Genomic DNA, 72,089 nt, shown 5'->3' on the forward strand with positions numbered 1-72,089 from the left:
GGCAAGTAAGCTGCCCTGGGAAGAGCTCTTCACAGGTTTTGTACAAAAGAATCGGACTCGGTTTAGGTCACACCACAACAAAATTTAATTATACAATCTGTATTATCATTTATTGTATTATTGTATTAAATTATGTATTGTAACAATAACAACAGTATATACATTGTGATAAAAATGTGAAATATATTTGGTTTCAAATATTTTTGGTCTCAAATGCATATTTCCCTACCATTTCCATCATGTTACATTTTCTGGAGTGAGTACTTGATAAACGATGCATGCATAGCTCACAAAATGTAGAACAAGGGGAACCACTCTTTATGATAATCACACATCACTGGGTTAACTACCCTTAGTTGAACAAGCAGTGTCCAGCGGTTAAAATATACATGCATTCATTTTTTTGTAAAACCATACACGGGTACTTCTTTAACAGACAGAAATTTGAAGGATGCGAGTGTGTAACATTCTATCTAATAACCACAGGTCTGTTAAAACAATTCATTTTCCAAACTTAAATTTATCAGTATTTATTTCCTTGTGTACTTTTACTATACAGTTTGTTTTGGATATATATATATATGGGAAATATCCCATATTCGGAAGAAGAATCTGTACTATAGTAAACGTAAAATCAAAAAAAAATGAGAGAAAAAACGTTACAGGGGTTATCCGGAAGGATTAATTGACAAAGGAATTAGGACCGCTCATTGAATGAACTGAGGGAACTCTCACAGAAAAAACCTGATGAGAAGATAATTCCATTTGTTTCAACACATAATCCCAATAATAACAACATCTTCCCAATCATTGTGAATACCTTACATTGACAGGATGAAAGATACTCTAGCCCAATCTAAGGTCATTAATAGCAAACGTCAGGCTCCAAGCCTCAAAAAAGTGTTAACTCGCGCTCACTTTTCAGAAAATGTATGACTCCATCGGTTTCTAAATGCAACATACATAGATGTGGAGCATGCTTACACATGTTAGAAGGATCAAGCTTTCAATTTGAGAAAGAAGATTCTTTGTTTAATGTAAAATTTGACATGTGCTACACTGTAAAAAATGTTGTATATGCACTTGTTTGCATGGGGTGTGGCAAACAATATATTGGCCAGACTTCAGATCTCCGCTCCACAATGACGCTGCATTGACAACATATCAAGAACAAAGAATATTGTCATCTTCCAGTCGGTAAGCACACACGCTCATGCGCATTGTCATTGACTCCCTTGTTTAAAGTCGTTCCATCCTATAAAGTATTAGATGGAAATCAAGCCACCTTACCTGTAAAAGAAACTTTCTTCATAAATAAATACAATCCACGTCTCAATGGTAGTGATCGGCCCTAATATCGTATCTCATAATATGATGATGTACCACATGCTTGTATAATTTATGTTGATTAATTTTGTCAAACAAGTTTATTTTTGTTACTTATTGTATATATCACTCATTGTATATGTACAAATATTATGTCACAGGTTATCCGCAGGGTCATCCATTTGATGCTCATAAAGACGCATCGTCACTAGTCGCCCTGCGGATAGACACGCTTAGGTACTGATTTTTCTAATGTTCGCCACTTAACAGCTTTATAGAGGTACGACCTTGTTCCCAGCAAAAGTTTATTTTGCCATGTAACTAAAGCACTGCCTGTTTTGACATGTACGTAGCGTGTTCCTTAGTTACTGGTAACACATATCCTATATAAAGACCTCTGTGGACACTCATTTTCATATTCCTTGAAAATAACAGGAAGTTTGAAACTGCAGTTGGAATACAACAGAATGTAGAAGGCATTAGTTGAGAAGGCATTTTTTTTTTTTCCTATGTAAATTCTCCTCACCAGGGGATTTTTCTCTGTTTCTTCATATATAAAATGGACCGTACTTTGACACTCAATATCTCCGAAACCCACTTTCGTCAGCTTCTAAAAATTTACACACTCAAAGATGATTACGTCCTTAGTATACAGACCAAATTTCAATTCCATCCTTTAAGATTTCTTTTCGTGGGAGACCAAAATCAAAGTAGTTAAAAACGCATGTTCCGGACATTTCAAAATGATGTTCTACTTTGTTTTACTTCAAAAGGTTATCAATTCTTTGTCCGCCGTAGATAAAACCATCTTGATTCAGCGAAAGTTGTGCCTATCTGGCAAAAGGGTTTCTGACACTCGAGTCCGACAATTTTTCCTGACGACACTTGATTGACGCGTCACACAGGTGCAGCGCGTGCTCCACTCGTGACACCTGACAGGTGATGCAATGTGGGTCACCAGAACGTGCGTTTTTGAGACAATGTTTTCAGTTGTGTACAGACTACTCAAGCTAAGACCTTGAAAATTGGTCAGTATATTAACAAAATCATGCCATTTGAATGTCAAAAGTTTGAAAGGGTTTGAACAAAGGATAATGGAACAATGCAGCATCGAAGTACGGCCCATTTTTTATGCCGACCCGATATATGTCCATAAATCATTGAACTACCCCATCAGATTATAGTGATGCCTAACCCCATTGTCATGAACCGAAAGGATTAAAGCAAAGCGTTACCGTGCTGAGCTGTTTCCGTTCATTGATATACAATATATATATATATATATATATATATATATATATATATATATATATTCACATTTGCAATCAAATAAATGAAAAAATATGTAACTAAACTGATCACCAATGCAGGCATACCTGCAATACATCTTGTATGTCAAGTTAAAAAACAACAAAAATATGAATAAATGTTACTTTTTAGAGCTGCAGATATATTTATTTCTTTAACTGATTGGTGTTTTACATCGTACTCAAGAATATTTCACTTATATGACGGCGGCCAGCATTATGGTGGGAGAAAACTGGGCAGAGCCCAGTGGAAACCCATGACCGTCGGCAGGTTGCTGACAGACCTTCCCACGTACGACCGGAGAGGAAACTAGCATAAGCTGGACTTCAACTCACACTGACCACATTGCTGAAAGGCTCCTAGATCATCACACTGCCCCAGCTGCAGATATAAGTTTTAATTTATATAACAAATAACAGATTATAAAATTGTTGTTTGCCTACAGGGGTTTGCAAGGAGTTAAATTAGAAGCAATTGGAAGAGGTTAATTTATACCATGGATAATACATGAAAGAAGATTGAAGAGTACAGCGAACGCAATAACGAAATAATCCAGATCAATCCAATCATTTCCTTCTATATTAATACTTTATTAAAATCCCCATTACATATGGACACCACAAGCAATAAATCTGCTATCCATTATGTAAGTTAACAATCTGACTACAAAATATACCCCAAACTTGAATATATACAAGAATTGTTTCCCCCAATATGCACGTGTATGGAATCATACCAGTAATCAGGTTATTTAGTCAAAGTGTGCATTCAACTTACAGAAGCAGGAAAACATTATTTATACAAGAACTGATTGGTGCCAGTAGTCTAAATGATCTTCCACTACACATTATTTGCTCGATGGTTTCTAAACTGCCAGGGAGACAGCAGTGGGTAACAACATATTCCCAAGGAAATACCAATATGCATAATCAATTGTCGAAAAAACGCACATCTCCTTCGTTAATTGCATGTATTATTTAGACAGTTTTCAACTTAAGACGTTGGATTGCTACAAAGATTTGAAAAGCACTACATTCCCTCAAAATCCGGCACTCCTCCTAGTCTTGCATCCACATGTATTTTCAACTGATGGAAATGGCATATATTTCATTATTCATGGCACACAAAATCATTAATAGGAATTTGGTGAAATGTAGTCACATGAATATGTGCTAAGCAAATTAACTTATCAAGCAATCAGGGTATATCTTAACATATAAACCCAATCATTACATGCAGTAGTCATTAATCACAATGACCATAATTGTGCATGTCAGAGCTGAACAATTACAACATTTGTAAGAAAAGAACCTTTTCAAATCTCCAAGGCACTAAACTGATGTCCCTGGTATCTCAAACATGTCAAATTGAATTTCTTCTTTGTTCACAAAAAAATTTACTACAAGATTTATCATTTTTCAGAGAGAGATTTTTATAACTAAATTCTTTGGCTTTGGTAAGAAAACAATTAAAGTGTTATCTTCATGATTACATACATGAATAGCATCAAGTAAATTCTAACTGTTTACTGCCACAACAGATGAATACAAGCTGACAGTTAATGTGGCCAGAAATAAAAGCAGTGCTACAAAATGTATATCTTCATCGAAGTGGTGAAATGTGATAACAGGAAAGTTAACAGTGTGAAAGAGGCCGAACACAATTACTAGAATTCATGCACAAACAACAAGGTCTGAAGTTGGTCATCATAATGTTTTCTGCTGACTGATTTTCATGATATCAACATATTAGGAATCTTTAGAACTTTCGGTAAAATATAGAAATGGAAGATCATCCTTAAGTAAAAGATATGTCTTTTAATCAGATAATGCAAAGGCAAACTGGCTAATGCTACTGCTAATAGTCGCTAAAAATACACTAAATACACATCTGCTGATTTTCAGACGAAGACAAACCATTTAGCACATGGGTAATTTCTAGAACAGTTGAAATTGTATTTGATCTACAGGGAATGAGATTCAAATTTCTTTATATTAAATACATTTCTCTGTACAAATAGGTGATCCCCAACACTGATGGAACAAAATGTAGAAATAGTTCACAGAATTGAATCTGTCCATGTAGTTAACGGCTTCTTCCAATATAATAAAAACACCGGTGGAACATTTCTGTGAGATCTCCATGGCAGATATTTTACACTATAACATCCATGTATAAACAAAGACAGTACTGGCTTTTGCAAAGTCTCAGCTGATTTAACTGTATCTGATTTCCAAAGATACCCCACTATAGAAAGCAGTCACATCCAGTACATCTACCTTCATATTAGCTATGATTTCAGTACGCGTACACTGTGTACAGTAATTTAATCATTGTACAAACATACTGAATGCAAAACACCATTAAAACATGTATCGCAATCGATACTGTTTGTTTTTCTTCAAGTATAGATATACTAAACTATGTACATCAACACATGTTATTGTATTTTGCTCTGTCAGTGCGATGATCATCCCAACAAGACACATGTATGAAAGTGCGATGATCATCCCAACAAGACACATGTATGAAAGTGCGATGATCATCCCAACAAGACACATCTATGAAAGTGCGATGATCATCCCAACAAGACACATCTATGAAAGTGCGATGATCATCCCAACAAGATACATGTATGAACATGCGATGATCATCCCAACAAGACACATGTATGAATATGCGATGATCATCCCAACAAGACACATGTATGAACGTGCGATGATCATCCCAACAAGACACATGTATGAACGTGCGATGATCATCCCAACAAGACACATGTATGAACATGCGATGATCATCCCAACAAGACACATGTATGAACATGCGATGATCATCCCAACAAGACACATGTATGAACATGCGATGATCATCCCAACAAGACACATGTATGAACGTGCGATGATCATCCCAACAAGACACATGTATGAACGTGCGATGATCATCCAACAAGACACATGTATGAACGTGCGATGATCATCCCAACAAGACACATGTATGAATATGCGATGATCATCCCAACAAGACACATGTATGAACGTGCGATGATCATCCCAACAAGACACATGTATGAATGTGCGATGATCATCCCAACAAGACACATGTATGAACATGCGATGATCATCCCAACAAGACACATGTATGAACATGCGATGATCATCCCAACAAGACACATGTATGAACATGCGATGATCATCCCAACAAGACACATGTATGAAAGTGCGATGATCATCCCAACAAGACACATGTATGAACATGCGATGATCATCCCAACAAGACACATGTATGAACATGCGATGATCATCCCAACAAGACACATGTATGAACGTGCGATGATCATCCCAACAAGACACATGTATGAACGGCTCTTACTGGGAAATGTATGTACAAGTACTGGTAAATTCAGGAAAAGGACCAAAAATTCTGAAGGAGCTAGAGGTTCAGTAAGCATTGGCCATAAAGTAACTTCATAATTAACAAAAACATGGAAGACAGAGTGTGACAATTTTAAAATACAGTAAGTGTCACACATTTGCTTGAGATTCATAAGCACTGGACTCAATGGTTATACATGTAGTTCAATAAACTTGTATATGTGTCTGAGTATGTAACATTTCTACAATAATTTAAAATACCAAATCCAAATATTAAAAAAGTCCATCCTATAACAACCAACGCAGAAATATAAATTAATATAGCTACGCACTCTTGATGCAACAAAATTAGAATGTAAAATAAATAAAAACATGCCAAACCCCACTCATGAGTGCTCAAGACACAAATCGGTCTACAAACTATTGTGAAAGCATGCAGTTAAGTTCCAGGTACATGTGAATTGTAACATGATAACATACAATGAAATCCACTTCCTGGATGGAATGTCTACAAACCTCAGCAAACCCACAACTTATTCAGTTAACAGAATAAATACACAATGAGATACTAGCAGACATTGCTGGCCCTCTGTTATTATCATGGATATGGGGTATTATGTTCTACAGCTACATTATACATGTCTAGAAACTGTATCATGCCTAGCGAGAGGAGATTTTACGAGTTCATACACCTATGTATACGCACATCAAGACTTCAGTGAAATTAATTATTATGTACTATTGTGAGAATATCCACAATGTCAAACCTGCCTGTTATGCCTGAATCTCATATGATCACATTTCTCCTAAATCATGGTAAAGAAAATTCATAAAATACACTTTTTTCTGACAAAATATTCTCAAATTGTTGGTGCATAATACCAATAACAGATCTTTTCAGCCAGGTTTCAAATCTTAGCAATACCTAATATCTGTAATGGTTTTCAAATCTGCTCTAAGGCCGGTAAATGTATGTATTCAACGACACATTTATGTGTTCCCTTTAACCTACCGGGGTAGTTAAGTTTTCACGGGACCTGGCACATCCAGAACTCTGGCTACATCATCAATGACTATAAACATGGTCGATCAATATCTTATCTGCAACTTACTTGGATTCAGGTTTTTTCAGAATGACCAATAGCTAAAAATTATTGAAAATATGTCTGACATTGTTCCACCTATCAGGAATCACTTCACAAAGCTATGATCCTAGCACCATCACTTGGGGGGCAGATGTAAAATGTCTCCTTTCCACTGTAACGATTCTGAAAACACAGGGAAAACAGACATCAAAGATTATGAATATCAATATAACTACAGGTAGCACAGTCTATCTATTCCACTGCTGAATTACTAAATACAAACTCTGATACAGTTCAAGCCATATTTGGCAAAAATTAACAACTCAAAGATAAGTGCATCGATGCTGAGAAAAAGCGTGATCATGTTACACGTATATATGTACACATAGTAGACTAAGTGTAGATTTAAAGTTCACACTGAAGCAATATAGTAAAACCACCCATCTCACAATCTTTTACTTTGCCAAAGAGTGCTTTCAGTTTAATTATCAATTAATATGGACGTTTTGTTTGTCACCAGGAGATAAGCTGTGTTTTGTGTATTTTGTACTGGCTTTCCACATGGACTTTGTTATTATAGGGATTAATATGTGTGGTTTTGTCTCTGTTATAAAACAGGACATTCAAATGTTATAGCCAGAGCTTTTTCTCACATCATCTCCCAACTTTATATGGTGATACGAATGACGCTCATAATAATGACACTTCAGCATTTCCAGTACAACTGGAGGGCAAACATTATCATCACCCTATTCTTGGACTGTCTGTACTAGGTCCAGCTCATGCTGAAATTTAGTATTTTTGGAAAATGGTACTTGTTAGCCCACTCACATCTGATACTAATTTCCCGCCTAAAAAGTTAGGTTTAAGTGTTAGGATACTCAGTTAACACTGATAAACACAATCATTATGAGCATTATTTGCATCACCACAAAAAGTTAGGACAATTGAATGGTGTGAGAAAACAATCCATTAAGTGTTCTGTTGTTTAATGTCAGTATTTTTATTTCAGTTGACCATTAAAGTTGGCCATGTTCACGTCCATACCTGTATATGTTTGATGGCCTTATCAACAGCTGATTTCTTCAGAAGGGTGACAGTACAGCCCCCAAACCCTCCCCCTGTCATACGGGAACCATAGACACCCTCCACCTCCATGGCAGCCACAACTAGCTCATCTAACTCAGAGCAGCTCACCTCATAGTCATCACTGAAAGATACAGGCAAAACAGTTTGTTCAGGTCACTGTGCCATGTTAAACACACACTCACCTGAATCTCCCTATTCAATCATTAGGTTTCTCTATTACTTTCTGACATATGGCCTTATGAAAGATATAGATGAGATACCAAACAACCCTTTCAAATTAGAGTGAGCAAGTGTTGGGGTTTAACAACAATACTTAACAATTTTTCAGTCATATCACAACAAAGGCTCCTTAGTGTGTATGTAATGTGCCTACTTGTTACAGGACAGATTTCCACTGTTCTTTTATCTACTGATGCTTCACTGAGACGACTTACTGACAGCAAGTAACCCACCAAGCTAGAGCCATTATACCAGTCAACCAGTCATTGCACTATCTCCTTAATGCCAAACGCCAAGCAAGGAAGCTACAATGGATCTACCGCCAGGGACACTTTACCAAACAAGCTATTAGGGCCAGTTTTCAAAACTATAATAATTACACCAGTGTCAAAATCTGCGTGTCTTAAAAGCCACAATGTTAAGAGAAAAGGATGAAAATTGCTTTCCTAAATCGTCTAAAAAAGAAATTACCCTTTGTTAAAACTGCCAAAATAAGTTTGAAAGGATAAAAAGTGAACAAAAGTTTTGCCTGGCATAACACCATGCAAGGCCCGTGACGCATTGCGCCAACAATCGCTAATGCATAGCCCACTAATAATGCATAATTTTCAAATGCTTCAGCAGACATTCCAACTTAACTGCCTTACTCTATGCCAGGATTCAACATCACATAATATATATAAAACAGCTGAAGATGTTCAGAAAATTAAAACCATGCCATTATAAATTATTAATATAATTAACTTCCTACTAACCGCAATGAGTTGTGACTTTCCACCATGAGTTTCCCGAACTTGTTGTAGTCTCCAGCCTCCAAGGCATTTGCTGCCTGCTCTGTTCTCTGAATTTCTGTTATCACATGACGAATACGCCGCAGCATTTCTTCATCAAACTCATCCTTAAACGCTGTCCAAAAACAAAATTTGCAACATGAAAAAAATGCTTTCTGAAACACTTCAACATTAATCTCCTAACCAAAATTTTTGTTCAAAAAAATTTAGTTTACCGAGGCTTAATTCTGTTTAATGGATATGAAATTCTGTGACTCTTGTACATTTCTATGAGAGCAACTAGGACCAAGAGAGTCACAACTATACAATTACTATGTTTTTAATTAATTAAGTTCATACTCACCTTCCACATCTGCCATGGTCGCCTCTCTAAGACTTTTCTTGCCCAGTATCTCTGCAGCTTTCTCACAGTGCTTCCTCCTAGATGGGTACTCACTTCCTGTCAACGTGTGACGCACATTGGAGTTGGTTACCATGACAACCACATTTGGATCCTTCAGCGGGACGAGACGGGATTCTAAAGACCTGTGAATAAATCAATCCAAAGAAGGCTAAGTTCATGTAATACTTCAAAATTAGGCAATACTTCAAAATTTGGTAATATTTCAAAATTATGTATTATTAACAAAATACTGCATGCACACTGACTTACATTGCAACTGATAAAAGCACCGGTATAAGTCAATATTGCAAATGTTATTTCCTTGTTTTCCAATGTTTCCGAAACTTAAAAGTACTTTAATACATGGAAACAACATCCATGAGCCTCCAATGAATTTTTCACCTACATGTACATGTATCAAAAACAAGAGTTTTGTTTCAGCTCCTAACCGATAAACATGTACCAAGATTTGCTTGGTGTTGTTGACTGTCAAGCTGAGCCCTCCAGCTTTCAACCATTACCTGCAGTCAATGAGTAGGGCGTGACCTTTCTTGCCCATCAATGAAATGAACTGGTCCATGATTCCACATGGCATGTTGGCGAAGTCATGTTCAGCTTTCTGACAGGCCAGTGCTTTCTTGGTGAGAGATACAGGGCCATTGGGATTCAGTTGATCTAAGAAAGTGTACGTGGCGACCTCAAGTGCTGCAGAGCTCGACACTCCCCCACCCACTGGCACTGATGAGATGATAACAGCATCGAATGACTTGAGACTGCCTGGAAACAGACACGAGGAAAGAAAATAGTACACACTCCATAAATACAAACTGCAGGTACATACATGTACAACTGCAATTTAATTATGTTCGAAAGAAACTTACCTATACCATCTTTTTCAATACCACCCATCACAAATCTTTTACTTCACAAAATGTTTCCAGTTCAGTCAAATCCACAGAATTACTCAGTTTCTGGCATTTGCATCAGGACTTGCAAATACCATGTTGTACTTTAAACATTCTACATGTTGTTCATGATAACCATTACTTACTATGGTTTGCATGAAATGCATTTACTTTGTGGATATACACGTAAATCTAAATGCAACAGTTCCTTTAGTATTTTTTTTAATTAGGTGTACTTAAAACAGAACTGTGAGACTATGGTAAAATCGTAGTTAGGTAATAAGAGAAGTAAGATGCAAAACACTTGATATATTTAGCTCACTGAAAAGACTACAAAACCAAGATACATATGTAGTCATGCAATCCTGGAGTTTTATACAGCATTTATTTTTGCCCACATGTGCTACCTGTGTGCATATCACTCCTGAGTACATCTCCTAATTTTGAGTGCCCTGTGGTTTTGTACCAAAAGATATGTTATTGATTACCAATAAAGTTGGCCACCACCCCTTTGACGTAGTTTGCCCATGCCGGTTTGCTGGCAGTCAGTGGGTTGTCTGGGGTAGGAATGCTGAACTCCACGTACTTAGGATCCTCCACATTCTTAGCACACGTCAATACACGGCAAATCCCTGATTCCGTTGGTTTACCAACCATAACTGTAGTTTGGGGTAAAGCCTGAATACAGTGAAAAATTCATAAAACCATGTGATGGAGATGCTGGAGAAAAGAATATCACTGATGATAAAATGTCAAAATTTATGTACTCACATATTTTTAGTTTCATGAAAATATGTTAACAATCAATAAAAATAGACTTCATAAAGATTATTATAAATGATGAATTTTGATGGGTGTTCTGTACATGGTAGTTAATAGTAGTCCCTTTTCAAAGAAACTGATGGCTTGAGGAAACTAAACAGATTCAGGACAAAGTCATTTCATCTGACCAGGTATAGCACCTAACACACTACCACACAAATATTAGGAGCCAAGCCTGATGAGAGAGCTGGATTTGAACTCACAACCTCATTGGTGAAAGGCAAAATATACTAGCAGTTCTGCTGAACTAAACCAGGGTAATTCAGTTTAAGCCAGCCAATGCCTTCTAATCCACTAATGCATTTAAATGTAATGGGAATAGGGAAGATGGCACTGGGTTACAATGTTTTGTTCTTCTTCCAAAAATAGACACTATCATTAGTGGTCAGAATGGTGTGTATTGAACACTTCCCAGAATGAAGGTGGCTGGGTCATATTGAACCACTTAATTATAATTTGCCCAAGCATGGACAGTATTATCAGCTTCACCTTTCAAATCTGTTCCTTCAGACACATCAAAACAATGCCTAGGACAGATAAAATGTTCAATCTCGGCTTCCAAATCCTAGTTTCAGATAAACCACCAATTAGGAGAGGTGTCACAATTATTGAAGGTTTATTAGAATGTGGCAAACAACTGATTCTTTATAGCATGGTTATTAGAGCCTGATACTCAATGCCCAGTCAAAGACACCAATAAAACATGGCAGAGAGATACTGTAACAAGATGTAGAATTACAGCTCATGCCCTTCAGCTTGACTGACGTCAGAGATGCTCTATTTTTTTTTATTTTGACATCAGCCTTTGGGATATTATCAGCTTTAAGCACAGCATGAGGATCAGGAAAATAATGTGTTTTTATTTCTTCAGCATTTAACCCATTTCCCTGTGGTTTCATACACAAATAGCTTGGCTTCATGTACGTATACTGTGCATTTCAGTTCAGGTCTTTAACATTTCACTTAAGGAAATTATTAAAATAAATATTACAGAAAGTGACATTTATACATCACACACAGACGAGAGAACTATCACTTGATACAAATAAGGCATGTCCACTACATGCAAGTTAAAGTTTTTCTTGAAGTTCATTTTTGTTATTTGTTCGGTGTTCAATGACATACTATAGTACTCTTCGACTAAATGAAAGGCTTTAATGTCTAATACAAATGCTTCAGACTTTTCCTACCAAAGAAGTTATAGCAATATACCTACATGTAAACTATTACACATACATCACATGCCATAAATCTACATGATTTAAGGACTATGCTGCTATAAAAACCATTCATACTTTTTCCAAACACACATTAATATAATTTATGAAATTTAAATTACAAAATAACCATGAAAATTATTCTTATTCCAGGCTACATGTATGAAAAAAACTATTCAATGACAGCTACAATTCAAGCGATATCAATCACAATAGATATGGCATACATGTCTATTCCCTCCACATTCCATCATACCTACATGCAGTAATATGATGCAGGTATTTTTTCAGAAAATGGTGTGATACTGATCAGGCATGAGCATGTATGTACATATAAATTCATTTACAATATAATAAAGTATATTAATTTTGCTCATTTGCCCTTTGAAAAAGCTTGTGGTAAAGATTAAAATAAAATTAAGCAGATCTAGGCAGAGCTGTGAACACTCTGCGTTCCAGCCTATTTAACAGGCACACCATAAAGCAGATATATGTAACTCCTATAATACCTTAAAAGTACATGTGCACTTGCTATTTTTATGTACCCTGTGGTGTAGCTTTCAGCCTGTTTATGACTGTAAAGTTATCCACTTATACAACTTAATGTACTAACTTTTTCTTCCTGTTTCAGTCACTGCTTCATAGACTGCATTTCATCTAAGGTTTGGAATACACGGAAATCTGCACCTTTCAGAAGGCCTTAAAATGATTCCTTTCATGCCAAAATCTAAGTTTTTCTGACAAGAAATCATCATAATTACTTCACACACAAACAAATATTGAGTTGCATGAATCAATCAGAATAAAAGAAAATGTGTCACTTGAAAAATACACAATGCACTGTTTACCACATACATTAACCAAGGTAAATTTTACAGTATAGTATCATGTTTAACACGTGAGGTTTTTGACTTTGCAAGGTCACCTTATGTATAACATAAATTGGTCACAAAACTATTCACACCATCTGCTATTTTTTTTTTTCTGGTGGGGGAAGGTTGTGGGTGGGAAGTTTGTATTTTTGACTACCTGATTACTCCAAAAAAAAAACCCATCTTGCAGATCGAGAGAATGTATGTTTGCCAACTGTGACTGGTTTACAGAGAGAGTTTGGTAAGGATGATCTAAAATTAGCAAAAGCACAGGGCAAGATGACGTGTGAAGACGCAGATCGCTTATATGCCAAACCACACACGCTCTGCTTTTGCTACAGTGAGATTGCCCTCAAACCTTTGTGTGCCTACAGACAAATACCTGACAGATGTAGAGCAGACATCACGAATGGATGAATCTCATCAAATGTTTTAGGCCAGGAGAAAAGCCCAAGTACATATACACTCCCTCTCCAGCCTCATTTTTCAAGATGAAGCACATGATGGTTGGACTCCAATGAGTCAAAAAAAAAAGCAGTCCCATGCTAGTCCCTATAAAACATACATCTTAAGATTGCATGAAGTTTCTTGAGGGAAATGAATCTGTGATAATAACAGCTACATGTAGGATGTAAATCTCTGACCCCAAACCTTCTATTTTTCTTCTCTGAATTATTTCATTTATCTTAATTTTCTTAAATGCAAAGAGAACACTGGGTAGAGAACCTCAAAACAAAGCCAATGAGAGCCCATAAATCAGGACATTCCAGCCAGGGCATGGTTCATAAATCCTGTTCCCAGTCACACTGGCTACTGTGCCATGGGCAGGGATTATCAGTCCCCATGAATGGGCTTTTAGTACATATGACCTATGCCTTACAACAGCCTTTACTACAATGAAGAGGCTACCAAGGAGTAGGCCTACACCTGCAAAGATGGGCAAAACTTGACATTTTAAGTTTAGAAACAAAACTCTTAATCTCTTTTCTGCACGGTGGCTTAAACAGATGAAAATTATGAATGATAATCATAGGGACCTTATTTAACATTTTTTCATAAATAAGAAAATGCTGTTCTTTAACTGTGTGACTTGTGCCAATGGTGTGTGTTTGTGTGTGATGTCAGAGCCTGTCTAGACAGGTGCATGACCCCATGGTTGTGTGTTCTGTGGGTGACAACCAGGTATATTTACCTTCACAGACAGAGGTGAATTAACTGATACATTTAAAATTATAGATACATGATAAACTCAAGAACACTTCACTTATACAACCATGACCAACATTGTAGCTGGATGAAGCCGAGCTCTTATTTATTATATAAATTTATATATAAAATATTTATTATTCACTGGCCAACCAGATACACATTAAAAATAAGTCAGATCTACTGGTAATACTTAATATCAACCTACTTATGTAAAAGAAAAATGTTTTAAAAATTCTACTGCTTTATGAAAACATACGTTTGTGCAGTATTTTGACAGTTTTGAGCAGAACCTGTTGAAATGTGTTTCATCTCTTCCCCAGATGGCACCCTGACGAGGGGTGTGAGGCCTTTGTTTTTGTTTACGTGTATACAAGTCACGCACATTGACTGCATATGCAGTGGTGCACAGTTTCTAGACAAATCTTCATACCAGCGGTATGTCTATTCACAGCAGGTAATCACACTCAGTGAGTTAATCCCACGAATCAAGGGAAACTTAAGACAAACACATCTAACTTAAATGGGTTGGCATGAAATTATACCTTTTGCCAATTTAACGTATTTAAAATTCAGATTAGACTTTTATCTTTAAGAGAGAGGAAAGATAAGAAAATGAAGAATCAAAATAAATGTGAAATAAAAATGGCCCAAGTTTCATCCAGGGTTCTAGTATCCTTAAAACAACCTTCAGCAACCTTAGTTTATATACTAATTATTCTGCATGATGAAATTACAAAATTGAGGTGCATTTATAAACTTGTTTCAAGTGTTTCAATAAATAAAATTTATACAAATGAATTGCTGTCAACACCCAATATTATAGGAACATAAAATCTGCTCAATGTCACTGAGACACCAGAAGGAAAGGGCAAAAAGCCTTTTCACCACCAGCCCGGCCTTGCTGACTTTTACACGCTGTTCCACTTCATTTACACAGGAAAGGCCTTGTTCTTTTCCCAAGACACCCATCTGTTTATACTGCTTCACCATATGTCACATCTGGACTAAATTTTACTTAACCTAAATCTTCTTTTAAAAAAATAGCTAACTTCTTAATCTTCATGCAGTTGGCCTGTTTCTCTTCAAAACCATATACAATCTTATATTTATACATGAACGCAGCCATTGTCAACGTTTCACCAACATATCAATCTACAAACTTCATGTGCTTTATCTACTGACTAACTGCCTTAACTATTTTAATAAATTTAGTTCCCAGTTCACTGAACAGTTTGTTAAATTGCCATTTTTTGAGTAGGCCCTATATAAGCCTTGGCCACAGGTGCTTAAGTCATATTGCAGGAATATCCTAAATGACACAGGTAAATGTCAGCATATAAGCTGTGTAGAGTAGGTATCAGTATCATACATTATACATGTAGTGCATTCTGTTGGGTAGGTAATCAGAAATTGTCAGCTCAAGAGAAGTGATATTCAACAAGGAGGAAGACAAGAGTTCAATATAACTTGTCAAGAACTGACAATCCCTAGTGTCCCACCCCTTAGCATGCACCATATGTTTTATTATACTGAAAAAAACAGTAGCTTTTCGAGTTGTACTTTAAATCGCCAAATTTGTATGTCGATAAGTGAGCTACATGTATAACCACCATCTGGTCGTTTACTTTGCGAACAGACACCAGAGGGTTCTCAAAGGGAGATAACTGCTGCCGAATAAATGCACGTGATCGTTCGATATTAGCCAAAGATCGCTGGATATGGCCTCGTGAATGTGGGACAATACTCGTGACATTGCATTCCTTCCACGCGTTATCAGTGTTTTGCGGAATATCACGTGACCGTCTCCTGACCAATGTAAGCTGAGAATTACTCTACGAGGTATAATAATGCTTATGTATCTCCCTACCAGACAAGATAAAAGACTTTCCCTAAGGTCTGTGGGTGAGGAATTAAACTCCCAGACTGCACTGATTTATTGCTTAGCACTGGCTGAGTAAGGCCAACATACCGGTAGATGGAACTTACACCTACAATCATTTGTCTTGCACAGACTGGTATTTCGCCTGGATGAGTGAGGTACATGTATATATCCAATTTTAGCAGCGTGTGTGAGGTCAGTGTGCCATGCAGATCATATGACTTTGTACACCACCTAAAAGTGCCCAGAAACAAAACGCAATCAACACATGCTTATACAACTGGCAAAATTCCAGTTGTAAGACATTTATCCTGATGACCATGATGTAGGCCTACACATAGCAACAAACAAGCAGTAAACAAAGACATATAGCATCACTATTAAAACTTATCTTCTGGAGAAGAAAGTATATGTTTACATCTCACAATTTCAGTCAACTTACAAATACAGGCATGTGTGTATATATATATATATATATCGTATGTAAATTCATACTTCATGGAAATTGTTTCAACTGTAGAACAATACAGTTACGGCATGAAAAACTTGTTGTGGTTTATTTTAGGATGTTTACAATAAGGCCCTACATTTGCAACGCTATAGTCTGTGTTCATTAGAGCATAAAATATATCTCCAGATGGCATCTCGCCTGATGTTAGTTTTTTCACAGTAATATATCAAACAGCTCCAGACAGTACAAGCTCATCCCATAGGATATCCAATGTCCACTTACAAACATAACACAGTGACAAATTGTCCCACAATGAAAGTGTCTATAACCACAAAAAGACTAGGGCTGAGACTGTCATGAATTTTTCAACTGAAAGTACATAATTAGTTTACATATTGCTGTCAAACAGCTGGTTCAATAAACTCTTCACAGTATCTCTCACTGCTTTGTCTACCACCATATAATTACATAATGTGAAACAGATTATATAGGGGAACAGCTTACGATCGTTTATGCACATAGTTGGGTTACGCCCTAACAGCACTTGTAACTACTGTTATATGGAAGAAACTGTATCTCAGTATTTACTCCATTGCTTTAATTTTACCAATAATAGATTCGCTTTACAGGAACAGGTCACCGCTCTGGATGTAAAATGTCTTACTGTTGAAGGGTTACTAAGTCCTAATAACCACCAACTGAAAATTTTCCAGGCTGTTGTGGATTGTATTATATCTACAGGGAGATTCTAATGCTTTGTACTGGTTTGAATAATTAGATATTATTTGTAAATCTCTCAGTTTTGGTGTAAATCAGTCCTCGCTTGGGACTGGCACAAGCCAACATTTTTAATAAAAACAAAAAACACTGTTAAACACAACCCTGTAGGGGCCTATATGGTATATGTACCACTGATAAAAAAATATTGCAGCTGTGACCATTTAAGGATTTCAAACATTATCTGCTCTTCCATTTTATTGAAGATTTACCATTCCAACCTTAAATCAAATTCGTATATTTGGGTTACTTAAATATACAAATTATACATTACATAATCCCGAAAACATCCTACACTGTATAACTGAGGACAAGCACCTCATGACCTACTGCAGGGCACTACGCCACCTTTACATATAAAGCGGAAGTATAGCATCCTCTGGTAATGAAAAAAGGGCATATTTAATGCATAAAACTTGAAAGATGGGCCCATGTTTACCCAAAAGGCACCTCCATACATGTGTACGGTGTCTGTTGGTTCAGCACGTCAAGGTTTGAAAAGACTACATTAAAAACAGACAGACACGCACTGGCTGACGAAATACATGATGTATCATGGATCAATGCCCGATTCCTTTAATTTACACTATCGATATCACTGTCTCTTGCCATCAATATTTCACATCAATAGCTATATTAAGATTACCCATGTGTATACAGAATTCCGGAGCATAGATCTGGTTCGACAGAACGGGAACATTTCATTATAATAAGCATATTCCTGGATCGATTGGGACTGCGCCCAAGCCTACAACGTTGCGTACACAGCCTCTATACAGTATACCCACCATTGGGAAAACAAATCCATCGTTGTAGTCCGTGTGTTCTCCGATCAGATTTACTCTACCGGGCCCACAGGATGCTAGAGTAGGTTTACATTTAAATTGCTTCTCAAATACTTCGCTGGCTTGGGCAACTAGCTCTTCAACGGTTGCTGTTTTCGTGGCCATCGTGTCGGGTGTATGATATGAAAGGTTGCTCGCGATCCGCAAGAATGACACGCCGGGGCCACACGTGGGTTTTCATTGGCGGGAAAATGTCATGAATATGTATTAGATGACGTCGCCCACCACACCTTCACATTCAACTAATCAAAATGTGTGCGAGAGACAGCGCCCACATTTGTCCCCTTCCGTTCCCAAACAGTAAACATTGACACACGTCTGACCTTAACTTGCTTGCCAACCAGTGGCGATGCACAGAAGTATGCGAAGCCACAGGCACACATTCAGAACTCAAGTGTCAATTGAAAAATGTCTGGATTCAAATGTCAGACCAAGCAATCCAGTGGTGTGAGGTTAGGCCTAGCCAGTATAATTTTAATATAATTTGGGCCTATGTGCATGTTTGCAAGAAACTATAGAGGGTTATGTACACGATTTGATGCTCTGGATCAGAATGTACACATTTTCCTGTTTTGATTTGTGAAATAGGCACTCCCACAAAATGTCATGTATTGGACTTTCCCAAAGAAAGATTCGGGGCCATCAGAGTCATTATACACATGTACATATACGTAGGTCCATCTGCGTAATACTGAGGTAAATACACTGTTTATATTTCAGATCTACATGTGCTGGTACATGTAACAGAGTGACTGTTTTCCATTATTTGTTAAACTATATGGAATTCTTCTTCCAGTAAATGGAGTGACACTCATGCATCAAGCATGATCAGAAGTCCATTACTTATGATATTATACATATTCAGGAGAGGAGGTATATAGCCTATATCAAGTATTAAATTGCATTTAATTCGAATGCACTAATTTATTTGACGACACTTGCATAAGTATAGTGCAAGATATATAATTATATTCTCGGTAGCGCAGTACCCATCGATATCAACACATGTCCTTAAACTTACTGCTGTTTTATAATGTAAACACGTGACATCTGTTTACATGGCGAGAACACTATACAGTGTCACTTTAATGTCTTATGAAAGTGCTATAACCATTTCCTCCGAAACTGACAACAATAACCGTTCCCTCTGTAATTAACAATGCATGCAGGTAAGAACCAACATAAACATATCCAGTTATCAATCGAGCAAGCAGGTGTACTTAGAGAAGAAAACTAATTCGCTTCTAAGATCACTGTGCATTAACGGTGTTGTTTTGTCGCAAAGGATCAGACGTGTTTTATATATAAATCGATCTTGACAGATTATTTTTCTCCTTACCAGCTGGCGCGTGCAGATCGAGTGGGTGTGCCATGAACAGCTGCTCATATATAGGCCTAAATGTACATGTACAGGTCAGTATGGCATCAATGACAGTTCGCAACGTGGCATACATTCAGATATACATGTACCTGAATGTATCTGTCAACACGCGACATTTATACACATGTATATACCCAATGGAAATAACTAACTTCACTTTGGCCCATAAATATACGTGTTCTATAAACAGATATTATTTAGAACCACACTTCACACAAGAAAGCAAGATTGTACTTTCATGAAATAGAACACCAACATTTACGGTACACAAGGTGTGATTGAACATGTGTATATTGCATGGTTTGTTCATGTATCATCTTGTACATCTTGTACATATATATATATATATGTGATGTATATATTTTGGAAGTTTTCATCATTTTTTGATCATTGTTGACTGATGTATAGAAAATTCAAATGTTTTAGTATGATTTTTATTACATGTATAGTTGGTTTCGTTCTATGATGCTATAACAGTGCATATATATATATATATATATATATATATATATATATATATATATATAGGCTTACAGTGGTTTAGGGGCCGTACATTTAAGATCGGCAGTACATATTCAGCATAGTGTAATAAAGATGTATTTATGAATGTACATATGGTAATGTCTGCATGCGATTGTTTGATCCAGCTGTAATGTAAAAGCAACAAAGAATATAGTATACCGATATACATGTGTCTTTGGCAATGTATCAGTTCGATGAAGACATGCGGCTGTATTAAGCCATGCAGATACACGTGTATATATGTATGTATATGCTTCACATAATGTACAAGAACGTACATCCTGTTATGTTGGGGACATGTCACAACATCATCTGCCAAACGTAGACCACATGCAGACATTTCAGCTCCGGGACATCCGGTGCACACTCATAGGATATATACACGTAGGCCTATTTATTCCAGGTGTAACCCTCGGCCGTTGATTGGAACATGCATAGGAAATGCCCTGACGCATATAAAGAAGGTTTGGTCAGTAATGTCCTGGTCAGTTATGTCCGTCGATCCCATGATATACTGTACTTTACAATATCCTGTATCTTCCAGAGAAACTACTAAATTGAAGAATTCGACAGACTGAAGATCACAAACACTTTCCAACAAAGAAAGAGTCTATTTATTTATGCAAAAATGCATATGAAATATAATTGGATTCTACGATCGTCTCTTCCGACATGTAGTGACATCATGATCGCAGCATGGTTTTATGACTGAATACATACAGACTGCTAAAAACTGCTTTCAAATTGTATGAATGTGGGCTACAAACAGGGCTATGAATGCATTGACCGAATGGGTGTTGATATGAACTACTCCAAGCAAAGACTGCATGCAATGAGCAACAAAGGACCACCGCACAATTCAATGTTTTACCAGCATTTTACTCGAATGAAAAAGTTCTTTAAACAAAAAAGAAAAATAAAATGTTCAGAAATGCTTCAACACACAGGGTTTAATGCCATTTCACTTGATATATATTTGAATGTTTTCTTAGCCTTCAAAACCGTGACTGTTTCGACTGCCTTCAGTCGGACTCGAACCTGTGAAGGCCGGCTACTTTGGTCAACTTGTATAATGTGTAATTGGCACTTGTTCCGCTCTTGTCATAGGCGCTATACATTTGTACAACAATTTCCTTTTTTTGTGGCACACTGCAGATACATTATAGTTCTGACCAAAAATACATATATAAGCTAAATACATACGTTGGCATATACATGTCTAGGCCTACATGTATATGGGCCTGCTGCCCAGCAGTAGCGTGATCAAGAACACAAACGACCATACGTCACAGAAAAGTTGGCCAAGAAGACAAAAAAGTTATGATGAAGGGTAACTTTTTTTTTACGTGCTCCTGTTTACATTTACTCCTACAGTAAATGGTTAATCCGCGAGTAAGACAATATACCATAGGCCTATACTGCAGCCTGTGTGTATATATAGCGTGCATGTAGGGCTATACATTGCCGGTTCGATATAGGCCGGCTGTTTATGTACGCTGAACCAAATGCTACAGTTCAATTATCCTATAACAATGGAACAGTATACATGCTTGCTAGTATACAATAAGGTTCTAAAATATTACGAAATATCGCTGTTTTGTCGTTTGAGTTTATATTAACATATACATATGATGAAGAGACGAACGCTATATAACGGTACCATAACTTAAAACAGAAATCATAAAATTAGTTCTTGGTTATTGGAAATTATATTGCATTGCGTTTCTGCTTACGTGCAGAAAACGTGTATAAATGTGACACATTCATAGCATGAATATCTGTTTATTAGCCAATCCATATGAATTGTAACTAAACACCACCGTAGATTTTACTTCTGGGCGTAGAACTACCCTTAAAAAGACATTGCAAAATAGAGAAAGCACTGGCATAATGTGAATTTTTTCCGTTGCGTATGTTAATATATTTATTTCCAATAATTGATCAAAATCATACTCACGCAAGAAAACTCTAACCCTTGCGAAACGTATAGCCTGCGGATCCCTGAGGTGCATTACAGTGTATTGTTATCCTGTTCTGCGGAGCGTTTTCTGGAATCCATGCAATAGGGCACAATAAAGGTTCCAAATTCCATTCACTGGAGTATAGGTTTTCTGGAATCCCTGTATAGGGGAACAATTGAAAAGGTTCTAACTTCCATTCACCAGAGAATAGGTTTTCTGGAATCCCTGCGCACAATAAAGGTTCTAACTTTCATTCACCGGAATATACGTTTTCTGGGATTCATGCAACAGGGCACAATAAAGGTTCTAATTCCACCCACATAAGTATATGTTTTCTGGATCCCTGCACGCAGCAGGTTTTAGCTTCTTATTTAACTAAGCGTAAGTTATTAGGAATCCCTGCAGTGGGACACATTTAAGGTTCTACCATCCCATCCACATGATAGCAGGCTTCAAGAATCCATTATACAGGGCACAGTCACAGTCCTAGTTTCCCATCCACGTGAAAGCAATCAGAGGCATTCAGGAATCCTTGCAGTGTGGCACAGTTACGGTTCCTATCCACCCGAGCACATGCTTTCAGCAATCCAAAGTTCTACCTACCTATTCTTATGACAAGCTCCCCGGAATCCAAGCACTTTGGCAAGTTCAATTAAAGTTCTAGTTTACCGTCCATGAGAAAACTGGCTCTCAGGAATAAATGCAATATGGCACAATTAATTAGATTCCTATCAACCTGAGCGCGCACAGGTATTCAGGAATCCTAAGCTCCCTTCTACCTGATCACCTTCTACGTGAGTTCTAAATTTTCATCTGCATGAGCACAAGCTTGCAGGAATCCACGTAATATGGCACAACTGAAGTTCTAGATTCTCACCTGCATGAGCATAGCCTTTTGGTAATGCATGTATTAGGGCCCAATTAAGGTTTTAGCTTCCCATCCACATGAGGACAGTTTTTTCATGAATCTATGAAACAGAGCCCAATTTGAAGTTCTAGCTTCTACCCCACCTGAGAAAAAGGCAATTAGAAATCCACCCATAGCTGAGGTTCTAAGTGAACACTGGTCCAAGCAAATGGACACAGTTAAGGTTCTAGATTCCCATCTGCATGTGTAGAGGCATTCAGAAATCTATGAGGCCATTATGGAGCAATTATGGTTCTAGTTTCCAATCCACATGAAAACAGACTTTCAGGAATCTTTGGAATATGACACCTCTCATCCACGAGGAGCCTACTTTCAGAAATCCATTTAAGATGTCACAACTATGGTTCCAGCTTCCTATCCACCTGAGCACAGGTTTTCTGGAATAGATGCCAGTGGGTACAATTATGGTTTTAGATTCCCATCTGCACGAGGAGAGGCTTTTAGAAATCCGTGCAATATGGCGCAATTAAGATCCTAGCTTCCAGTCCCATGAAAACAAACTTTCAGGAATCGATTGAATCCGACACAATTAATTATAAGGCTCTAACTTCTCATCCACCTGAAAACAACCTCTTAGAATTCCATGTAGCTGGGCACAACTAAGGTTCTAGTTTGCAAACTGCATGAGCACAGGCTATCGCGAATACATGCTACATGGCACAATTAAGATTCTAGCTTTTAGGAATCCATAATATATGGAACAACTAATCAATGCTCTACTCTCCATTCCACTAATGCCACCTGAGAATAGGCTATTAGAAAACCATGCTCAACTACATTTCTAGCTTCCGGTCCACCTAGGCATACATTAAGATATCACCATCCCGTCCACATAAGAATAACGCTTTCAGAAATAGCTTCAATATTGCACAAACAGGGTTCTAATTTCTCATCCATCTGAAAACACGGTTATTCGTGTTCATGTATTGCAGGGCTCAACTGAGGTTGTAGCACATGAATACAAGGTTTCAGAAATTCATGTGAATTAAATTAGTTCTATACCTTCTCATCCACGTGAGGAAAGGTTCTGGAATCCGGGCAGTAGGGCACAGTACAGGCTCTAGCTTTCCATCCACATGAGGACAGTCTTTTCATGAATCCATGAAATAGGGCCCATTTCATTAAGGTTCTATCTTCCATTCCAGCTGAGAACAGGCTATACGAAATCCATCCATAGCTGAGGTTATAACTAAGACAATCTTTTCAGGAATCCATGAAATAGATCCCAAGTAATTAATGTTTGAGCTTCTATTCCACTTGAAAATAGACTATCCACTTTAGAATATGGCTTTGAGAAATCCATGCATTATGGCAAAAATAGGGTTCTACTTTCCCGTCCACATTAGAACATGGCTATTTGATAAATCCATGCAACAGGGCATAACTACATGTAAGGTTGTAGCACATGACCACAAGGGTTCAGGAATCCACGTAAATGGCACAAATACGATTCTACTTTCTCATCCATGTGAGGAAATGCTCAGGATTGCAGGCAGTAGGGCCCAATTAAGATTCTAGCTCCCAATCCACAGGAATCCATGAGTTTGGGCTCAAATAATTAAGGTTCTGGCTTCTCATCCACAGCTGAGGTTCTAGCTTGCCAAGGTCTTCAAGAATTCATACAGACTGGCATAGTTTGTTCTAAATTCTCATCTGCATGAGCACAGTCTTTCATAAATCCATGCAATAAGGCACAATTAAAGTTCTAGATTCCCATCTGTATAAGTACAGCCTTTCAGGAATCCATGCATTGGTGCCCAATTAAGGTTTTAGCTTCCCATCCATCTGAGGACAGTTTTCAGGAATCCGTAAAATAGGGCCCAATTAATTAAAGGTCTAGCTTCTATTCCATCTGAGAAGAGGCTGTTAGAAATCCATACATAACTATTAATGGTTCTACTTTAGCTGAACACAGGCTTTCAGGAATTCATGGAATAGAGCATAACATTTGTTTCTATCCACCTGATAACAGCCTCCCAGGAATCCATGCATGCAACATGGCACAATTACGGCTTCAGCTTCCCATCTGCACTGCATGTTTCTTGGCATCCATTCAGTGGTACACTGGTTTGCAGCAACTTTGTGGTAACTTTGGTATCACCAGGGTATAGAGATTAAGATTTCATGTAACAGGGTATCCAGTCAAGGTAATCAGGAGTGTATAATTCCATGCACCAAGATATGAAGATAAGAAATGTAAGTGTGCAAATGGAAACAAATAGTTTCTAAGATTCCATGCACCATAATACTTGTTGGCATCTGTAGATTCCATTCACCATGATACAGGAAGTATTAATTCACTTTATTTTATTGCTGTTTTATGCCGTACTCAAGAAAATTTCATATGATGGTCAGCATTATGGTTCCATAATGGAACTGCAACTGCTTTTGTGAGAAGTTTCTTAGTCGTCACACTGCGTTGGTACGTTAATCACGTCAGCTACAAAGGTTAGAGGTTTGAAGGTTTCATGCAACAGAATATTACTTGCTGGGGTTAAAGATTCCAATGAGCATGATTCAGAATAAAAGGAATACATGCACCCGACCTAAAACTGATCAAGCAAATCAAGCTTTTCAGCATGACCTTAGCATAAAAACAGATCTTTTGAAAAAAAAATAGTGTATTTACTTCAAAGATTGTGTGAATTCAAATCACACCTCATGTATAAATGGTGATTTTGTAGCAAAGATGATTTTGAAATGAAATAATGGAATGACTTTGTTGGAGGACTTTAACATGAATCCATTCAATAAGAGCTGAATAGAATGCACAGCAAATAAAACTGAGTCTGATCACCATTGGTATTTTTCTTACTTTTTTATTTTAGTTTAATTCTGGAAGTGTAACAAACAGTAACAGTGTTTCAGATGCCAAAACAGCATAGAGTTCTAGTGTGACATCTCTAAGGAGGAAAAGGCCAATAAATGTTAATACCTTGTACATTGAAAATCACTACTCTGCATAGAACATTCATTGCAAAATTCTCTCTAAATTAGTTACTGCAATCTGCATCTAAAAAATCAGTATTCCTACACCTATCTGAGTAGCACATTTAACGCCTGATAAAAAAGGTGAATTACAATGGGGAATACATTTTATTGGAATACAAATATTTGTAAAATCAGCTGAGTTCATAGTAATAAAGGACTAGAGGATTACATAGCAAAGTTAGAATACATTTTTAAAGATACACTTGCTTCAAAGTATAAAAACAATCAAAAGAAAGAACCGCTAAAGTTTATAATAAATTGTATCAAAATATATAGATAATGTTCTGTTTACCGTAGGAAGATAATATTAACAGTACATACACACTCACATCAGTATAGAAGATCAGTCACAAGTTCCACCCAGTAAACCTTCACCATCAACAATTTATAACCAGCAGTAAAATCTCCATTAAAACATGTAATAAACAGTTATCAGGTGAAACACACAGAACATATTGCGATCAGTTCTAAAGACTTGTCTGGCACAGGTACAGTTCATGCAGAACCAGAAATTTGCAATCAGCTATATGCTTACTGACCCATTGAGAAGTTTGTGCTACTCAACTGTGAATGTAAAGCTTAACATCCATCCACCCAACTACTGGGGGCCTTGAACATGCCAAATGCTCATGCCAATTATCACATTTTACGGTCAATAAACCTTATATGATAGAAATCATTCTGATGTACAGATAACGAATAAGAAAGTTTTGAATATATATATATATGCGTTCATGTAGCTGAAAGGAATTCTCTAAATATTTCATTAATCTATGCATCAAGAATAAATCTTTTTGTTCAACAAACTTGACTGTTCACAATTTCCAGAGTAACCGAAATGAATCTAATTTTGAGTATCACCTTAAAGAAATACAAAGAAATCTTACTTAGTAATCAGCCAGACAGAAACATATATGTACATGTATACATGCACGTCACAACAATCAACAGCCTTCAAACTATGCCACATAAATCTAGTCATGCTAGTATGCATGAGAAAAGAGGTGAATGGTACAAGCTCATTGAGCTTTAAGTATACACCAAGACAATTTCCATATATTTATTGCATAAAAATGTCTAAACATTCACGCTGACACAAAATTTCCCGTCTTAAAAATTCAGTACAGGGTATCTTCTTAGTGACATTTCTATTATCAAACTGCACATAAATTAAGACAACAAAAGGTTGTTAATGCCATTCAATACTACTTTAATCAAACACAATCCAACTAACAGTATATATGTAACAACAGAAAATCTATCATTACGAAGGATCACAAACTTACACACACATACATGCAATATGCAGTTTGTGGACATTTTCATTAAGAAGTAAATTTGTAAAAGTAATAAATGGTAAGTTTGATATACAAGCACATGTAATACCTTTCTTGCATTATAAACTTTTATAACAGTAACATGAGCGACAAAAAAAAATAATAATCACTGACTCGCAGTGAGTCAAGGGTAACCATGGTGACAAGTCGGGGAGTTAAGCCCCGATAATGGCTGACAGAAGTTTCTTGTAGTCTCCGCTTGTCTCGCTTTGTACACGGCCCATCAGGGTCTTCCCATGCTTGTGCTGGTACACCTCCTTAATGTTCTGAAGGTCAATCTGAAATCAAACCCAGGTGACTGATCACTTCATGATGAGATTGTGGGACATTAACAGTATAATGTGAAAATGGTAATCAAAATTCTATATTCGACAGTGAATGTTCCATACTGTCATAATGATTAACTGGACAAATATTATGGAATACAATGGGTCTGCCAATGCAAGAATAGAATTCTAAATATAAATAATTATACATTTTCCATAGCAAGTTATCCCAGCATCCCAGAGAGTCCATAAAAACATGGCTTTCTTCAACACCGAATATAAGTACTTTTAATAGTCCATATGTGTACTCGAGAAAAATGTTACCACAATGGTATCAACATAAACATGTAATTTATCTTTATATGGTTTCCCTGTGTGGTCACATGAAACACTAACACTACAGGTATAAAGAACACTGACCTATTTTAGATCTAGTCACATGAAACACTATCACAACAGGTATAAATATCTCTGACCTACCTCAGATGTGGTCAGATGAAACACTAGGTATAAAGGTATAAAGACCTATCTTAGATCTAGTCACATGAAACACTAACACTACAGGTATAAATATCTCTGCCCTACCTCAGATGTGGTCAGATGAAACACTAACACTTCAGATATAAAGAACACTGACCTGTCTTAGATCTAGTCACATGAAACACTAATACTATAGGCATAAAGAATACTGACCTGTCTTAGATCTAGTCACATGAAACACTAACACTACAGGCAAAAAGAACACTGACCTGTCTTAGATAAAGTCACATGAAACACTAACACTACAGGCATAAAGAACACTGACCTGTCTTAGATCTGGTAACATAAAACACTAACACTACAGGTATAAAGGACACTGACCTACCTCAGGTGTGGTCAGATGAAACACTAACACTACAGGTATAAAGAACACTGACCTGTCTTAGATCTAGTCACATGAAACACTAACAGTACAGGCATAAAGAACACTGACCTACTTCAGGTGTGGTCAGATGAAACACTAACACTACAGGTATAAAGAACACTGACCTACCTGAGATCTGGTAACATAAAACACTAACACTACAGGTATAAAAAAACTCTGACCTACCTCAGATCTAGTTACCACAATCCTAATCAGTGCGGAATCTTTGGTGCCGAGACCCTTCATGGCATTATGCAGTTTGTCAGCAAAATACTCTGGTCTGTTCCTAGCACACTGAACTGTAAACATATAAAGGCAAATAAATAACTTAATCATTTAACGCCACCCCCCCCCCCCCCCCCACTCCCAACCCCCTCAATCATTTGTTTTCCCTTCTGTCATTTATATACTGGATATATAAAATGACAAGTTTCAAACACAAGAGAATTAGGTCTAAAATATTGCTCTATCAAAAATAACCAGAAAGTCCTGCAATATGAACATTTCTCAAATACACGTACCTCAACCATGTTAAGCAGAAGACTACCGCTGTGTATAAAGTAACTACTACATTCAAACAGTACCACTCACCTAAGGCCTTGAAAGCATCCTCAACACTTCCTGAGAACTCGCTACCCACTGACTGAAGGATGTCCTTTCCAGCAATCTGAACAACGAACATACACATATTCAAGCTACACAGTCACACGAAGCAAAATTCAAAACTGATTTGATTTCAATCCATGGAGTTGAAGTCACGGAAAAGTCATAGACAGATGAATGAGAATTAATGTTGACCACAGTAGCCATGCTGGATCATGTAATGCAGCAGAAGACAACACCAACCAACGTATTAACGTCACTACCAGAGTTTGAAAGAAATTTTAATATATCACATTCACAGCATGGATTGGTCATACACAGGTGAATGATGTTAAGATAACTGATGGCAACCATCTAAGATTACAGAATGCAGTTAAAAACCATCCATCATCTGAGCAAGGACAAGGCAGTACTCAGGTTTGGATGCAGAGTGTCTTGAAGTGCTTTATACATATCACGTTCCCAAAGCAGGTGGATCATGTGTTCACACAGCAGGTGGATCATGTATTCACAGAGCAGGTGGATCATGGGTTCACTAACTAAGCAGGTGGATCATGCGTTCACAAAGCAGGTTAATCATATAGAAGGACAGACAGAAGGACAGCAGCATTTCCAAGTCTCCCTTACACTTTCATTGTGAGGGGCAATAAGCATTAGATTTTGTTTTCTCTAATAATATGTTTCAATCACATCAAGCAAGATTATCATTATGAAGATTAGGACACTGTTATAGGAAACAGAAGCAGAAATTTTAGAAAAAGTGAATTTCAGTTAATGAATTGCTTTAGCTTTATATATATCTTGTCTATATCCTGACTGAGGATGCTGCCTCCATCACACCCTCTCCTTGACAATGCCTACATGCATAAAATATTTTATCACATTTGAAAGTACACTTGTCAAGGGTTTCTCCATGATATCTTGGAAGAGAAACATCAGGGCCCGGTTTCAGGAAACTTCTTAGGTTTTTTTGCTTATAACGCAAGTCTGTTTCACTTCAGCAACATGCAGTGTTTGACTTAAGCTTTTAGAGAAATACCCTCTGTTCTACTGTCTCTAGTTTTTGCTTGTTGCTTTTCAACCCAAAAACTACAGACATTAGAAATTTCGTGTCATACAGGGCCCAGAACCAAAGATTGTAAATCTTGCTGTAATTACAACCTGCAGTAACAAAAGACTTCATGTTCCTTTGAGTGGCTTCCTCTCCGACTTCACATGGAAGGGTCTTCCAGCAACCTGTGTGTTTCCTCTCACCATAATGCTGGCTGCCATTGTGGCATGTAAGTGAAATATTCTTGAGTATGGTGTGAAACATCAATCAAATAAATGAATAAATCATGTTCCTTTAAGTATTGGTGAAAAGGTAGCACTGGATCACGGTCACAGTTTGCAATCATGCAATCATCCAGAATTATGATACTGAAGATAATGGTATCTTCTCACCTTGGAATACTCATCAAAGGTTGCCCTGAGCTGGTAGTAGTGCCTGAGGGCCATGACCTGTAGAAAGACAGACTCATCTGTGCCGATTTTCTTCTCCCCGGCCTGGTACAGCTTCTGAGCCTCTTCCTGAGCCAGCTTCCTGTCAATCACACACTCAGGCCCCTCCCTAGCAACACGCTGAATCTGGTCCAAGGTCAGCTCATTACGATTACCCTGTCACAAGAAAACACCCAATGGTTGCAATTTACATAAACCAAACTCTACAGTGCTCCACATTCAGATTTGCAAAACAGCATTGATGGTTTGGCAACCAAGTTTAGAAAGAAATGCAAAACAATATTTACAGAATGTTTTACAAGGATTCACTGTCAGAACAGCATTTTTATAACATGCATATATATCCATTGCTGTTGCACATTTGGCCTGATTCTGAGAGTTCTGTTAATTATAGAAAAGTGTTTTGAGGTTTGTGCGGAAAATATAACGAGATCCTACTGAAAACTTATAAATTTCAGCTCCAAAATTTATATTTCTTGACATTTACATGCTTCTAAAATAAATTGCTGGGGTGAAATTTTAGGATGTTTACTGTAGTGCAAGAAAACATGTAACAAATGGATACTTTCTAATTATTTATAAATTTTCAAAGAATTCTAGACTGGACTTGTTTTAAGTAGAATGACATGCAATTACACATGCCAGACATACCTGGAGAGCAGAAACCAGCAGTCTCTTGAAGTGACCACTAGTGTCACTCATGATGTCTTTCTCCAGGTCACGATGAAATTCTGCAAAAACACCATCATAAAACAGATTACAGCACTTTCATGAGAAAAGTATTTGCAGATTGTGAGGTTTGACAATTTGTTTTTTTTTTTTTGTTTATTTATTTTATTAATATTTTAAGCAGGAGTACTCAAGAATATTTCATGGGCAGTGTCCACGGAAACCCATGACTGTGTGCAAGCTGACAGCAAACATTCCCATGACCAGAGAAGAACCCAGCATAAGCCGGGCTTAAGTCTTGACAATTCATAATCTGCAACTCACACTTCAGTGATATGATAACATGAAGTTAAAGTAAGGGCTTTCCCAATGGCAGCAACATCCTACAAACAAGCATGGTGTCTCATGCTCAGGCCCCATGTCAAGGGAATGGCCCATGATAAAACATCAAGAAAATGACCACCCAACTGAGTGAACTAACAGATTAAATTATAAAGCTGTCATTCTCACCTAATAACTGACCGAGTAATGAAAGCAAAACTCTCTCCTCTGCACACAATACACAAAACATCAGAGGACAGGCACTGAGGGCTATACACAAATACTGCATCAACATTCCCAAGTGCTCACACATAAATGAACATGCATGTGACAGAATCATACACATTATAAAGTTGATAATGTCAAAAACTTAACCTTCATCTCAAGTCTTACCTTTTTTGTAGCACTGGACAATTTCTTTAATCTCTGAGTTAGGTCTGGTGCACAGGATCTCAATCAGTACAGATTCCTTGGTGCCCACACCCTGTGTACACAGGTAAACATCAAGTAAGTCCTGCACGTGCTATACACCCATACTATACTACATCATCAACGAGGTACATGTAGCTGGCACCAGTCAAGCTTTTGTAAATATCTATTACTTTAACTTTGAAGTAAATAACCTGGCTACAGTGTGGCGAGGTACCAAATTTGTGGGTTATGGTGATGCAGGTTCAGGTGGAATCAGGCTATCTTCTCCTGCATGATAACTTATTTGATGGTACTATAAGTGCTTTTTTATTTGTGTGGTACTAACACTTGCAGATTTTGCGGCAAACACATTTCCACAAAAATACGTGTCATCGAATATAAAACCCATGTAAGTAATTTATTAATGTAGCATGCGTTATAGTTATAAATTTGTTAACAACCACTACCGTTCTAATACTTTTTGAAACCCGTTAATTAGAAATACCTAATTAGAATGTATTCGGGCCTTTACAAATCCAGCTTAACTGATCATCAGTTAATCTTGCTTTTTTTTTACGGGGGCTTAGTTCCATCTAAGTATTGCCACATTGCGACGTTGTTGTTGATTTATTGCCGCAGTTAGAGACATACAAATCGATAATTTGTACTGGGCACGTGTACGTGATACGATATACATACGATAAGAGAGGCTGTTTGACGATGATTTCTGAGAAATTTACTCACATCGGTCAAAGTTCACTCAAACTTTCACTCACACTGCTGACGCATGAGACTTGAACAGTGGGATTTATTTATATCACATTTAATCCTTCTCTGTCTCCCAGAGTGAGTGACACGAATATTTGCTCACACAGCAAGTAAGGGCTTCATCTTACCAGTCTTAAGATTAACAGTCTTCAAAAGATTAAAAGCTTAGGAGGATTAACTTCCTTTGTCTGACCAAGAGACTGTATTGTAATGAATTTTTGTCACATCTTACAGGTACAAACAAGTTTAAATGACAACACTGTTACCTGAATGTTTGAGTGGTTTTATTACTTGACGTTTCTGTATTGAAGTTTGATTTTCGTTTATCAGTTGTCAAAAAATGCTGCTCAGATCTGCAAAAAGTGGATTCCTGCGAATGTGTCTTCTTACTAAATCCGTGAAAGTTTATACCCGTGAATAAAAAGGCATTTACAGTATATCACATCACACTGAAGATGACATAACTTTTTTTAATGGGTGTCTTTTTGATATTAGCAGAGATGGCTTATTTATCACTACATCCTGCTCAGAACTTCACAAACCTGATGAAGACATTAGAATGAAAACCTACAAAAGGACTTTCACATCAAAGAGCTGTAATTTTTCAGAACTATAAAAGCTTTGGTCAAACCCAAGGGAGACTACTACAAACAAAGTTTGGACAATTCACATCCAAGGGAGGCTACTTTGTGTTACAGTCTGTGTACTGACCGATACAGCCTTGTTCAGGGACCAGGCATCATAGTATGTAGTTGGTTTAAACAGGGCAAGGATTAGCTCCTCCAAATCTCCACTCAGCTCCGACTTCAAGTCTTGGATAAGGTCCTGAAAGAAGAAGAAATCATGAAATTGGACCCAATGACCAGATCCAAAATTATCATGAAACGTACAGCAATGTGCACATCTACATGTAAATGTATGTATCACATTACACTGAACCCTCTCTCAAAAGACATTTACAAGAAAAGAGGTCTGGCAGATATATACCTTTAGAGGTTTAAAAGACATTTACGTACAAAGATTTGATAGATATATACATATAGAGGTTTGACAGATATATATGTATAAAAGGTTGACAGATTTCTATACAGGGTTGACAGATATATACTTAGAGGTTTGATAGATGTATATATATATATATATATATATATATACAAGACTGACAGACATTTGCATACAGAGGTTTGATAGATGTACATGTATACAAGACTGACAGATATATACATATAGAGATTTGACAGATATATATGTGTCGAGGCTTGAAAGATGGATATGTATACAAAACTGACAAATACATTCCAATAGAGGTTTTGACAGATGTATATGTATACAAGATTGACAGAAATACTTATGGAGGTTTGACAGATATTCATATAGAGGTCTGAGACAAGATAAAACTCTTCAGTGACATCAACTGCCAATTTCTAGTGAAATAAATACATGTATCCATGTACTTACTTTCCCATACATTGTCTTAAACATCTGAAGAATTTGTTGACGTTGCTGGTTTGTCCTACGACTAATCACATCAATAATGGCTTTCTCATCAGTGCCTGCAATTGTAAGTATAAGACGTGAAAGCTCTACGTAGCAGAGCGTGTAACTCTCCATACACGATATTCTACACTATGTTCTAATTTCTGTAAGGAACATTCCTGTTCCAACAGCAAGAAAGTCTGATAACATAGTTAAAATGTACTCATAATATCAACCACTTAACTTTTGACTGAAATTAACACATCGAGATACAGATGTGCATTTGTAAAAGTTAAAAGAGTATTATCTTGATAAACTGACCTAACTTTAAACATTACGTTTTGACAAGAACATTCTCCTGATGCTCATCATCAACCCTGCCCACCAATCCACTAAATAAACTTACATGGTGCGTGCTTTAAGTACATATAAATGCCAATTTGACACTGAATGCATCAATACAAGAAGATAACATCAGGCCAATAAGGATGGGAAGTTCTGTATAAACCCACCAAGCCCTTTCATTGCTTTGCGGAGAATTTCTGCATCTTTCTCGGGATAGAACGGTTTGGCTGGGACAATAGTTGGTTTTAAGACCTCAGCTGTGCCATAGATCTTCATCTTACTCAGGTCCTGTGTAACCCCAGCCACACCTCCAGCCCCTGGAGCACCTGCACCCTGTGGGTGACCAATGGAAAACTCCATAAAAACAAATTCACCACATTAGATTTTAATTAAAACTACTGTCCATTCAATCTCACACTGGACACTGAAAAGGTTTCATTAAGAAAAGACTTACTCCCTAACACAAGATAATCATTTTTCACATCTGTTCCATGACAATGTTCTAAGTTTCCAAATGGAGAATACATAAAATTACCAACAATACAGATCTTTGAACAACGCTACAATTCACTTCGCTGGCATCTAAAAGTATTTTACCCAAGAATGTATGTTTCACTTAAACATGTACTTTACAGAACATTATACAATATTTGCTATTTACTTCAGTGGTGTCTAATTATATTTTACTTGAAAATATATGATTCATTTGTATGTCAGCTGTCTACATGGAAGCATCTGAGCAGACTCCCTCCTGAAGGTAGATGAAAAATGTACACAAGTAAAGTCACAACATGTAACCTTCCTGATCTGCAGGGAACACTCTTTAATGTACTTGGCCATATTATCCTTGTAGATACTTACATGTTTTATAAGGATTTCTACAATAACCTTCGGTACTCATCGAGCATTAAGTCCAAAAATAGTACAAAATTAATGAATACATGTTGATGGTGCCCTATGTTAGTAGCACTGACATTCACAAAAACATGACCGGTGTCTAGAACACACTCTATGTACATATAAAACCTGTGTTTTTATTCCGCTACAATTCTGACATTCTACTCACCACAGAGGGGTATGCAGTTGGTTGAGTGCCTCCGTAACCTACAGGGTGGGACAAGAGTACATGCATTTCATAGAGGTAGCACCGTTCTCACAACCTGAAAATTTGTTAATTCTAAAATGACAATTATACTGAAAAAGATATGAAAATTGTTTATTTTTGGCATTTAAAAAGACGTTAAAAAGTCACAGTCCGGACAGGTTCTACCTGATAACTTTATCTGGCTCTGACATACATGTCAGAAAAGTTATCTCTGGATTGGAGAATAGACTACATAAATGGAGACCTCAGAGCTGAAACAGTTCCACAAAGTTCCCACAAGTAAAAACGATGTTATGTTTACATTCATCTCAGCATAATCCATGCCACGCTAATTTTAACTCTTTTTTTTTAATAAAATAATGATCAGAAAGCCTAAGATGAAAACAAGGAACATCATACTTTATGACATAAAATGTCCAGACAGGACAAAATAAAAAGATGGTTCGCCTGTTTAACACAAAATAAAATTGGTGTCACGTCACAAGCCTCTGACAGACAAAATCAATAGTCTCTTTTTTTTTTACACCAGGATCTTAGAATATTAGTTCAGTCTTATCAGACAAAATGATCAAGACCTGGTTCACCAAAACCAGAGTCTAAGATTACTGCAACTATCACTGCAAAAATATCTACAGATATATGTGTCTTTGTGGAACAGATCCAAGCTTAATTCATAGACACAGCCAGGTCTATGCAACCAATGTGTGGTTGAACATGTTCAAGTTTCATGTAAACAAGAGATTACCTGCTTGTTGCTGACCATACGCTGGTTGCTGTCCATAACCAGGTGCCCCTGCTGTAGGTCCATACCCTGGCTGTCCAGGAGGTGCCCCATAGCCAGGCTGTGTGGGTGGTACCCCATAGCCAGGCTGGGCAGGGTAACCAGGAGTCCCTGCTTCGGGACCATACGGCTGAGGAGCATAGGTAGCAGGGGCATTAGCTGAGTAGGCTGCTCCACCTGCTGTGAAACAGCAAAAGATGAAAAGGACACAGATCAATACACTTTAAGGCCAAGGGAATTATCTTAAATAGATTTTCCATCTGGTGGTAAAGAAAAAAGTGAACTAGTTTTAAAACTGAGGCTGCGAGTTGGCCACACTGCCAAAAAATTTATGGACTCACGGAGAGACTGATGAACATTGCCCAACCATGAACACACAAGTTAACAATTCTGCTTTTAATTTCTACAGAATACTCTTAAAACATGCAAGAACTTGGTTCAAAATGCACTAATCTTAATACATCTGCTTAAATTGTGCATTGTGTCCATCAAAGCTGTCTCAGACTACTCTGAAAGACAGTAACTTCCTTACTTCACTTCTTAGCAGGCAGCTTTACTGCTACAGGAAATATTTTCAGATAGAACATGCATAAAACGTCATCTTTATATGTAGAGGTACATGCGCATGAAATTGATTGACTAACCATACACAAGAATATTTCACTTATATTATGGCAGCCAGTCTTCACAAGATGGTGTGAACGAATCTATGAATGCCATCGAGTGCTTATTATCACTAGAGTCCGTACAAACAGAGATATCGCCAAAGAAACCGCGTGTCTATATGAACTTACACTAGTTTCATGTTATGAGTCATCTAATCAGTTATCTTCTGAGTTTCCTTAAAAATTCAATTTTACTTTGTAGATTTGCAAAACTATGCAAACACTGTCATTATTCAAATGGCTACAGAAATTTTACTATATGTATTGCAACAAACTCATAAACCCATGGCTTCCATCTGGTAAACTAAGCATGGTAATACCTCACTTCAAAACAGCTTACATGTAGATGTTTATGAAATACACTGCTTTACAAACATCTTTCAAAACATGTCTGTGACCAACTCATGAATGTCTTCATAGAAAAGTAAATACGGTACAAGAAAGATAGAGGACCCATAATGTTTTTCAAAGCTTCATAAAATTTATTGATTATAAAATATATTGGTAATAATTCAACAATCAAAATTCAGGTGAGCAAAAATAAATTCGATTTTTAGAAGATGCCATCAATATGTCCCTAGAAACAACAAAAATATTTTTACCTGTACATGCCTGTACCTGTGTACACGTTAACAAATGGGTCAAGTGAAGAGTCAGTCATAGTATAGATTTGGCAAGCCATAGACTTCCCATGAAATAACCAATACAATAATCACAGTATATTCCCAAATGTAAATTAAACAAAAACAATCCTTCCCAACACATAATTTCTAAAAAAAACCCTTGGATTAAAGGCACTATTGATTTCCATAAAACCACAGTGTATTATTTAATCTGTTGTTTTTTTTTCTCTCACAAAGGACTTTTGACTCTACACATAGTGCTGGAGTCCATGAGGGCTTCGTTTTTACCCTTTCACTTTATCCGTCATTAGATACCCTGAATTTTTACCTGTCTTGTGAATAATGTATTTTTAAATGTCTTATGTTAAACAAGACATCTAGTCAACATAAGTTGCTCTATTTTGTCTTTACTGGAAAAGAACAATCCACTCTGTTCATTGTTGATTATTAAAAGGAACTGTTTAAAAATGGATAGGCCTACATGTTCATATGGAATAACCTTTCAACAAAAATAATAAACATCTACTGTATATTTGTAATAGCATGTGTTGATATAAGATACAGTTTTCATAGTACAAACATGTAGTCGGCTACATACCATTTGCCACTACATATTTCAATGTCCCAAACCCTTGAACCAATTTCCACATATACTTTTATATACATATACATAAAAGTCTTGAATACCACAAATTTAATCAAAAAGGTTTTAATCCTAACAGTTTTTTTTTAATAAAATTTTATTCTTCGAGCTCAGTATACGTCAAAAGGCCTGTTTTGATACTATGCAACACGCCTTTTCAAAATTTAGTGTTGGAATCAAATTTCCATATTCTCAACATATGGAATATCCACCTGAAAACAATCTCTGAACAACAGAATAACACACAAGTATCTTATCACAGAAGATTTGGGTACATTCAGGAGACATCACAGCTTACTTATCCAAAGTATTAATGGTGAACTATTATGTAATCATAAACACAAGATTTGCACAGAAAATCCAGTCTTGTCAGCCCCTGTAATTCATTATACATGCCTTGTCACCCCAAAGGGTATAGGAAAATTTAACTTCATGTACATCTATATCCATGATCAACAGCTGGTGTACACAAAACATGCAGATGCATGCGCAAGCATCTGCTCAAGGACAATATGAAAACAAATGTCACCCAAAACAAACAGAAGTACTTCAAACCCAACAAAGACTGTATAAATCTGACAGAAATTAGCACCTATTGTAGATAAAGCCGCATTAGTAACATACATGTACATGTGCACATAGGTAATGATGGATCTTGAACAAAAACCTCTAAAGCAACCATACTGTTATTAAACACATATATATGTGTATATATTTATATAAAGATTTCAGTAATTTTCAGTAATCACCTCTGAACTGACCAATAAAAAGAAAACTGGCTAACATGAATACTGCTACTGAGCAACATACACAAACACTGAGCAAAATTAGATTGATTTATCTTTTTCTATTTTTTTTTAATACTTTTAATGCGAATGCAAATGACTGGTATCATGTGAAATTTGGATTCATAGCCACTGTGGATGTAATTTAGTGTGCTGCATTGGGGTTCTACAGGACAAAATATTGCTTTATAATATAGCACCTTCTAGGGATGTATATTATTATATAAACTGGCAAACTATTAACTTGGTATGTTAGTATGTATCCAGGGGGTGTGGTCACATGTGGCTATCGGTGGTAGTAAGGTGCGCCCCCAGGATCTGGAAATATACAAGCAGAGACCAGATTTCTCTGTTAGAAATGTTGACATGAAACGCTGTGAATAAATTAACATATTGCATGTGTCGGCACAATTTTGACATAGGAAATGGTCATTAGTAAATCAAAACTATATTTACTTGTAGATTAAACTTTGATGCTTCAAAAGTTCTTCATGTGAACGCAAGTGATCAAACTAAAAATATTCATAACCGCATTGATCATATTGCTCAAATATTGTACATTTTCTCAAATGCTAAAATGTATCTTAACTAGTTGCCAAATACCTGGAAAAAAGTTGTTGAAGGTTAAATACCATCCTTTTTTATATTTTTTGATCCCAAAATTTGGATATGACAGAAGAACTTCATGTATTCTAAAATTACTGGAAAATTTTAAATATCTAGTAATTTCTCTAATGTCAAATGATTACATGTACAGATTTGTGTGAAAATATGAGCTACATGTAAGAATTAACCAATGGGAGTGCTGTACCCAAGCTGATACAGGATCACTGTACCTAAGCTGATACAGAAAGTGCACATACATGTACAGTTAACTTGCAGCCAGGCAGATCAAGTGTTATTGTATACACATGTATTTAGACAGCACCCAAAGTCACAAGCTCCACAGGTTCAGAACCTGTGACAAAACCTTAATCACACTTTCAAACCCAGCTGATGCCAGCCCACAGTACCCTTTATACAATCACATGTGCAATCCAGCTAAGCTATGCTATCTCAACCCAAATCTGAACTACTGACGCCAACAGCACCAACACACTACAATAATGATGGGATATGATAGACTTACTGCATGTACCATGTCCAATATGTCCTCAATTACCAGTCCATGCACATTCTGTCCTTGTCCACCACCCAAAAATGTGAATACTGAAGTATATGATCTCTACTGATATAGCAATTTTATAATGTGCATACAATATAGATCCTCCAACTACCTTTTGTCTCATTTTTTCAAACAAATTCTATATACAAATATACAACAAAATGTAACTACTGCTCTTGACTTCAATATACATCACTCTTCTTGCCTTACACATTACGCTGTCAATTGCATTTAAAGGAGAAGAAAACTTTAAAAAATGACACTACAGGCTGAAAAGTGCACATTTTTTTTCTATCTGGTGGTGCATGCGGCATAATTTTGCAATTTTTCTTCACCATGCACATAAAGCCTGAAAATGGCAAAGCTGGCATGATTGCCGAGTTCATCGAGTTCGCTATCCGTAACTCTCTGTAATTTATGCTCGAGGAGGTTGCCTCTCAGCCTATGAGAGTTGTTAAAACTGCCGGCTTGTTCGTGTAAAAACGAAAACGGAACTGTACTGTTCGCTACCTTCTGGGAAGAAGAGTTCTACTGGAAATGTGCAAACTGCACTTTGGCGGTTTCTGATGACAATTCTCCATCTAACACACAAAACTTCAGTACTACTTTTGTAAACGGATTTTGGCACTGACTTTATTTATAATTTATCAACTTGAGGTACATATTAGAATTTGTTTATAGCATGCACTGGTATTTGCTTGATATTTAAATTTTCTTCTCCTTTAAAGTCTTCACAATTCAATAATAATTGTAGATGGCCCTATTAAAGTAGTCACTGGTTCAGAAGCTACATTTGTAAGCACATGTTAAGGATATTTCAGGACAAAAACTTCATGTACATAGTATTGTTGTACATGTGTCCATATACAGAGTACAGTGCACAAGAAAACATACATGTATATACATGTATAAATATACATCTGGTTTTGGACATGGTGTAACATAGCATTCTGTATTCTGTGTTGTATCCATATTTCCATATTTATTTTACTGCAGTTTAATGCCAGACGAAAGTTTTACAAGCATAGTCTCATGCTTTTGTTAGGCTATAATGACATTAAATATCAGTTATATGACGAAGTCCACATGTGTTTGTACATACATTATGTATATGCTTGTATACTGTCAACACACATTCAATAGAAACTGCTCCCAACAGAATGGTTTTTGTTTACATGCTATAAATACATCTCTTGTGCCTAAAGGGAAGTGCTGTCTAGTGCACATATAGAATAAATCAAACTGATCAGACTGAACTGCATGTATCAGTGTTCATACCTACACAAAAACTGTCTATGTACAACCCAAATATGACACTAATTAGTTAGATTATTAATAATGGCATGTTTTATGTACATTTACATGTGTGAAATCATGGCATTTTTAAAACCAATCTTGTAACCAACAGCAATAGATGTATTAAACTCTCAGCTTTATACTGGTCTGCTGGCTTGATTCATGCCATTCATACTAACATAGTATTACATACTTATACATCTATTTATGAGGAAATGTCTAATACATCTTAACAGCAAACTCTAAAAATCAGATTAATAGTAAGCCTAAAAATGTGTGGTCTTAAATCTTTACATGCAGTAAGTCAGCACTCACATGTATGCATACTGTTATTGTTAATTGTCATGAAATGTACATGTACAAACAAAGCAAGAAAAATGTGCAAAAGTACAAGCATTCCTGAGTAGATGAACCAAAAGAGTGTGCCTTTCTAATAGTATCTTTGTACACACCATCAAAGCAAGCCAATGTTTCATTTGCTTTTTTTCTTTTTCTTGTCTTTATTCTTTCCAACTGCAAAGAATCAAGTACATGTAACTACAACTAATAACGTCCTTCAAAGGTCTATCACATCTATCTTGCAAAAAACTAGAGCCCTCCATCAACAAATTAACATAACATAATTACAACTGTGCCATAAGGTGCTACATCTTCCAGAATGCTCTCTGGACGGCTTTGATACTGACACTTACAGGTTTCCATGTATCTTCATCAAACTTCATCTTCATCATAATTTTTACCAATTAACCAATTGAAGAGTATCTTTAATACCACTTTCTTAACATAGATGTACAAGTGCTTGTATTTGACAAAACAAGATCTATAAAAATCCCAGGTAGCTGTGCTGGTATTCCTGTGAAAACCTGTACTACATTATTCCTTTCACACTTCAATAGTTTGCATATTGCACAAGCCCACAACACTAGTGAGTGTGTAATATAAACTACATGTACCAAGACAACAATATCACACAAAAATGGTAGGTCTCAATAATATTTCTATAAACCTTCCTGAAGTAAAAGTAATCATCACAAGAATGATATCACACATTAATTCACTTACATAGGGCAATGACTTTTTCTTTAGATTGCTCATTGTTTATATGAAGATACAGCTGGTTAAACCACATGTAAATAAATACAGATCGCTGTATCAGATCGATGACCCATTTTTGAGACAGAGCACACCAATGATATCCAATCGTACAGTTGCTATGTACACCAAATAATCTGCATGCAAGTAATGTAAGCATGTAATAAATGAACGTATCAAGTTTGACAGCATAAACAATTTTTTTATATGCATAATTAGATCAGATTCAGGCTCAATTCTACACTTCTCAACTTTAAGCCTCTCCAGTATACTGTTGCCCAACGACAAAAGGAAGCAAGTGACAAGTGTGTCAAATACGAGACAACATTATTTTGGAACTCCTGATTGCATGAAACAAAAAATGCTTTGTTTCCTGATTCATATCAATACAGCTTTTTTCAATACTACTTTTCCAAAATAGTCATCCACTCAAAAAAAAAATGAAAGTACAGCAAGAAACAATACTTTGAACATATAGGTGCATTGAGGTACTCAATGTAGTTTACACAAGCATGGTTAACCCGACAAACCAAAACGAAAACTTCTTGACCCAAAAATGTAAGATAGAATGCTTTATCTTGACTTCTAAATGTGCTGGCAGTGTAATTATTGGTATAAGAGGTATATAAACTTATCTCCTGGTCCTACATGTTTTTCTACTGAAGCAGTGTAGGTGAAAGTATGTAGCTACATGTATTCAGGTTACTACATCTTTTGATGCTCACATGTGGTACACAGTTCTCTGTATGAAAGTGTTATGGTAAAATTAGTGAAGGATTACTTACGCTGTGGGTACTGTCCTGGGTAGCCCTGGGGTGGGGCACCTGCTGGGTATCCTGCAGGGGGAGCACCTGCAAATACAATAAGGACAATCTAAAACAACCCCCAAATACAGGACACAATGCACACATGTACCATGAAGACTATCGTTGCTTGACGTATTTAATGATGAGTTTTGTTTTGTTTTTTTGCCTTGAAGATGCAGGTATCTACAATTAAGTACTTTGACAGTTACGGAGCTAATAAATATCAAGCTAACTCAGGCGTTTTGTAATTTTCTTGTAAACAATGTTCTCTGTTGGTTATTTTGCCATTACATGATTTCTGAGGGAAGATGAAAAAATCAGCACACAATGTTTTGTGAAAGTGGGCCCAGGGCAATATTTTCCTCCTAAAACAATCATAATCCGTGAACAAGAGTTTGGCCATCGAATTTTTGTGAATGAGCAGCATCACAAAAGCCGTTCAGATTCTCTCCCATCATTCCATGTACTTCCTCAGCAGAACATACATGAAGGGTTAACATCTTACCTCCTGGATAACTGGGTGCTGGGTAGCCAGCTGGTTGAGCAGGGTAGCCTCCTGCGGCTGGGTAACCAGGCTGCCCTGTAAACCCTGCTGGAGGAGGGCCCTGGGGCATGCCATAACCAGCTGGTGGGGGTACAGTGCCTCCAGGGTAGGCTGCATGCTGCTGAGGATAATGCCCAGGCACAGGGGCTACTCCTCCAGGGTAACCAGCATGTCCACCCTAAATGAAACAAAAAAGGAGACATCAAACAACAAGAACTGATGTATACATTTGACTGTTGCTTAACACTAATTAACGCCATACTTAAGAATATCAGGCACAAAGAAAGACAAATCCTAAAGTATATACATGTAAACTACATGGCTCAACCAAACAACAACAAAATTTTGCCTAGATGCTGAAGTCCATACCAGTGGTTTGAACTGTCAATAACAGAAGTGTTCTGAAAAATACTACTATTAACACATTCGTTATTACTGGACTAATGTTTATTAAAGGCATCTGGTAAGGAACACAAATTCATAAAATAATTAAACTCCGCACAATTCTGGATATGCTTGAATATTTCACTTTCTTGCTTTTCTCGATGTTCATCCATTTGATAAGACATCTCTCAGTCTTGCCAATATACTGGGAATTGCAGATAAGACAAAATTTATAAATAACACTGCTTCACAGTTCTTTCGGGGTTTTGCCTTTCATTGACAGCAAGTCGCAAGTTTTTGGAGATGAAAACAGGAGGGTGAAAGTAACTGACTTGTTGATGGATCATCTGATTTTGAAGATGGTTCTGTTAATAAATTGTTCACCTCTTCTACTGTTGTATGGTAGGCGACCAAATACCCTGGGTATATTATCTGGAGTGGGATCACATGGTTGTCTTGGTGTCAGGGACTGTTTTGCTAGCTTGCGGCGTACATAGAAAGGGAAACCATTCCCTGACATGAAGTCTGTAATGGCCTTGATTTTATCTGTCAGGAGTTGTTCTGTATTGCATAGGTTGGTAGCTCTATTTACATATGCACGAATCCATGATATTTTTAATTTCCATGGCTGGAAGCTGGTGAAATGGGTGGATAAGTCTGTGTTTCCTGAATACTGTAGTTCTTTCACTGGTTAGATGAATGTCGAAGAAGTGGATGTAGTCATGGTTAATAAATTCTTCATGAGTGAAGCGGAGCTGTTTGTGGAAGGAGTTGAGCTTGATCTTGATTAACTTGAAGTCGCTAGGCTTGGCAAGAATGAGAGTGTCATCTACAAATGTAGAGTAGAACTTGATTGTGCCATCTTCAATCACTGGAATAATGAATTTTCAATTTCAGTCATAATGATGTCGGCAAGAACTGGTCCTAAAGATGTTCCCATTGTGGCTCCGTCAATTTGTTGGTTAAGCAGGCCGTTGCATGATACTGGGGTCTTTGTACAGATATCAGTGAGGAGCTTTTTGTTTCGTATTTTTAGCCTTGGATTCCGTTCTGTACATAATTCTGTCCAGTATGATCTTACTAAACAGAAACTCCACATCAAATGAAACAAACCAGTAGCCATTTTGGAAATGCAAGATTGCAAGCTTAACATGTACACTGACATGTTAAGAAGCAACTGTTACATGTAGAATGAGTGTACATGTATTTGTTGTGTAGCACTGCTCCAGTTTTGTTTAATAAGTGTTTGTCTAATTAAGGTTTAATGCTGTATTTGAGAATGTTTCCCTTATATTCATGACAGTCTACAGGTAACAATGGCTAGTCTAATATGTGGGCAATGAAAATGGGATTACCTGAAGTTAATGGGAGGAAAGTAATATCCAGCAAATTTCATGTAAAAATGGTAATGACTGATACCACTGTGGGCAATGGAAACAGGACTGCCTGAAGTTAATGGGAGGAAAGTAATATCCAGCAAATTTCATGTAAAAATAGTAATAACTGATACCACTGCGGGCAATGGAAATGGGACTACCTGAAGTTAATGGGACGAAAGTAATATCCAGTAAACTTCATGTAAAAATGGTAATGACTGATACCACTGTGGGCAATAGAAACGGGACTGCCTAAAGTTAATGGGACGAAAGTAATATCCAGTAAACTATATGTAAAAATGGTAATGACTGATACCACTGTGGGCAATGGAAATGGGACTGCCTGAAGTTAATGAGAGGAAAGTAATATCTAGCAAACTTCATGCAAAAATGGTAATGATTGATACCACTGTTACAATAAATTATCGCCATCAAGGCTCATATGACTGTAAAATTGTTTAGTATGATGGTAAACACCAGACCTTGTGTGTCCTACCAACTCAAAACTCAACCATGTTAACAATTCAGCCACAGCTATACCCCTATATTTAAGACGTATCATACACTATTAGCATGTATATGCATAGTTAATAGTAAATGGACAGGTATATGCCTAAGTATATAACAGCATCTTACCGGGTATCCATGCATACCATGTCCTCCTGCTCCGTGCATCTTGTGCTAAAACATACATGTACACATAACAATTCATAAATAAGTTGAAACAACACATTATATACATATTTTTTTTTACTCAATATTTTATTAATCCATCACGTATGATTTTATTTATCCAAGCCACTACCACCTGCTGCTGGGTAACTGACTAACCTGCTGAAAGTGGTAATAGAAAACAAGAGCAGATTTAACTTCACTGATGAAGGAATAGCGGATTTTTTCAAATCAAAACTTAATACTGCTTCATCAAGTTCCCACGTGAAATGGACTCTGCAAGAAATGCTAAATTTATTTTCTTGTAAAGGTCAACATTTAACCATTAAAACATACCGACATTTCTGTGTACATACATGTAGCAACTTCCTCTATGTGCCAGTCAAATTTGTTAACTGGCAGGAAGTCAGCAATCGATTAATACTTGATCTGCTCACAAGATTAACGTGCAGCTGAGCCAAATGGCTGAGACCTGTGATATCACACATACCTCTGTCTCCAGGTTATATAGGCTGACCGAGCAGGTAGATGAAGACGTTTTATACACTTTAACCCAATAATACAATAGTGTTACGTGATACACCTGGTCATATATACATGGTCATATAAAAAGCACCACTAAAATGCATGTGCATGTATAATACACATATATAGTGTGCATTTGTGTACATGTACCAAGAGATTTGTACAGTGCTGACAACAGACAGAATAGAAATTATAGAGTATGAAGCCTAAAGCCAAACATATTTATATGGTTATGATAGCCACTGGCATAACATTTTATTACATACACTGAACTTGAGCTATATCTTACAATTTTCATTACACATGATTATGCATATAATTTACATGTAGACATACACATGGATATGGTGCACAAAATGCATGTGGTTTTCATTATCAAAGAATATATGTTTGTTTGTTATAATGCTAAAAGGAAAACAAATCATAGTCTAGCAAAATGTTTATACATGTAGAACATGTGTGTCTAAATCAGATCTATATTATTATAAAATTTACAGTGAAGAGAGGTGCATAAAGGTGTACATAAAGACATTATGTACCTTCTTCATCTTCTTATAGGCCTTCTTCTGATCTTTGCTCATGTGCCTGGTCTCTTCATCTGAACTGGAGCTTGAGCTACTACTACTGCTGCTGCTATGTTTGTGCCCATGTTTGTGGGATTTGTGTTTGTGGTGCTTCACCTTAACATGGCTTGGATACATCTTTCTGTAATGTCAACAAATAACAGTCACTTTGGAATGGATTTATATGACCTTCAAGATACGCAATTCTTTGGCTATGCATATACATGTACGTGTACTATGGCCTTTCCTTGAATTAATAAAATTATAAAAATGGTGCACTTTTTTCCTTAAAAAGTAATGTACTTTATATTAATTCCAAACAAAGATACTAGCAAGGTTCATGGTGATATTAAATATCACCACAGGTACACCACAGGTCAACTAGATTTCTGATATCACCCAGTGCTAGGATAGGTATATTTTCATTGACCATTATTAAGCATTAATAGGTTATTTCTTGTAAAGCAAACAAAAGATGATATAACGTGATTAGGCTGCCACAAGGTGCATGGGCTTGAATATATTACCAAGCAGAGGGTACCGATTCTGTGCATTGACTATGTAACTTAGTACTCTTGTAAAGATTTATCTGATGTGTGGGATTACAATATTAACTGGTTAGGCACATCAATCTCACACAAAGAATACAATCATATATGTTAGTGATTATACTCAGAATGTATACCAAAAAGCCATAAATCATTAGCTTACTCTCTGAAGACAAGCTGAAGCATCTACATGTAATGCTACATTGACAGCTACAACATACTACTAGATGATATGACCATTTCCAGTTCACATAACAGTATTGTGTAGTATAAACAGAGTGCAGATTGGCGTTGTTCAAATATGGATGCATAGCGACATTCCGCATTAATATGACTAGATGTATTCATCACAGCATAGTGCAGTTTATACAACAGCATATATGACTGAACCAGACATGTAAACTGCACATAATTCTTGTCAGTTCAAGAATGATAAGGTCTCTTTGCATCAATGGTGTCAGTGACACATTCGGATCAGGTCTTGTTAGGATGTCTCGTACGTACTACAATTCTTGGCCTAGATTCTTGTTTACTCTTACTGTACAAAATAATACAAGTGCTTTATTCCATGTAAATCTTAGTTGAGTTACCTTCAATGTACAGTAACAGCCCCCGTCCCTACCTAGGCCTTTCGCGCAGAATGACATTGCGACATATTTGCTCGACTTGAGGTGTGTGAGTCAGTGAAACTAATAAGATGGGAAAATCGTGAAAAGAATTCACTTCCTAACATCTCCCAACTTTAAAACAGAAATCAAAGCAAAACATAAGCACAGTGTACGAAAATAAAGCCAAACAACAGCACAAGATGGAGCTGTCAAAAGAATTATTCACCTTTTAGGGAGTGGTTTTCTGTGTCAGCTTCACGTACAAGGTCCTTCACAAACAAGCCGATCTCAGCCGGAAACACGTAGCGCCCTCTGGCGATCTGTCAAACTCCCAACAGTACAACAGTGAAATTGTTGCTGATTGTCTCCCTTCCACTGCCCTGTAGGCCTACTGCTGTACAGACGGGACAACGTCAATGCGAGAACTGAACTTGGATGCATGATTTGCTAAATGTGCCGTTGATCTATCATGCACGAAAAGTGAGACAAACTACTATGCTTAATGAATAAGTTGTCATTGGCGGAAATGCAAGTGACATAGACATAGACCTACATATATGTGTATGTTCTTGGAATGTCTATACCGGTATATAAAGGCCCCTATGCATGATCTAGACCTACAATGAATCTTGGACTTCAATTCCTTGACACAAAGGGACATGCATATTGGCTTCCTGTTCCATCTAGTAGATCACCCGTCGCCAACTTCTGAGTAAACACCTCTTAGCCAAGGTTCCTCCCAAGCTAGCCTATTCTTCAACACAGTTCAGCGGAGGGGGGAGTGGGGGGGGGGGGGTCTCAAGTAAGAAGAAACTTAAGAACGATTTAAAATAAAATGAACTAAAACATCAATTCGATAGATGTTCCACGCTGACATGAAATACATATGTATTCCTCTGTACATAAGTCTGTTTATGATAACACTTTGTGGTGCTTTTAATATCAGAATCAACTATACCAGTACTAGTATCTTCATTTGTTTGATTACACATACATATACAAGCTTAGCCAAAGACAATGGAGAAAATAGTATCACATGGAAGTTAAATATAAGACAATTACAGCTAATACATGTGGAGTAAAGGTATACTGCATATGGGTAGGCCTCTGTGTACACATGCGTGTGGAAGTTTATGTTTGTTGACGTACAGCTGAAGGCCTGTATTTAACCTATCACTGTTGCCAATAACTTATAGCTGTGACAACGGAAATATGACATTACATGGGCTTATTTTAAATATAGAGTACAGTATATGTTGTGACATCATGACAGATACCTTAGCATCAAAGGCAGGTGTGCCACTCCACAAGGGCTGTCAGATTAATTAGACCCGTCACCGGAGTGCACATTTATTAGGCTAACATATGGGCCGATATGAAAACAGTTATGTATTAAAGTACATGTAGCTCACGACTAAACAAATCACAAATGATTGATAGTATATACCTGTAGTAAGTCAAACATTGCATTTTGGCCTGTATGTCCTGGTATCTGGCTAATATAGTTCGCATCCGTTGATTTACTACTTTGTTGTTGACAGATAAAAATGAAGCAAGAACAGATATTTCAGCGTGCTGGATCGATTAACCACGGTTAAGATCTGTCTCTTTGCCCAAACATGCATACGTGTAGTATAGGCCTACGCACAAACCGCCACAGGCTTTAGCCTCACTGATACACATATCCATGGTCTGTCTATCGCTTTGGATTAAAACTGGTGAAATAAAGCTATCTATGACATTTTTTCTCTGATATATATATATATATATATATATATATATATATATATATATATATATATATATATATATATGGTCATTGATAGCCTACGGTCATTGATAGACCCAGTTGCATTTGGGCTACATGGTCTTTTGTCGCCTTTATTCGTCGCCTTTACTCGTCACCTCAGACACAATATATACGCATGATGCCTTACTATAAAGCAGATGTGTACGTGAGAAGGTCTGCAGCAAATCGCGGATGGTAGTGCGGTTTTCCCTGCTCTGGCCAGTTTCGTCCCACCATAATGAAATCAAATCAAATTTTAAGTCACATGTTCACATGGGAGTCACTGCACGACATGCATGTCCAAAGCGACGCACATGCTTGAAACTAAATATTCACCCCAAGAAATGGAAATTATCATAGCCATATTGACAAAGATGTGTAAACTGACGATAAAAAGGCTTTAAATAAGAATTGCCTATTTTTTTATTTATTTAGTTGATTACTGTTTTATGTTTTACTCAAGAATATTTCAGTTATACTGCGTCGGCCAGCATAATGATGGGAAGACACCGGGAAAAATCCACAACCTGATCTTCCCACGTACGGGCGGAGAGGAAGCCAGTATGCGCTGCATTTGAACTCACAGTGACCGCAAGAGTCAAGCTCCTGGATCATTGCGCCGCGTTGGAACGCTAACTACATCGGCCACGAATTCTATATAAAGTATGTATACTTTAAATAGAATTCGTCTTCCCTTAGACCTTCCAACAGTAAAACGACTTTTCAAATGTGTTGTTATAAAATGATAGCGACCATAACTTCGAGTGAGTGAGTGCTTGGGGTTTAACGTCGTACTTAACAATTTTGCAGTTATATGACTATGAAGAAATCGTTAGAGTGCGTGTAATGTGCCTCCTTTGATGAAGGACGGATTCCCACCGCTCTTTTATTTAGTGCTGCTTCACTGAGACGCCCAGATTCTCGTGTTGTATTATGTAGCCCTAGTGTAATGGCCAAAATGTGTTTTGTGTGTGTGAAAGTGAGATGTTGTGTTTTAGTTTTAGTGCGTGCGTTTTCACGTATCATCAATTAGCTGACTAGGGGAGACTATCTCCTTAGGTGTCGCTTAGGTCTATTTGATCGTGGGAACGTTAGACACAAACATAGCGAATCTCTAGTATAGACAGCGTGAAAACGGAAGAACGTAATGACGCCCCCCAAAACGGCATGCCGTTTATTATTGTCTTACTGTAACATGCAAATATTTACATGTAAATCTCTTTGTATAAGCCGCATATATTTTCTGTTTGTGAGCGACGTAACTTTCCTGGGTTAAATTAAGTAGTTTTCTTCGTTGACCCGGCTTGCTCTCGCCAAACTGTGCACTGCATTTCCACCTTGTTGGCATGGTTTAACCCCGAGTTGTTCCCCGTTATCTGAGGTACATTTGTGATAAAAATAACGTTAAATAACGAGCCATTCTTACAACATTCTTTCTTCGTTTTTACTTTATCTGTTTTGTTCTAATTTATGTAACTGATCATGTTTTTGATTAACATATATGTACTAGCGCAGACTGTACTGTTTCTTGCTTGTCATAACGGAGAATGTGTGATGTAAAGCTGACATGTAAAATGTTGTCGTTTATTTTGTTTACAGTCAATCACGTACTGAAAGTATCATTACTGAAAGTATCACATACTGACCGTATCACGTACTAAACGTAGAGCATTGACGGACAGAATGTAGCCCAAAAGTATATCAGTAAATGCCAAGAAATCGAACTACGTGCATTGAGTTCTTTATTACCAACCGTTACACCATTTGGAAGTTGTGAAATAACATTGCCATCATAGTACTGAGAACATAAAACGTATTTATAGCGACTTATTGGATAGTGAATGAACGCAATGCGAATAATTGTTCCGGAAAAGTCAGGATTATAGGTTTAAGAAACCAAACAAGGGCAGAAGAAAGAAAGAAAATCAGTGCCACTATAGCCTAGCATATTACCAACTTCCTGGCAAGTTGCAGCTTAGGCAAACGCTGAAGCCTGGATTTAAACCCTCTACCTCAATGGGCAACGGTGGCCGAGCGGATGTGAAAATGGATTGGATCTAAGCTTTTATGGTTTGATTTAAAAACTCACGATGCCGAAGAGCTTTGATAAAATTACCTCTCAAACCACTTCAGATATTATGCCTCTTTTTTGTTCTGAATTTAATGATTGTTTTAAAGACCAGGTTTCACTACCTGTATTTGCTGGCATATACAAGCTATTGATTTTCTAGTGAGGGTTTTAGGCACACATACACACATGTTATCGATACTGGGCAGTGTTCAAACAGAAAAAATCAACAACTTCGGCTTATGTAGACGGAAATAATTCATATGTGAACATATGCAGTCATAACAATGTGTTAGCCATACCTGCTATTGTAAAAGTCAATGAATTGCGCACATAACTTTATATATAGTACAAAGAAGAGGAAGCCGACACCCATCCAAGCTTTACTATGTAACGTATACCAATACAGTTTTATTCCAAATAGAAAAACAATCATTCAAAATCATTTTAATTAAGTAACTTATAAGGTAAGAACTATATGCGGAAATCGTACGTGCGCTTGATATCATACATTTTGGGGCCGAGCGAAACACCACTAACATCATTATATTGTGAAAGGAGGACAAAACGTCTTGTAAAATATTTAATCATAATGAAATGTTTTTACCGATAAGCCCAGGGTAGTGTAAGCTGTTGCCTGATGAAGTTATAGTAAAAGGTTAGCTCCCTTGACTTGTAGAAAATGTCAAGATAACCCAGGCATAGGCACTCCAGCAATCCTCAAGTTTCCACTACTAACAGCTCAATCAGTAAACCAAGGCCTTTAGTGTTCAAAATTAGCACTGCTATCTACATGGTTCCCCACTGTTCACATAAGCATGTTTACATTCAGTGTAAGGAAAGTTCTAAAGCTCAAATACCGTGCTCATTTCTGTTTCACCATAAAACATGCAGGTTTATTATGTTGGCCACATTCAGGACTGACTTTGTTTTACGACTGTCGGGTTTAGAGGGGGAGGCCTGTCAGCTTGGTTTGAAAGAGTTAGAAGGTCGAGGAAATAGACCAAGCACACGTTTGATGGAGGTTGGAGGGTGGAAGAAATAGACGTGGAGTAGAGGGTCAAGGAAACCGGTCATTTTGGCCTAATTCGAACAGCCAGGCGTGGTTTGGGGTTGGAGGATCAAGGAAACAGTTGAGCTACAGAGGTGTGGGGTTGTCGGTCGAAGTGCCGAGAAAGCAGGTTAGGCAGGCGTAAGAATGGGATGTAGGACCAAGGCAACCGGTCAGGCAGGCGTGGGGTATATTGTTGGATGGTGAAAGAGACTGGCCAGGCAGATGTGGGGAGGGGGTTGGATGATCAAAGTGGCCAAGCAGGCATGGGAAGGAGGTTGTAGGGCGAGGAGGTCAGTCAGGTGTCGGGTAGGGTTCGAAGGTAAAGGAAACCGGTCGAGTAAGGAGTGTGTTGTTGATTGAAGGTCAAGGAAACTGGGTTGAGGGTTGGAACCCTAGACTTTGTTTTATGACTCTCTTATAGCTTGTAGGCATGCATTAAATGTTTGCATGTTTTGTTATTGCTATACATATACTTAATTACAATCTCATATACAGCAGGGAAGGTCCTAACATAACCTGTACCGAATAGTCTCTGACATCACAGAGAAAGACAACAGGAAACCGTTCCTCGTTTACCTTTATACTTATGCTTTTATTATATTATTCATGGGTGTGTGAGACAAAACGTCTGTTTATACTCTTCACGGGTATGTAAGGCAAAATGTCTGATTATACTCTTCACGGGTGTGTAAGGCAAAACGTCTGATTATTGTCTTTACGGGTGTTTAAGGCAAAATGTCGAATTATACTCTTCACGTGGGTGTAAGGCAAAATGTCTGATTATACTCTTCATGGGTATGTAAGGCAAAATATCTGATTACACTCTTCCCAGGTAAGGCAAAACGTCTGATTGTACTCTTCACGGGTATGTAAGGCAAAACGTCTGATTATACTCTTCACGGGTGTCTAAGGCAAAACGTCTGATAATACGCTTCACGGGTGTTTAAGGCAAAGCGTCTGATTAACGTTGCCAACATACAGACCGGCAGACAATCCTTGTACTTGCAGTAGCAGACAATCCGTGTACTTGCAGCCAGTCTTGCAGTGGCAGGCAGACAACACCTGTATTTGCAGATAGACTTGCCGTTGCAGGCAGACAATCCTTGAACTTGCAGACAGACTTGCACTTGCAGGAAGACAATCCTTGTATTTGCAGACAGACTTGCACTTGCAGGCAGACAGTCCTTGTACTTGCAAGCAGACTTGCAGTGGCAGGCAGACAATCCTTGTACTTGCAGGCAGACTAGTAGTGACAGGCAGACAATCCTTGAACTTGCAGACAGACTAGCATTTGCAGTGACAGTCCTTGTACGTGCAAGCAGACTTGCACTTGCAGTGGCAGACAATCCTTGTACTTGCTGACAGATTTACAGGGACAGGCTGACAATCCTTGTACTTGCAGACAAACTTGCACTTGCAGGCTGACAATCCTTAGACTTGCAGAAAGACTTGCAGACAGACATTCCTTGTACTTGCAGACAGACTTGCACTTGCAGGCAGACAGTCCTTGTACTTGCAGGCAGACTTGCAGTGGCAGGCAGACAATCCTTGTATTTGCAGACTGACGTAGTGGCATGCAGACAATCCTTGTACTTGCAGACAGACTTGCAGTGGCAGGCAGACAATCCTTATACTTGTCGACAGACTTGCCGTGGCAGGCAGACAATCCTTGTATTTGCAGACTGACGTAGTGGCATGCAGACAATCCTTGTATCTGCAGACACTTTTATAATAGTTTATAAGTTGATATATACTGAATGACATTCAGGTCTCACTGGTAAATGACCATTTAATACTTGAGAATTATTCTTGATTTTTTATTGATATCATTATGATATCTTGGCTAGACATAGAATGGATACAGAATATATATATTGGGGTTAATCTTGGCAACACATAGAATAGATACAGAATATATATTGAGGTTTATCTTGGCAACACATAGAATAGATACAGAATATATATTGGGGTTTATCTTAGCCACACATGGAATAGATACAGAATATTTATTGGGGTTTATCTTGGCAACATATAGAATAGATACAGAATATATAGTGGGGTTTATCTTGGCAACACATAGAATAGATACAGAATATATACTGGGGTTTATCTTGGCCACACGTAGAATAGACACAGAATATATACTGGGGTTTATCTTGGCAACACATAGAATAGATACAGAATATATATTGGGGTTTATCTTGGCAACACATAGAATAGATACAGAATATATATTGGGGTTTATCTTGGCCACACATGGAATAGATACAGAATATATACTGGGGTTTATCTTGGCAACATATAGAATAGATACAGAATATATATTTGGGTTTATCTTGGCCACACATGGAATAGATACAGAATATATATTGGGGTTTATCTTGGCAACACATAGAATAGATACAGAATATATATTGGGGTTTATCTTGGCAACACATAGAATAGATACAGAATATATACTGGGGTTTATCTTGGCCACACGTAGAATAGACACAGAATATATACTGGGGTTTATCTTGGCAACACATAGAATAGATACAGAATATATACTGGGGTTTATCTTGGCAACACATAGAATAGATACAGAATATATACTGGGGTTTATCTTGGCCACACGTAGAATAAACACAGAATATATATTGGGGTTTATCTTGGCCAGACATAGAATAGATACAGAATATATACTGGGGTTTATCTTGGGCAAACATAAAATAGATACTGAATATATATTTGGGTTTAAACGAAGAAATGAGAGGAGCAGAAAAACTGACCATTTTATTACCCCGGTTATATATTAATGGTTCCTTAATTATACAATTAAAACGGACAGCTTATAGGACTCCGTTTATTGGATTATTGTAAGTGACTAACGCTACAAGTCAGTGAAAAATAAGAATAGGCCTACTAGTAAGTTTAAAGCCGCCAAATAATATAATTATTCGTTAGTTACCATATATGTATACGTAGTGGTTAGCAGCCATGATTTGAGAAAGGTTTACGGATTTCTTAACTGACTTGAAATCTGGCTAAAGAAGAATGTCACTGAGGTTCAGGACAACACACTTGACCAGAACTGAACATGGAAATCTTCTGCCTGCACTTCCGTCCGTTTACAGGACCTGCCACGGTAAGGCGGAGAATCGGTCCCAGAGAGGTACGATAAAAAAATGCAAATTTTAAAATCCCAGGACATTTCTGTAAATTTCTTTAAAAGTTTAAAATTCGTATTTTGAACACGATCTGTCAGGCAACCATCTTAGTACAGTGAACTAACGAAGTTACTATAGAGAACAGGTTGCATAGGAAGAAAGAGTTCGAATCTTTGTTCTTTTCTTTCTCTTTGCCAACATGCTTTTTGTATGAGAAAAGATATAGGCTGTATTGCATTAAATAAGTGTTATAATGAAGTAGAGTGGATAATTGTTAAGCCATGGTATTACGGTAATGTGAGGAAATTATAGCGAAATCATACGTGAATACTGGTTGAGACGACATGTGGTCTGTAGCTATCGTTAACATTAACATGTTGTACGTAGCGGAAGTAGAAGGCTGAACATTTGTTATATATGTAATAGCCTTACGAGTGTGTCAGCAGTTGTCAGTCACAGCTATAGATAATTTCGCTTCTTGAGGTGCACAGTTTCTTGCGCTGGGGCCGATTCCCCGCCTTACCATGCCAGGTCCTTTACATTGATCGTAGTTTAGAATAGGTTTTCACCTAGCTACTACTAAGCACATTGTTATATATCCACTCCGAGCAGTCAGACAACCTTGCGTTAAAATTAACGCCATGAGTTTTTTTTCCAGCTGTTTACCACTCATCTTTGTAATATAACACTTTCGCCTTATGTGTGAATAAGGACAGGGAATCGGACAGCCTGAAGGCCAGTTACTGATGTTACCAATGTGTATGCAGAACAGCCTTACAACCTTTCTGATGTATGACCAGCCTTTTACCACGCGACTTTATGGTATATGATCAGCCTTTTACCACGCATGCCTATTCTCTTGTGACAAACATAGCGTAAATAGATATGATTCTTTATTGACAGAGGCCGTCCAAGCCTGGCTTTATAAACACGCATATTCCTGGTGATTTAGCATTCACACGTGTTTAGGTAAAGCCTGGCTCCCGCAAGATCCTTGAATTTTATAGCCGTACATTATTTTTTTCAAATATTAGAAATATATATGCGCAGAAAAAAATAATGTTTGACTGCACGGCTGAAACACTTTCCTACTTTAAGGCAACCCGAGTAAGAGCTTCTCTTAGATCTGGGATCTGTTTCATTCTTCCTAGCTTATCTTTCAAAAATACCGAGACTCTTATATATATTCACTAAACTGGAACAAGAAGATTACACCATTAAAATGGCGATTGGCAACTTGTACACTTGTAGTATGATGAACAATTGGGACTCTTAGCAACTGTTGTGAAAAAAAGGTGATCTTCGTTTTCGAATCAGTAGCCGCGTATCACTTATAGCAACGAAGGCGTATGATTCGAAAATGGCGCTTTGCGAAGTATGGATAATGTGTGAGTGGATGCGGCGGTTATACTTTTGTTAACTACGACGTTATGGCCTTTATTATCCCCACACAATGAGATGATATGAATTCAGAATTACTAAAAGATCACGGGAAACCTGTTTTCGTCGAGCCACACTGGCGAATGCAAATGTTCTGATTTCTCTAAAATTCTTCTACACAGTTAACAGTCGTTTTCCAAATGGTTTGAAATGCAGAGACACAACTTCTCTGTCGAATGCACATGATGTCCTGTGAAATTCGGTTACTGGTAAGCTTTCTGTTGCAGATTCTTTTTGCAAAATATGCAAGTGGTAAAGGTCCTTTTGTCACACTAACAAATTCTACCATTAATCGCTTTGAGCAAAATGTTTGTGCTTGTTCACGAGAAGTGTTATCTCATTTCCAACGTATCGTCTTTGTCTCCTTGTGACTGTCCAGCTTTAATACCGATATATTTGAAAGCTGCCTCACTGTGACGTCATCCAAAGGCTTCCCTTTAAATCCCAGTATCCCTTTATGCCGAGCCATCAACTGTATATCTTAGCATCTAGCCCTTAATACAAATCGCCCATAGAAAAAAACGCCATATTCCGCAGTTTTTGTTCTGTAGTAATGACCGGGCTCTGCACTAAACTCAGAACTCCCGTTTTATATGTTGACTTAGGTATTGTTATTAGCTTGAAAACGGTTTTATTTCATTCGCAACAGAAGTGAGCAAATCTTTAAACAAAGAAAATAACTTTTTGGATTGAAACTGTTATATCAAGATTAAAAATCAGTATGAGAACTGAATTAGTTCATGGCGGAAGATATGAACCTATATTATATGACATTACCAAAATAGAACTTCTGTGTTCGATCCAATATACTTCCCTTATAGAAGAAATGACACCAAATTTCTCTTCTTAGTCCCTTCAGATTCCCTATCAGCTTACTGGAAAAGGTCGAATATATTACAAGTGGGCAAATCCATTGATAGCCGATACGGAAGACAGCTCGATCTCGACATATCCCGTCATTTAAACGGTTCTTGTCTGGGCGATATTTGGATAGTCCGAGAGGATCACCAAAGGTTTCGTCCGGTATCGACATATGTACCGTTAAATACCAGATATTCACGCTATATTCATACATTCTCTTGTAGAATTGGCCACGTACACAAATACTTTCAGCAATACTTCCTACAGTAGTAAAGCAAATGGACACCAATGTCATTTCACATTGTTAATATGGATTTGTGTTGAAACTCAGCATAGCACTGATGTATTCTGACATTGATTGTCATTATACACCAATAACCACATGCTTGGTGGCCACGTGCCACCGATCCACGCATAAAGAAGGAGCATCAAACCGAAAACTCTTTTCAGTTCACGTCCTCATTTATATGAATAGATCATGCTGGCTTCCTCTCCGGTGATACATGGGAAGGTCCCCATCAGCAACCTGCGGATGGGCGTGGGTATCCTCCCACTATAATGTTAGCCGTCGTCGTTTAAGTGAAATGTTTCTGAGTACGGAATAAAACACGAATCAAATAAAAAAAACATATATACAGATATTTTTTCCCAACTTTTGCATACATTGTTATCTTTATCAACTTAACTGGGAAAGGCCCTTAACCTTAATGTCCAGCTACCGGTTCAAACTTATTTGTGAGGCTGGTGATACATACAATATCAGGAACACATTCCGCTCATTTAGTGGACGAAACGTAACATTTCTATTCTATATTTTGGACCAAAATGAAGATAAGAGAAGCTAAACAGGTCCTAACCATATCTCAAGCGTTTGAGTTATACATGTATCATAAGAGATAAACATGGTCATGCTCTGTGTAAAGCTATCTCTGGCCAGTTATTGTATCATCCATGATATCAAAATAATTGATCAAATAAGTCTGCATAAAATTACAACATCAGCCATAAAATGAAAAGCAGTGTTTATACTGAACAGCTTGCATCACTCGGTATCCTTGGCAGGCCTCTCTCCTACGCCGCGTAAAGATGAGATGTGACGTCACAGAGATGGGACGCGGTTCCAGTAAGTGATAAACACATCAGCTCAAGAGCACGCCCACATAACCACGCAGAGACATGTTTATATTACCAGATAAGGCCATGACGGCTGATTCCATTGCTCGGAGCCACAAGGCAATCGGCCTGTTTCATATTTGTATGGCATGTTTTCAGTATGGCTGAGAACAGATTTCATTGTCCAACCAATGTTATAAAGTCATTCGTTCTGCTGCTTAAACTGGATTAAGGTCCTTTTGTCACTAACTTAAGGAACAGCCATATATATCGCTTTGAAACCCCAAGAAGATGTCTTATTGAAAGCGCAGGGAGTATAGAGAATCTACCAAAAAAAACATATGTACCGTTTTTGAAATACCACAAAGATTGGATTTGGTATGCCTTATTTAAACTACAAACAAGTATAAAGAATGTACCAAAAAAAACCATATACAACTTTTTTGAAATACTATGGAGATTGAATTTGATGCGCCTTATTAAAATTGAAGCAACTATAGAGAATCTACCAAAAACATATGTATCGTTTTGGAATACCATGAAGATTGGATTTAAAACGTGGGACTTTATTTTTTATTTGAAGTCATCTACCACAGAAAATCTTCCGGCCAAAAACAGTCTTTTTTTTATATCCGTCACATCAGCGACTTAAGACTTTCCTTCATTATTACAACATCCAAATCAGTACTTCAGCTTTCTTACTTTCACCCCTCTAAGCGATAAGTACAGTTCTGTTTTTTTCCCCGTAATATTCTTGTTTCCGATCTGGGCGATGGGAGGTAATGTTTGACCTTGAGGGAAATAACATTGATCGTAACTGTCCCCGTACAACACCCACGTCTGCTCGAGTGGTGTCTAAATCCAATTGACTCAGTACTAGATATGCTGGGTCAGGATTGACCGGATTCCAAATTGCCTTTTCCTTATCATCGTTTTCGTCTCTGAGGAATGTGTGAAAAAGGGCCGTGGCGCTGACATCTTCAGCCCGGTGTTATTTTAGATGATGCTGTGGTTGTCCCAGAACTTGCTAAGGAATGAACATACATTGGCTGACATCTGATTCGGACGTTAGCCTGGGTCTCGATGACCCTCAGGACAAGCATACTGGCTGTCCTCCCACATACAGCCACACTGATAGTCCTTCGTTTACGAACAGAGCCACATCAACACTACACACAATTCAAGAAACACGTGAGGGCATAGATTTTACTGACTATAAATACTTTTCAGAAATTTAACGTTGTTCAAAAATGATCTTTGAGATTTCATGATTCTTTTCTTCGGTATAGTTACGATTTCAGAAAAAAAAATAACTAATCCAAATTACATTCATGCACCAGTGGATTTCAGAAAAGAGAAGATCACGAATGTTTCAGCATTAGGTCTTATATATCAACACTCAGAAGGACTAACTGATTCACTCTCTAAAACACCAAAGGCTAGACTCCATTGACTAACGCACAAGCTCTCGCTTCTTTTGGCTGCCACTTTATATACGTCTGGAGCTTCCTCGAGAAATTTATTTGGAAAAGAGCATTGACGGGTTCCGTTCACATGATTTTAGCCATGTAAAGGAAATGACCTGGAACAGGATGTTAAGCCACAATCAAAATGAGTATATATATTTAAAAACGATTCATTGATATGCCCTAGCTTTTTGAGTTTTGACAATCTATCAGGGGGGGAACAAAAAGTGGTCTGTCCGATTCTACGATTTTCAAGCAAAACTTGTAAGGGTGAGAATTATTATTTAATTATTTTATTCTAATGGTTCAGTACACTTTGTCTGAAAGAAACCCTGTCGCCATCTTTCCAAGTTATTTTTAATATCGGTGAGTATACAGAGTGACTATGGGGACCTTTAACCATATACACCTATGTGTGTAATCCAAGAACTACATTTTGTAGCTGGGACAAAATAGGACTTATTTCGGTTTATTAAAACGTCGAGATACATTTTTATATACACGAAGAGACAAACTCATGCAGAAAGTTAAAAATAGTTCAGTGATTATATAGTCTTGTAACAAGCCAAATATTATAATGACGAGCCAACCGAGCCTTATATTCTATATATATAGGCATATTCCATAGCCAGACGAAACTTGATCAATACATGGGCACCAGGGAAGTCAAGCATTTATCTGGGAGAATAATAACAAAGGGGGCATCGGAGTGGTGCCAGAATTTAGTGGGTAACATTGGTAACCATATAGCTGTGTTGCGTGGTTCTTTATCTGGAAAACCATCAATACGTATTAGTATCATTCACGCAAGCATCTTTGCTTCCGAATGGAGATTTGGTATGCTTGATGGTGTACATGGGAATCTAAGACGGCATGCCTGAAGCTAAGTAGCGATGATTTAAAATCCAGCAATGCAACACTGACTTCTTCCTTCCTTCTAGAAGTTTACGTTAGTCAGAATCTAAAGAGAATGGAGTCTTATAGAATACTCCTGGCTATTCAGGTCACTTCGCCTCTCATATTTGTATCTTCGATTCGAGTAAGTGTGTTGATAGCACCAGTTAGACTCTCAGTGTGAACGTAAACTCGTATACCACAGTCAGGACTGAGTGTGAGCCGGTTTTTCATAATTTTTTCAACACGGATATATATGAAATATTCTTGTTTAAATCATCAACTAAATCACCCATTTAGGCAGTTATGTCCTTTTCCATTTCATTTTATTTGTTTTACCTATGCAGCTGTACGCAAAGAATTATTAGTGTGGGGTTATTGGGTGCAGCAGAAATCCTAAGGAGTTTATTAGATTCCATCCTTAGATATAATATACATAAAACCACATACACATATATGTAGGCCTACTTCATCTGTGCATATCGGGTTTTAATTCTGACTGTCCTGAGAAGAATTAAAATGTGTGGTTATCACTTGACATATTCACACCTCAACCCCACCCCCGAATCACCTCTTCACGCCACCGATTCCCCATACTCTAATCCCCGACCCACCACCTACCGTCAATATCACAGGAGAAAATTTTGTCAAATTCATTTTCTGTTAAGAGTGATGGCTTCCTCTCCGGCTGTACGTGGGAAAGTCCTCCAACAACCTACAGATGATCGTGGGTTTCCCTCGGACTCTGTCCGGTTTCCTCCTACCATAACGCTGGCCGTCGTCGTATAAGTGAAATATTCTTGAGTATGGCGTAAAACACCAATCAAATAAATAAATCATATGATACAAACTATCAAAATATGGCGTTAGAGTGGTATTTAACGCCCTAGACCCAAGTCATGTGATCAGCCTTCAGATGAGGTTAATATGATGTGTACAATGACAGATGTTGGCACCCATCCCCACCGCACCGAAGACCATGCAGCCCTCTCACCGTCATAACAGTAAGTAGTACCGACTTATTAGCCTATCCGTCTTACCAGAAGACCAATAAAGTCTTGTCATGTCCGCGATATATTTTCCTTGGCACAGACTTCCCTGTGATGAACATGGAGGGGTTTGTTTACGAGCCACAGTCCTGATATATCAAAGAATTACAGTGGCCCAGAAATCAAGGTTGGAAACCGCCGTTCTACACGTGGGTGTGATATACCTACTTTTTTGGTTTAAATACTGGTTTTAGGGTCACTTTCCTGGCGGATATCGTCGCGCATCAAATCAGTGTTTGTTTTTTTTTTAACACATGAATATTTGGATAGATAATGGCAGTGCGTTGGTATACTATTTACATATGTACACGAGTCAATTAGTGGAATTAAGCCTTTTTGCGGTACCATGTGTATAGCTTATTGCGTAGGTTTAAATGCTGACGTGGTCATTTAACAGAAAGGGGATAAATACTAAACCATTTACAAAGATTAACTTGATATATATACGTCCAAAACTCGGAGTTATATATTCAGTTCCTGCACGCCGGGTCTCTATATCCTCGTCCTACACGCGGGGGTTCTACAACCCTATCTTTCTCCTGAGGGGTTATACAATACCCTTCTAAAACCGGGATAGGTGGAAGGGAGTGAGGGTTATATATCACCGTCCTCCACATGGTGGGTAGGAGTAGAATATACCGCTCAGGGATTATATACAACCGTCCTCCACACGTGGGGTAGGAGTAAAACATACTGCTCAGGGATTATATACAACCGTCCTCCACACGTGGGGTAGGAGTAGAACATACCGCTCAGGGATTATATACAACCGTCCTCCACACGTGGGGTAGGAGTAGAACATACCGCTCAGGGATTATATACAACCGTCCTCCACACGTGGGGTAGGAGTAGAACATACCGCTCAGGGATTATATACAACCGTCCTCCACGTGGGGGGGGGGGGAGTGGGAAGAGAATATACCGCTTTTCTTCACGTGAAGGACTACCATCTTCTACGCGGGGGGGGGGGGGGGTATTATGGGAGAAGAACATACCGCTGTCCTCCACGTGAGAGATTATTTACCACCCACGCGGGAGGTGGGATGGGAAGAGAATATATAGCCGTTCTTCACTTGACGGACTATATACCACCGTCCTCCACATAGCGGGTGGGGGTGGGAGTAGAACATACCGCTGCCCTTCACGTGAGAGATTATTTACCACCCACGCGGGAGGTGGGATGGGAGGAGAATATATAGCTGTTCTTCACGTGAGGGACTATAAAACACCGCCCTCCACGCAGGGGATGGCGGAGAATATACCATCGTTCTCCACGCGGGGGTAGGAGGGGAACGTACCGCTGTCCTTCCCATGCGGTGTGGGGGTAAAAGGAGAATATCCCGTTGTTCCTCACGTGAGGGATCATATACTACCGTCCGCCACGCGGGTGTTGGAGGAGAATACACCACTGTCCTTCACGTGGGGGAATATATGCAGTTTGTTCTACACGCGTGCTCGATTATGTGTAATTCACAAAGTGTTTTGTTTGGCCCTCAGCACTAGCAGCTGATCCAGTAATAAACATGGTCATTATGACGTCCAACAATTCTCTGCTATTTTAAGTGAATTAGGTCCAAAAATACATCGCCACGATATGTGGGAGATACGAATTAGTCGTAAGTGTCAAATCGCTCGGTCACAGCTATATCAGCATTGGGGCTGACTTGTTCAGAATGAAAGGCAGGAGTTGGCTGGTTTTAAATGAAGAAGAGACGATGGTTTCTAAGTATTCGTCTTTAAAATAATAATAATCCATGTAAAAGTACTTTAATTAGAGATTTTCCCAGATACATGAATGTCCATTTAGTCTTTAGAAGTACACCACATTCAGTCCATAAGCCAGCAAATCTAATGCCTTTTTAACATCTTGCTCGTCAACATACATGTATGTATGCTTAGTATTTTACATTGTACTTAATAATTTTTCAGTCATATGACGACGACGAGCACTCGGAGTTGATTAGCAGTATCTATGAACACAACTGAAGGAATCTGCTAGTTGCTATATGAAGAGGTATTTCTGACCAGAGCCAAGTTTTAAAACGTCATTACGATGTCTAATTCGCGTGTCCGCATAATTAAACGTTTGATTTAAAACATACTCAATAGATCTACAAACAAACTTTAAAATTACCCTATAATGCTGGATTTCGTCTTATAAGTAAAATATTCTTGAGTACCACGTAAAACATTAATGAAATAAATAATTAAATAAAATTACGTGTCAAGTTTTTATATAACTCAGACTGGGAGGCTCTGTCCTTATATATTTTAAGAATGGTCAAGTGCAGATACTTCAAAGTTATATTTGGCTGAAGTCAAAATAGAAAACCTAGATACCTTTCAGAGTAATTCGTCATAAAATGTCAATAACATAACACATGACATTACTATACACGTTTAGTATTATGTTACTGATAGGCAATCTAAACTATCACGTGATTAATTAATCTTGGTACCATCGTATAATGTTACATTTCTGAAAACATAGGTAATGACATTATATTCTATGAAAGTAGCTGGTATCCGAACTTTCAGTGGTATGTGGTGTAGCACATGTACGTTATTGTATAAATTTCAGCGCTTTCACGGATGTACATTTATGAGAAGCAGAAATTAATCAAATATTCAAGATATTGGATGTTCCATCCACATTTTTAAAGAAAAAGCGCCACACGCCTAATGAATTTCGGAAAATTAAAATAAAAGCATATAGTACGTTACCTTAACAACTGGCTTGGTTTTACCACCATGGATAATATTGTAGTGCAGGTTCACTTGCTATAGGTAGGTTTTGAAAAATTATAGATATGAATTAATTGGGCCATAGTACTATATCCAGAATTCTTTGAATCTTGAAAATAGACGCGATATTCATGGCTTTATTTCAAACTGAACACCATTCCAAACAGGTCAGACTACATCTTTTATCTCCTGAGCTAAATCTAGCAGACGTACCACTGGGGACATGATCACTAAATCAGTGACCTTCAAACCCTCAGTGACCTTCAAACCCGCAGTTTTCGGTTTTCATTGACGATTAAATTTGTGGTTTTTTCTTGGAAATCAAGAGAATGAGCTGCACTCCAAAGAACCATTATCACTTCTAGCACACTGTAATTGTTAACTTTTCCGCGAAGGTTTCCAATACCTTTTTGATCGGATCAAATGAGAATGGGCTATTAATAGTACCTAACTGATTCTAGGGCATCTTATAATGACCTACTATTAGACTATACCTACAAAAGCCTGAGGACTTTAATATCCAATGGGAACTTGGTGCACTGTCAATAAGGACCGGAGCATTCGATTCAGTGTTGGAATTTAATTAACGCTACTCTGTCATATAAATCGATTGAGGCGTATTGTGGAGATGCTAGGTGACACACCCAGGACAAATGTGCTAATTGTCCTTAACGAGTGTAAGATCAGAGGTGACTGGCAGACACTTAAAATAAGTTACCAGCTTCTTTATTCACAAAACTAATTTTGACCACCATTTTAAAGACACCATACTGCTATGAGTTAGGCCATGAATAAGGATCTGGCCATGTGTCCTGATATTTACAAATCAATATGTCTATAGTGAATCTAAGGGCAACTTTTGATCTTAGAAACTGTGACACTGAATGGCATTCAATGACATCCTTTGTGATTCTGGTTCTTTATCCGGCACAGTACTGCGTTATTATCTAAGCAAAATTCCTTTCTAACTGCATATTTCTCTTGTTACATTGCAATTAAACATATCCATTATAACACTGATAAAGCTGGGATGGATCTATCCTGTCCAAACATATCCAGTGATGAGGGAACGTCATTGTATACATCGTGTAATGTAACACTTTACCGATATGACAGAGTTCACGTCAAGTGGGTGTATTTCTACAGTCAGCAATCAGAAAAATGACTCTTCGCAATAAACTATTCTTCGTATAGTTTGTGAAGACATCCTACTGCCAATATACAGTGGAAACATTCTGGTGAGAGCAGTACTTTTATTACCACTTTTATGTCAATCAGCAGCTGTTTCTATCAGCAATCAGCTTCCCATCTCGTCAACAAAATGAAGGCGACGTCTTGGAATCTAATTTTCATGCAGTTAAATGTCAAACACATATGTGGAGCTACATGACAAACATAATGTTAGATCTATAAATTCAGATTTCACGATCGTCACTAATTCGAATCGGGATAAATTCGATTTGTCTCTTAGCGTCTGTAAAGCAGTCCAACAAGGGTGGTAACAATTTCATAGTTCTGTGGAGATATCTTTAGATGGACATTGTTTAAGCATTAAGCAAAGAAATCATGTCTGTGCTTTGGAGTAGAGGCCGTCTTGAAAAAACAAATATTGGAATAGAAAAATTACATTCACTAAATGATGAAATCTGAAAATATGTTGTATGTTATTTTGATAGTTACATGTATTCTGTTAATTTCTTCATCCCATGGATGAGGGCGGGTTTCAATCTCTATAGTCTCATAGAGTAAAGAACAGCATGGCGTTTTGCCTCAGTTCTCGATGGCCCACCCGATGATGGACGGCGAGAAAGTGCCTTTAGAATTAATAATCTCCCCAGCCAGACTGATTGAGTGACGTGAAATAGGGTTGTCTATTCCACAGGCCCGACCAGCGACAAGACTGACATGTTCTTGGGAGCCCTTTGCCTGATAACGGTAATCTTTCCAGGTATAGCTGACATTATGGTGATTCATGCTGTACAATCGTGTGAATTTGAAGCATGGATGAGTAAGTAGACCGGTAATGTTATACACGCTTGCCACACCATTTACATAGACCATTGGAATAAGCGAATGCCCCAGTTTTCAGGTAGAACGGTTTCTTGACCATGGAGAATCGCAGTAGAATAAGTGGCTGTTGGGAAGACTGTTTGTATGATTCAGTGAATTCGGAAGCCAGCCCGTTGTCTTGCCAGAAACCAAATCAATCTTACTGAAAAGGAACAGGTTTAAGCAAATAATGTATTTGATTTACGTTAAATTAAACCAAAAAAAAACCAACAAAAAAACAAAACAGACCTTGCACACTAACCCTTCAAGTGTTTTGTCTTACTATATTCACGTACAGCTTATGTAAAAATTTGATTTATTTATTTGTTTGATTGGTGTTAGGCTGTACTCAAGAATATTTATGTAACCTTATGTAAAACATAGAAGCTACTTCTCATGCCATTTTCTGATGTATGTTGCCAGGTATGAGCAGGTACGCCGTAATTTTCAAGTCTGCAGTTGGTCGACAGACACAATTTCTGGATGCCATATAAGGAGACATCTAAATCCTTTATTATGTGAAACTATCGATATTCGGGATACGATTTATCGAAACGTATTCGGGCTGGATAAGCAAAAAGAAATTGATGACTGGAACAAAAAAGGGATGGCGATCTATAGCTGTTCTAGATGGCAAAGCAGCATGGTTAATGTAAATTGTATTTTTAGCTTGAATTTTTTAGCTTGAATTTGTATGGCATTTTGACATAGGCGGATTACAAGCGCTGACATGGGTCTACCGTTACAGATTTTCTTTTAGTTACGGGTTCTCATAATTGACGACTATCACATAAAGAGAATAAGCATGGGTGCTTAATTCTAAGTGCCTGGTCAGACATTCGTACCCTAACCGCTATTCGGGGAAAAAGAAGAAATAGGTTCGGGCACAATCGCTGGCATGAAACCCTGTACACCACAAACGACATTTGTACATTGTTCATGCAAGAAGGTAATTAGATACGAAAGATTTGGTTGTTATGCTCATCTTATCCCCGTGAGGCTTTAAGCAACATAAGACCTTTGTCAAACGGAACATCGGGGGCTTGGAACGTTCAGATAATTATATTGGTTGCAGGAAACATGGAATATAAACGTTTCATTGGGCATTCGTGACAAAACGGTTTCTGAAATAAGCACTTGTGACGTATAGCACAAATTATCTCAAAACTGGTGTATGCACCGTGTGCAGCCCTTTTTGGTATTTTGCTGTCTGAGAAAATCTCAAAACTAAAATTATACCGAAAACTTATCTCTGAAGAAGTTACCAAACAGGCTTAGAAATCCTTAAGTTTCGAGAGCTCCTCCATTTCTGAATATTAAAGGTTACATTGGATGTCTCGATCTCTGCGTAGAACATCGACCTTCGTATGTCAAAACACGATACAAAAAGTATGGTTTCATATGACAGCAGCATTAGCCACGTGGAGTACATGAACAAAAGTTTAAAGACCCATTCGCCAGCAGCAGACTTGGACGTGACCCTCTGGGATACATGTCCCCATTGTTCTCCGCAAACGATTTCCACAGCAATGGGAACTCCTTCAATAGCTTTGACATTTCGCATACAGCAAAGTTGGGAGTGTTTTATCTATAAACAAAGACCTGTGGCAATCAGAAGCAGAAACCCCGGACAAAGGAGTTCATAATATTACATAGGTTGCCTTGAATGGCTAATATACAGGTATTACTGTTATTCCTACATTAAAGGACAGCGTGACTAGCGTGAAAGCTCTGCCAGGACACCATACATTGTTAGCGTAACATCTACCCTACTTGAGCTGTCTCATGTGTAGTGGATGTGTCCTTCGATCAAACAAATGCTACACTGTTTAAGGATTCCAATTATAGTTTATTCAGGAACCAATCAATCCCGATTTCCTTCAGACTGTACCATTTGATTTTTTGCTTTAACAGGAATGTCCCATGCTCTTATCGGTAATCATCACGAATTGCATTATACCTTTTCAACTGGCCTTGTCGACTGTGGGTTAGAACAAGCCATCATATCAGTCCGTGTCAGAACACCATGGATTGTTAGAGCAAGTCATCATTCCAGCCCACGCCAGAAACTCATGAATCGTTAAAACAAGTTATAATACCAGTCCATGTCAGAACCACGTGGATCGTATGGACAAGTCATAATACAAGTCCATGCCAGAACCCAATGGATCGTAATGGATATGTAATAACAGTACCTGCTAGAGCTCGATGGATCGTTTAAACAAGTCATCCAGGTAAGAATTTCATGGATCGTCAGAGCAAGTCATGGATTGTTAGAACAAGTCGTAATACCAGTTCATGTGAGAACCCCATGGATCGTTTGAACAAGTCATCATACCAGTCTATGTAAGAACCCCATAAAGGGTTAGAACAAGTCATAATACTAGTCCATGCCAGAACCACATGGATCGTAGGAGCAAGTCATAATACTAGTCTACGAGAGAACCCCAGGGATCGTTCGAACAAGTTATGATACTAGTTCATGTCAGAATCCAATGGATCGTTTGAACAAGTCATCATACCAGTCCATGTAAGAACCCCATAAATGGTTAGAACAAGTCATAATACTAGTCCATGCTAGAACCACATGGATCGTTAGAGCAAGTCATAATACCAGTCCATGTCAGAATCTCATGGATCGCTAGAAAAGTTATCATATCAGGTCATGTCTGAAAACCATGGATCGTAAGAGCAAGTAATCATACCAGTCCATGCAAGAACCTCATGTACAGTTAGAACAAGTCAGAATACTAGTCCGTTCCGGAACCCCATGGATTGTTAGAACAAGTTACACTGTATAGGAAGAGCCCCTGCCAGAAGAACAAATCGTACCAGTTCATGTAAGAACCCCATGGGTCGTTTGAACAAGCCATCATACCAGTACGTTCCGGAACCCCATGGATTGTTAGAACAAGTTACACTGTATAGGAAGAGCCCCTGTCAGAAGAACAAATCGTACCAGTTCATGTAAGAACCCCATGGATCGTTTGAACAAGTCATCATACCAGTACGTTCCGGAACACCATGGATTGTTAGAACAAGTTACACTGTATAGGAAGAGCCCCTGCCAGAAGAACATATCGTAATAACAGTACCTGCTAGAACTAAATGGATCGTTTAAACAAGTCATCTTACTAGTCCATGTAAAAATCCCATGGATCGTCAGAGCAAGTCATGGATTGTTAGAACAAGTCATGATACCAGTTCATGTCAGAATCCCATGGATCGTTTGAACAAGTCATCACACCAGTCCATGTAAGAACCCCATAAATGGTTAGAACAAGTCATAATACTAGTCCA

The 72,089-nt window shown here is 37.7% G+C and overlaps 2 protein-coding genes and 1 long non-coding RNA gene across 5 annotated transcripts; all 3 read right to left on the reverse strand.

Moving 5' to 3' along the window:
- Positions 1-5,843: 5,843 nt before the first annotated feature.
- On the reverse strand, positions 5,844-18,678 carry LOC135478883 (galactokinase-like). The gene is made up of 7 exons (XM_064758657.1): positions 18,492-18,678; positions 10,965-11,154; positions 10,093-10,348; positions 9,533-9,714; positions 9,154-9,304; positions 8,138-8,300; positions 5,844-7,273 (listed from the first exon to the last, which is right to left on the reverse strand). Exons 1-7 carry the CDS (start codon positions 18,651-18,653, stop codon positions 7,202-7,204), a joined length of 1,176 nt encoding a protein of 391 aa, XP_064614727.1. The 5' UTR covers positions 18,654-18,678; the 3' UTR covers positions 5,844-7,201.
- A 7,465-nt stretch (positions 18,679-26,143) lies between these two features.
- LOC135464690 (annexin A7-like) lies at positions 26,144-49,415 on the reverse strand. 3 transcript variants are annotated; one of them, XM_064743085.1, is made up of 17 exons: positions 49,339-49,415; positions 47,933-48,098; positions 46,833-46,877; positions 44,602-44,614; positions 44,398-44,445; positions 43,872-43,937; positions 36,782-36,997; positions 35,998-36,035; positions 35,099-35,264; positions 34,569-34,663; positions 33,822-33,935; positions 32,325-32,415; positions 31,593-31,672; positions 30,885-31,097; positions 29,430-29,505; positions 29,025-29,137; positions 26,144-27,946 (listed from the first exon to the last, which is right to left on the reverse strand). In XM_064743085.1, the coding sequence occupies exons 2-17, from the start codon at positions 48,092-48,094 to the stop codon at positions 27,824-27,826; spliced, it is 1,659 nt and encodes a 552-aa protein (XP_064599155.1). In that variant the 5' UTR covers positions 48,095-48,098; positions 49,339-49,415; the 3' UTR covers positions 26,144-27,823. The 3 variants fall into 3 exon arrangements, with proteins under 3 accessions (XP_064599155.1, XP_064598644.1, XP_064599888.1); XM_064742574.1 differs by having other exon boundaries at positions 44,398-44,614; XM_064743818.1 differs by lacking the exon at positions 47,933-48,098 and having other exon boundaries at positions 44,398-44,614; positions 49,339-49,385.
- On the reverse strand, positions 37,942-42,498 carry LOC135466887 (uncharacterized). The gene is made up of 2 exons (XR_010444163.1): positions 42,447-42,498; positions 37,942-39,851 (listed from the first exon to the last, which is right to left on the reverse strand). It is a non-coding gene; the product is annotated as an uncharacterized LOC135466887 (long non-coding RNA).
- Positions 49,416-72,089: the final 22,674 nt, after the last annotated feature.

This window comes from Liolophura sinensis, chromosome 1, assembly GCF_032854445.1.
Source record: "Liolophura sinensis isolate JHLJ2023 chromosome 1, CUHK_Ljap_v2, whole genome shotgun sequence".
In the NCBI taxonomy this organism is placed as follows: Eukaryota; Metazoa; Mollusca; class Polyplacophora; order Chitonida; family Chitonidae; genus Liolophura; species Liolophura sinensis.

What these genes read in the sequence shown, in the direction of transcription:
- LOC135478883 (XM_064758657.1), bottom strand. Translation starts at nt 18,653, where the DNA reads ATGGCCACGAAAACAGCAACCGTTGAAGAGCTAGTTGCCCAAGCCAGC. An exon ending in ATGGATTTGTTTTCCCAATG is followed by an intron (nt 11,155 to 18,491) that starts GTGGGTATACTG and finishes CACTGTATTCAG; the next exon opens with GCTTTACCCCAAACTACAGT. An exon ending in GAAAGTCACAACTCATTGCG is followed by an intron (nt 8,301 to 9,153) that starts GTTAGTAGGAAG and finishes TGTATCTTTCAG; the next exon opens with TGATGACTATGAGGTGAGCT.
- LOC135464690 (XM_064742574.1), bottom strand. Translation starts at nt 48,094, where the DNA reads ATGTATCCAAGCCATGTTAAGGTGAAGCACCACAAACACAAATCCCAC. An exon ending in CCTATAAGAAGATGAAGAAG is followed by an intron (nt 46,878 to 47,932) that starts GTACATAATGTC and finishes TGTATGTTTTAG; the next exon opens with CACAAGATGCACGGAGCAGG. An exon ending in GTATGGTCAGCAACAAGCAG is followed by an intron (nt 36,036 to 36,781) that starts GTAATCTCTTGT and finishes CCCACCCTGTAG; the next exon opens with GTTACGGAGGCACTCAACCA.